Source organism: Rutidosis leptorrhynchoides, chromosome 11 (assembly GCF_046630445.1).
Source record: "Rutidosis leptorrhynchoides isolate AG116_Rl617_1_P2 chromosome 11, CSIRO_AGI_Rlap_v1, whole genome shotgun sequence".
Classification (NCBI taxonomy): domain Eukaryota; kingdom Viridiplantae; phylum Streptophyta; class Magnoliopsida; order Asterales; family Asteraceae; genus Rutidosis; species Rutidosis leptorrhynchoides.
In genome coordinates this window covers 314991903-315063991 of record NC_092343.1, presented here as the reverse complement: position 1 = coordinate 315063991, position 72089 = coordinate 314991903, and the positions used below count along the sequence as shown (strand labels likewise).

The 72089-nt window shown below is 31.5% G+C and overlaps 2 protein-coding genes across 2 annotated transcripts; one reads left to right on the top strand and one right to left on the bottom strand.

The window, feature by feature from the left end:
- Window positions 1-30973: 30973 nt before the first annotated feature.
- On the bottom strand, window positions 30974-34457 carry LOC139876883 (protein FAR1-RELATED SEQUENCE 4-like). Its single transcript, XM_071864285.1, has 4 exons — window positions 34260-34457; window positions 32061-34098; window positions 31915-31974; window positions 30974-31332 (listed from the first exon to the last, which is right to left on the bottom strand). The coding sequence occupies exons 2-4, from the start codon at window positions 34035-34037 to the stop codon at window positions 31183-31185; spliced, it is 2187 nt and encodes a 728-aa protein (XP_071720386.1). The 5' UTR covers window positions 34038-34098; window positions 34260-34457; the 3' UTR covers window positions 30974-31182.
- A 243-nt stretch (window positions 34458-34700) lies between these two features.
- Window positions 34701-36250, top strand: LOC139875672 (uncharacterized). The gene is made up of 3 exons (XM_071862986.1): window positions 34701-34791; window positions 35193-35278; window positions 35486-36250. The coding sequence occupies exons 1-3, from the start codon at window positions 34701-34703 to the stop codon at window positions 36248-36250; spliced, it is 942 nt and encodes a 313-aa protein (XP_071719087.1).
- Window positions 36251-72089: the final 35839 nt, after the last annotated feature.

The following is a 72089-nucleotide window of genomic DNA, read 5'->3' as shown; positions in this document are numbered from 1 at the left end:
TCTTGTTTTACCCATAACTTCTTCATTTTAAATCCGTTTTGAGTGAATCAAATTGCTATGGTTTCATATTGAACTCTATTTTATGAATCTAAACAGAAAAAGTATAGGTTTATAGTCGGAAAAATAAGTTACAAGTCGTTTTTGTAAAGGTAGTCATTTCAGTCGAAAGAACGACGTCTAGATGACCATTTTAGAAAACATACTTCCACTTTGAGTTTAACCATAATATTTGGATATAGTTTCATGTTCATAATAAAAATCATTTTCTCAGAATAACAACTTTTAAATCAAAGTTTATCATAGTTTTTAATTAACTAACCCAAAACAGCCCGCGGTGTTACTACGACGGTGTAAATCCGGTTTTACGGTGTTTTTCGTGTTTCCAGGTTTTAAATCATTAAGTTAGCATATCATATAGATATAGAACATGTGTTTAGTTGATTTTAAAAGTCAAGTTAGAAGGATTAACTTTTGTTTGCGAACAAGTTTAGAATTAACTAAACTATGTTCTAGTGATTACAAGTTTAAACCTTCGAATAAGATAGCTTTATATATATGAATCGAATGATGTTATGAACATCATTACTACCTTAAGTTCCTTGGATAAACCTACTAGAAAAGAGAAAAATGGATCTAGCTTCAACGGATCCTTGGATGGCTCGAAGTTCTTGAAGTAGAATCATGGCACGAAAACAAGTTCAAGTAAGATCATCACTTGAAATAAGATTGTTATAGTTATAGAAATTGAACCAAAGTTTGAATATGATTATTACCTTGTATTAGAATGATAACCTACTGTAAGAAATAAAGATTTCTTGAGGTTGGATGATCACCTTACAAGATTGGAAGTGAGCTAGCAAACTTGAAAGTATTCTTGATTTTATGTAACTAGAACTTGTAGAATATATGAAGAACACTTAGAACTTGAAGATAGAACTTGAGAGAGATCAATTAGATGAATAAAATTAAAGAATGAAAGTGTTTGTAGGTGTTTTTGGTCATTGGTGTATGGATTAGATATAAAGGATATGTAATTTTGTTTTCATGTAAATAAGTCATGAATGATTACTCATATTTTTGTAATTTTATGAGATATTTCATGCTAGTTGCCAAATGATGGTTCCCACATGTGTTAGGTGACTCACATAGGCTGCTAAGAGCTGATCATTGGAGTGTATATACCAATAGTACATACATCTAAAAGTTGTGTATTATACGAGTACGAATACGGGTGCATACGAGTAGAATTGTTGATGAAACTGAACGAGGATGTAATTGTAAGCATTTTTGTTAAGTAGAAGTATTTTGATAAGTGTATTGAAGTCTTTCAAAAGTGTATAAATACATATTTAAACACTACATGTATATACATTTTAACTGAGTCGTTAATTCATCGTTAGTCGTTATATGTAAGTGTTGTTTTGAAACCTTTAGGTTAACGATCTTGTTAAATGTTGTTAACCCAATGTTTATAATATCAAATTAGATTTTAAATTATTATATTATCATGATATTATCATGTATGAATATCTCTTAATATGATATATATACATTAAATGTCTTTATAACGATAATCGTTACATATATGTCTCGTTTAAAAATCATTAAGTTAGTAGTCTTGTTTTTACATATGTAGTTCATTGTTAATATACTTAATGATATGTTTACTTATCATAGTATCATGTTAACTATATATATATCCATATATATGTCATCATATAGTTTTTACAAGTTTTAACGTTCGTGAATCACCGGTCAACTTGGGTGGTCAATTGTCTATATGAAACATATTTCAATTAATCAAGTCTTAACAAGTTTGATTGCTTAATATGTTGGAAACATTTAATCATGTAAATATCAATCTCAATTAATATAAATAAACATGGAAAAGTTCGAGTCACTACACAAGTCTGTACAGTGCGCGAGCCACCGGTGCCGCTCCTGGCACTAAGTCTATCTGAAACTCAATTTCTCGATGCGGTGGGAGACCAGGTAATTCCTCCAGAAAAACTTCAAGAAATTCCTTAACTATAGGAACGTCTTCGGGTCTCCTTTCTTCTGGTACAATTTGGCTTACATGAGCCAAGAACGCGATACATCCCTTTCTCACATACTTCTGGACTTTCAAGCAATTAATGAGATGTAATTGTGAGCCATTCTTTTCACCATAAATCATCATAGGTTCACCATCAGCAATAGGAATACGAATAGCCTTTAGGTCACAGACCACCTCGGCTTTGTTATCAGCTAACCAGTCCATTCCAACCACAAGGTCAAAACTTCCTAGTTTAATAGGTATCACATTAATGCTAAAAGGCTTACCCTCTAACATCAAGGTACAATCACGATAAATCTTATCAGCTCTCATCAAGTTACCATTCCCTAGTTCTATGGAATACACGTTATCTAGGGGAGAAACAGGTTTCTTAACATTGTGACAAATATCCTTTGATATGAAACTTCTATCAGCGCCAGTATCAAACAAAACATAAACAAGTTAATCATCAAGTGAAAACGTACCCGTGACTAGCTTTGGATCATCACGAGCTTCCGCAGAATTGATGTTGAACGCCCTTCCTCGAGCATTTCCATTATTGTTCTTAGGACAGTCCTTCTTGAAATGACCCGGCTATCCACAACCATAACAGTTCTTACCACCATTAGCATTGTTCGCGTTGCTTGCAGTGCTGTTGTTGTTGGTGTTGCCATTGAGATTAACCTTGCAATCTTTTGACATTTGACCAAACTTCTTACACTTGGTGCAAACCAACACTTTGCATTCCCCACGATGGTGCTTTCCGCATCTTCCACACAATGGTAGTTTTCCCTTGTAATTCGTGTTGGATGAAGATCCCTTCTCAAAGTTACGGGGCATCTCTTGCTTCTCACCTCGGTTCTGTGCGAGACTCCCAACAATGTTCTCACTTCGTTTTCTTTTTCCATTAACTTCATTTCCTGTAATAGGCACCTATTTTCCTTCCGATCGGCTAACTTGCTTCATCCTGTTTATTGCCATGTTGATGACTCCGAGTATTGTCTTTGGTTGATGGGAAAGGACAAAACCAAACACTTCCATCGGCAATCCCAACATGTACCTCTCGATTTCTCATTCCATTGATGAGACCAAATGTGGGCAAAGCAACGATAGCTCCCGGAATCGGTTAGTGTAACTAGCAATGTCGTTTCCAATGACCCTTAGGTTCAGAAGTTCATTTTCCCATCTTATCCGCTCTCGTCGAGGACAGTATTTCTTAATCGTGCAATCAAAACCTGCAGCTAATAGAGCTTCTGTCACACGCTGGTTAACGAGTTCTTCCAATTGAGCCTCGAGCATTTCCGTAGTAAACATGGTCTCCTTCTACACAAACGATACATCGAGGTAAGATCAATGAAAAACAGAGTTATTAAAAATATACTAGCAACGAGTGTTGAAGACTAGTAAATAATAGTACGAAAAGATTCGCTAGTAGTGAGAAATAGTGTAAGTAGTGATAGTAGTGTTAGTAGTGTTAGTAGTAACACTAGTGGTAGTAGTAGTGGTACTAGTGTCATGTAGTGATAGTAGTAACACTAAGTAATAACATTAATGGCAATAGTAGTAGTATAACATAACACAAGTATTATGATCATACAAGTTACTAAATACATAATATTACCGCATGCAATAAAAGATAATAGTTACCAATAGCATAATCCACCATTAATATAAGTAAAATCCGGAAGTGATAAACCAAATTCCAAAGTAGTAAACCAAACAATAAACATAATATGCTAATAGCCCGGTTTATAACACCCGGTAAGTCTTATATAATAAATTAAAAAAGGTATGGCGGATGAAAAAGGAAAAGAAGCTCATGGTCAACGACCCTTCACTTTCTCTTCTGTCGGGTACGGAAGGCAGGTCCATCATTCCTCGGCCTATTACGTTCCGCTTCTAAAGCAGCAACCCTTGCAGTTAAGGCTGCTATCAATCTCGCCATATCAACGAACCTCACTTCAGCCTCGTACGTATAAGTATTTATACCCGTGACTCTTTCCTCCATCCTCTCTAGATCATCGGGGTGCGGATATGTCCTAGCAATATCGCTCAAGGCGTTAACACTATCAACAATATCCCTGTTACGGTTAGTGTGAACCAAATCCAATGCATAAAGGTTCACGGGATGGTTAGGTATCCGATACGGAGCAGGTGCTGGTGCTGGGGCTGGAGCATTCACCTCAGCCACACTGGAGTCGCTGTCACTGCTTCCTGAATCCTGTGACATCTAACTCATAGTACAAGAACACAAACAAAACAGATTAGTCAAGTAAATAACGTTAGTCACAAAGTACTCATGTAATGACTAAGTCCCGGTCATAATCTAGACTCATCAAGGTGTTCTAATGACTAAATCAGACACACTAATGCAAGTCCTAGTTTCCCTACGAACCGTTAGCTCTGATACCAACTATAACACCCCGCCAAAATACCATCTGACGGCGTGTTAATTCCGGTCCCACAGTTAACAGTTACGCCCTCTATATGAGACGTTTAAAGCAATCGCATTTAATTTTATTTAAATTAATAACTTTCAAAAACAAAAGTCAGAAATCCCAAAATAGAAACACTGTTGTGATCGTAACCACAAGCCAACAGTATTTAAACAGTAAAAAAGTTTTAAATGCGAAAGTAAATAATGTTCTTTAAAATCAAATGCTGACTCCACGGCCAGACATGCAGCAAACACAGCGGAAGCATAGCTCTTAAGGACTTGAGAATAACAACATGCAAAAATAGGTCAACAAATAATGTTGATGAATCTACAGGTTCAAAATAATGTAACAGTATCTGAAAAACAGTTATCAGAAAAATAGTTTGATTTCCTTGACCACGAGATTCTATCGCTTGCATAAACCGAGCACCTGAATACTAGCATTAACCCGAGTATAGAAACCACTACACCGACCTTACCTCGTAAAATGTTATACACTTGTTCAAATGTATTTAATGTTCAAAATAAATGCACCACTGCTTTTATAGTGGGTGAGGTTGTCAACCTAACGGATCCGTCCATCTAAATTGTGCTTACACCGATGGTATTAAAAGTATTCAAGCTAGAGGCTTTTTGAACAAACTCATTATACATATGTGTAGTACTCATGTCAATATAAAAGTAATTGAAAATGTAAATATAACAGCGTGTATTCTCATCCCTGAAAACAAGTAAAAAGCGGGACTGTAGACTCACCTTTGAATAAGCTCGGAATGAAAGACAAATGACTTGTACGGTTTAGACCCGAGTGATGTAACCTAAGTATACGTATGTAGGTTGGTCAATATATATATCTTATATAAATGTGGTTTCATAGTTTACGTTGTCTTATTGCTTGACTCGACGCGATTTAAAGTAAAAGTCAACTATATCATGCAAATCAAACAAAGTCAACCGAAGTCAAACTGAAAGTCAAACTTGGTCAAATATTCAACTAAAGTCAACATCAGTAGGTTCATGTCAAATATTGGTCAACATGTCAAACTTAAGTCAAACAATACGTTTTAGGTCATGAATAATCATTTTCACAATTTCAGTTTACCGTCATGCACAAAATTTATGAACACGTAGCATACTTAGCATATTATCTCATAGTACAAAATTCAAGAAAATATTAAAAACTCCAGATCATAATTAGACTGAAAATTGATTCCAAAAAGTCTAGCCAGGGACTCATACGACAATTAAAAGTCAGGAATCAGAAGGGATACATTTGGGGTTTGCCCAGTCAGTTTCTAACCGCGCACTGATTTCATTTCGGCTATAACCGGAGTTAGGAAGATGCAATTGATACAAGAACAGTGGACATAGTTCAAGGAAAGATAAAAGTAACACATATCAAAAATCTAGCCAGTTTTGTTTAGCCAATTTGTACAGTTTATTCGTGCAAGTTGATCAATCAGTTTTTCAGATCAAATCAGAATTCACATAAAGTATGGCTCTATTGTGCCCAATGCATAAGGTTTCAAAGATTGACATAAACTAACAATAAGTCAAATATCATATTAAGTTTCATTTTCCAGAAGCATACATGCTCAATCAATATACAAAATTCACAAAGTACAAAACCGTGTTCAATTTACAGATTCGATTCCCATTTCGTTAGTCACATTCGCATACGATTATCCGAAGATCTAGATACAATTAGCCTATGATATCTACATGAAAGATGAAGTACATTTTGTTTAATTTTCAAATATGCAAAGCTTATATCACAGAAGTTATCACATTTTATCATACAAGGTTATTTTCATGCAAGTGCTGTATAAAACTTCATTTACACCAATTCTAGCATAACTCGGGCTATACATAAGCAAACGACATGATATCCTAGTGTAACTTGAGTGTTTTAAATTATCTTTCCATTGGTATAATTGTCACATGCAAATTCGTTTTCTATCAATACCAGATTTCTGATCAAGCAACAAAAACACAACGATAATTCAAATCGACATAACTTAATCATACGGAAACGAAATCAAGTGAATCCAAAGCCTAAACTCAAGAGTTTTTCGCAAGGAATCTGATTATAAGATAATAATTAATATTTGAAAAACTTAATTTTTCTGATCAAACAAATACAAATTCGTTTTTAAACCCTAGCGCATCAAACAATCAAAATAACGATTACAATTAACACGTACGCGTATAGACTTGAGCAATTGACAACATAACTATGAAACTCACATGAAAATCAGATTTTTAAGATTTAGGGTTCATGCAATTATACCTTTGATCGCTAAATTAAATACACCAACGCGTAGAGGAGATCGGGAATTACAACTTTCGTGTTCAAGGTTTTATCAAAAGATCAAAAATTGAAGGTGATGATGATGGTGATGTTGGGTGACGGTCAAGAGGGCCAGGGAGGGAGAGATCGACTGTATTTTTAGGTTTTGGAAAAGAATGCAAGTTACTAGTTAATTTATACATGGACAAAATACCCCTAATTGCAATTAAGTCCCTCTATTAAATTAAAAATTAACAAATAAGGGGGTGGGGAGGGGGTTCAGCTGAATGGGGCCCACTATGGGTTCCCGGGCTCTCGTTTTGTAATCCCGTGTATTCGTGGTCCGTTTTAAGTCCCTTTTAGTCGTACCGAAGGCCCGGAACGCTAATCCGATCGTTAAACGCAACCAATCGCTTAATTTATTAAAAACCCAATAAATTAAATATTTTAAAAAATTAATAATTAATTAAATTAATTATTAAAATAAACCCGAGCGTTTCGTTGCTCAAAAAGCTATTATCAAAATCGTATCGTTTTTATCGTATTTCATTATCCGAAATATTTATTTGAATTAATATCAACCCATATCAATTATTGAAACCCTCCAAAGGTCAAGTACGCATTTAATACACGTAACCACATAAAAGTTAAATAATCGCCGTTAAATAAACTAACGGAAGGTTAACGAAAGTAACGGAAAAATCAGAGTTGTTACATATTTCTATAGATTAGATAGAATGTAAGAGTCGTGTAACATGACACATGATGACGTTATGGTCTGTGAATCATCACGTTTCATTAGAAACTCAGCATGACTTACTGTAATATAATCACGTTGATCAAGTGTCATTATATTACACTAACTCATGCTTCAGTTCCCAACACTACTTCAAAAACATTCATAATTCAAACTCGAAGGGTTCTAAACAGTTTCCTATATGATGTAATACAAATAATGCGAATAGATAAATGATTTCAGATAAGAATAGTTATAAAAATATCTTTAGAAATATCGAGGATATTTATAATAGAGGATACGATAATATCTTAGAATTTTAGAATCAAAATGTGATGAAGAAATTCATTCACAATGATTTAGAGCGATAAAGGAGCGAGGTATTCGCTAAAGATTTCATCAGAAACAGAATCATCAGGATTCTTTATGTACAAGTTTAGTCCTTGTGATTTGTTCAGAGTCTCTTTCATGATTTGCTCAATTCACTTTTCGGTACTAAGTTTTCTTTCATGATTTGCTCAATTCACTTTTCGGTACTAACTTTTCGGTACTAAGTTTTGAGAGTTTTTCAGGTGCATATCTATATGCATAAATCTTTCTTCTCGTAGATGAAGTGCGGCTGATTCATCCTCTCAAATAAAACATAAGCAGATTTATCGTCAATAAGAAACGTGCCCGTAACAAGCTCCGGGTCTTCCTGTGCTTCTACCGCATTAATATTGAAAACTCTTCCACGGCCCTGCCCATTAGTATTCCCCTGATTCGGGAAATTTCTAATAATGTGGCCTGGTTTTCCACATTTATAACAAACAGCGTTGGTATTACTTGCTCCGACACTATTCGTTCCAGCATTACTTGTTCCGACACTATTTGTTCCTTTAGTTTTGTTAAACTTTGGTCCGTAGACCTCACACTTTGTCGCACTATGACCATTTCTTTTACACCTGTTGCAAAATGTCGTGCAAAACCCCTGATGATATTCTTCACACCTATGACATGGCTGTTTTTGGTTTTTGTTGCCGTTGTTGTTATTGAGATTGTTGTTGGGATTGTTATCTTTGTTGAAACGGTTGTTGTAGTTGTTGTTGTTATTGGGATGTTTGTTGTAGTTATTGTTACGATTGCGGTTATTGTTGCGATTGTTGTTGCGGTTGTTGGGATAGTTGTTGCGATTGTGGTTGTAATTGTTATTGTTATTGTTGTTGTACTGATGACTCTTGTCACCGTTTTTCTCCCACTTCCTCTTGAGTTGTTTCGTGTTGGCTTCTTCGGCCGCCTGCTCTTTAAGTCTTCCCTCAATCTGATTTATGAGTTTATGAGCCATTCGACTTGCCTTTTGTATGGAAGCGGGCTCGTGTGAACTCACATCTTCTTGAATCCTTACTGGTAACCCTTTTACAAATGCATCGATCTTCTCTTCTTCATCTTCGAACGCTCCCGGACATAATAGGCACAACTCTGTGAATCTTCGTTCATACGTGGTAATGTCGAACCCTTGTGTTCGTAACTCTCTAAGCTCTACCTTGAGCTTATTGACTTCATTTCTAGGACGGTACTGCTCGTTCATCAGTTGCTTGAATGCCGACCACGGTAGTGCGTAAGCAGCATTTTGTCCTACCTGTTTAAGATAGGTGTTCCACCACGTTAACGCAGTACCTGTGAAGGTATGCGTAGCGTACTTAACTTTGTCCTCTTCAGTACACTTACTTATGGCAAACACCGATTCGACTTTCTCGGTCCACCATTTCAATCCAATTGGTCCTTCGGTTCCATCAAATTCCAAAGGTTTGCAGGAAGTGAATTCTTTGTAGGAGCATCCTACACGATTTCTTGCGTCGTTAGCTGCATTGCTAGATTCAGAGTTATTATTGGTATGTAGCGCAGCCTGTACTGCGGCTATGTTTGCAGCAAGAAAGGTACGAAATTCCTCTTCGCTCATATTCATGGTGTGTCAAGTAGTCGGTGCCATTTCCTTCAAAATAGCCAACTGAATCGAGTTAATCATACAGAATATTAAGAGTAGTCAATAGTATTTTGTAGCATAATATGAACTCATTTATAAAAGATTTTTCTTCATATTAGCGTTTTATAAGTTTAAATTCGGGTACTACCTACCCGTTAAGTTCATACTTAGTAGCTAATACAAAATTCAACTACTACAATTCTATATGAAAAACTGATTATAATAATATATCACATATAAATATTCTTCAAACTTACAACATCGCTATATTACATATAACATGAAATATAGTACACTTTGATACAGGACAGTTTTGAAGATAAATCTAGTTAATACGCAAGTTGTTCAGCAAAGGAAATAAAGACACGTAATTCATAAGTCCAGAAACAAGTCATGCATTCTGGTTTTACTAAGACGACTTCCCATCCTTGGTCTTGTGGAAAATAACCGTTATGACCATTGGCTAGACAGCATGTTGTAATGGCATCAAAAGGACGAGGTTTTCGTAATGTCCAACAGCCCCGTAATAATCTAAAAACCTTGTTTCTCACCCCAACTACTGAATCCGTCACTTGTGGGAAGGTTTTATTTAAAAGCTGCAATCCGATGTTCTTTTTCTCACTTTGGTAAGAAGCGAACATCACTAACCCGTAAGCATAACATGATTCTTTATGTTGCATGTTAGAAGCTCTTTCTAATTCACGAAATCCTATGTCGGGATATGTTGAGTCAAAATAGGTTCTTAACCCGTAGCGTAAAATTGCATTTGGGTTCCCCGCATTTTGCGCTTTAAAGAAAACACGGCATAACTTACAGTCTCCCCAATGTGATATACCCCACCTATCAAAGGAAAGCCTTTTATAAACTAAGGCATTTCTGGAAAGTCTTTCAAATGTTTGACAAGTTAATTTTGCCATAATTAATTGTGCTGATGAATTCTGACCGACTCTAGACAAGATTTCCTCAATCATATCCTCTGGTAGATCTTCTAAAATATTCGGTTGTCTACCCTTAACGTCCATTTTGTTTTTATACTGTAAAATAGACAAGGATTAGATTCGTAAAAGATAATTAACAAACAATACAAGCAATTTTTACATAGAACATAAAAGTACAAGCACACTACAATACATATAATACACAACATGATTACAACCCTCTAATTTGAATAACTAGTTTCTTCTTCTTCGGACTTGGTTCGTTTTCCTAATTTTCTAGGAATATATGATGTTCCTCTAATACGAGCCGTCGTTTCCCACAATGGTTTAGAAAAACCTGGTGGTTTAGAGGTTCCCGGGTCATTGTTACATTTTAGGAAATATGGATGTTGCCGATACATATAAAGTTCATCGGGGTTGGAATCGGGTTTCTCTATTTTTATACCTTTTCCCTTATTATTTTCTTTCGCTTTATTAAATTAGGTCGAGGTAATTTCTATAACATCATCGAAATCCTCATCGGGATCCGATTCATCAGAAAATTGGTAATCTTCCCAATATTTTACTTCCTCGGCGGAAACACCATTGACCATTATTAACTTTGGTCCGTTGGTTGAGAATTTTCTTTTATTTAATCGATTTACTATAGGTATCAATATTTCTTCCTCCGAAACCTCCTCCTCTTCCGGTTCCTCCTCTTCCGGTTCCTCCTCTTCCGGTTCCTCTTCTTCCGGTTCCTCTTCGGGAATTTGTGAATCTTCCCAAAATATATTCGACTCTTCATTATTATTAGGTGAATCGATGGGATTTGTACTAGTGGTAGACATCTATCACACAATATCAAACATATTAAGAGGTTAATATATCACATAATATTTACATGTTAATAATATATAGTTTCCAACAAAAGTGTTAAGTAATCGTTTTTAAAGAAAACACGGTCGAAGTCCAGACTCACTAATGTATCCTAACAAACTCGATAAGACACACTAATACAAATTTCTGGTTCTCTAAGACCAACCCTCGGATACCAACTAAAATGTCCCGTTCATATTAATTATAAACGTTCCATATTAATTGATTTCGTCGCGAGATTTTGACCTCTATATGAGACGTTTTTCAAAGACTGCATTCATTTTTAAAACAACCATAACCTTTATTTTATCTATAAAGGTTTAAAAAGTATTACGTAGATTATCAAATAATGATAATCTAAAATATACCGTTTACACACGACCATTACATAATGGTTTACAATAAGAATATATTACATCAAAAATAAGTTTCTTGAATGCAGTTTTTACATAATATCATACAAGCATGGACTCCAAATCTTGTCCTTATTTTAGTATGCAACAGCGGAAGCTCTTAATAATCACCTGAGAATAAACATGTTTAAAACGTCAACAAAAATGTTGGTGAGTTATAGGTTTAACCTATATATTATCAAATCATAATAATAGACCACAAGATTTTATATTTCAATATACATCCCATACATAGAGATAAAAATCATTCATATGGTGAATACCTGGTAACCGACATTAACAACATGCATATAAGAATATCCCCTATCATTCCGGAAAATCCTTCGGACATGATAAAAACGAATTCGAAGTACTAAAGTATCTGGTACTTTAGATGGGGTTCGTTAGGCCCAATAGATCTATCTTTAGGATTCGCGTCAATTAGTAGATCGGTTTACTAATTCTTAGGCTACCAAGCAAAAGGGGCATATTCGGCTTCGATCATTCACCCATATAATGTAGTTTCATTTACTTGTGTCTATTTGGTAAAACATTTATAAAACTGCATGTATTCTCATCCCAAAATATTAGATTTTAAAAGTGGGACTATAACTCACTTTCACAGATTTTTACTTCGTCGACAGATTTTTACTTCGTCGGGAGTAAGACTTGGCCACTGGTCGATTCACGAACCTATAACAAATATATACATATATATATCAAAGTATGTTCAAAATATATTTACAACATTTTTAATACATTTTGATGTTTTAAGTTTATTAAGTCAGCTGTCCTCGTTAGTAACCTACAACTAGTTGTCCATAGTTAGATATACAGAAATAAATTGATATATATTATCTTGAATCAATCCACGACCCAGTGTATACACGTCTCAGGCTAAATCACAACTCAAAGTATATATATTTTTGGAATCAACCTCAACCCTGTATAGCTAACTCAAACATTACTGCATATAGAGTGTCTATGGTTGTTCCAAATAATATATATACATGGGTCGATATGATATGTCAAAACATTTGCATACGTGTCTATGGTATCCCAAGATTACATAATATATTAGAATACATGTATAAAACAATATAAGTTAGCTAGGATATGATTTGTATAGAATTGTTACAATATTTCTCGTAGCTACAACAATCAAAAAATATCCAATCTTGTTTTACCCATAACTTCTTCGTTTTAAATCCATTTTGAGTGAATCAAATTGCCATGGTTTCATATTGAACTCTATTTTATGAATCTAGACAGAAAAAGTATAGGTTTATAGTCGGAAATATAAGTTACAAGTCATTTTTTTAAGAGGTAGTCATTTCAGTCGAAAGAACGACGTCTTGATGACTATTTTGAAAAACATACTTCCACTTTGAGTTTAACCATGATTTTTGGATATAGTTTCATGTTCATAAGAAAAATCATTTTCCCAGAAGAACAACTTTTTAATCAAAGTTTATCATAGTTTTTAATTATCAAACCCAAAACAGCCCGCGGTGTTACTACGACGGCGTATGTCCGGTTTTACGGTGTTTTTCGTGTTTCTAGGTTTTAAATCATTAAGTTAGCATATCATATAGATATAGAATATGTGTTTAGTTGCTTTTAAAAGTCAAGTTAGAAGGATTAACTTTTGTTTGCGAACAAGTTTAGAATTAACTAAACTATGTTCTAGTGATTTCAAGTTTAAACCTTCGAATAAGGTAGTTTTATATATATATGAATTGAATGATTTTATGAACATCATTACTACCTCAGGTTTTGTGGATAAACCTACTGGAAATGAAAAAAATAGATCTAGCATCAAAGGATCCTTGGATGGCTTGAAAGTTCTTGAAGCAGAATCATGACACGAAAACAAGTTCAAGTAAGATTTCCACTCGAAATAAGGTTGTTATAGTTATAGAAATTGAATCAAAGTTTGAATATGAGTATTACCTTGTATTAGAAAGATATATTACTGTAAATAAGAAATATTTCTTGAGGTTGGATAATCACTTTACAAGATTGGAAGTAAGCTAGCAAACTTGGAAGTATTCTTGATTTTATGAAACTAGAACTTATAGAATTTATGATGAACACTTAGAACTTGAAGATAGAACTTGAGTGAGGTCAATTAAATGAAGAAAATTGAAGAATGAAAGTGTTTGTAGGTGTTTTTGGTCGTTGGTATATGGATTAGATATAAAGGATGTGTAATTTTGTTTACATATAAATAAGTCATGAATGATTACTAATATTTTTGTAATTTTATGAGATATTTCATGCTAGTTGCCAAATGATGGTTCCCACATGTGTTAGGTGACTCACATGGGCTGCTAAGAGCTGATCATTGGAGTGTATATACCAATAGTACATACATCTAAAAGCTGTGTATTGTACGAGTACGAATACGGGTGCATACGAGTAGAATTGTTGATGAAACTGAACGAGGATGTAATTGTAAGCATTTTTGTTAAGTAGAAGTATTTTGATAAGTGTCTTAAAGTCTTTCAAAAGTGTATGAATACATATTAAAATACTACATGTATATACATTTACTGAGTCGTTAAGTCATCGTTAGTCGTTACATGTAAATGTTGTTTTGAAACCTTTAGGTTAACGATCTTGTTAAATGTTGTTAACCCATTGTTTATTATATCTAAAGAGATGTTAAATTATTACATTATCATGATATTATGATATATTAATATATCTTAGTATGATATATATACAGTTAAATATTGTTACAACGATAATCGTTACATATATGTCTCGTTTCGAAATCATTAAGTTAGTAGTCTTGTTTTTACATATGTAGTTCATTGTTAATACACTTAATGACATATTTACTTATCATTTATCATGATTAAACATAGTGTATCAATATCTTAATATGATTCATATGTATTTAGTAAGACGTTGTTATAACGATAATCGTTATATATATATCGTTTCGAGTTTCTTAATTCAATAAACTCAATTTTATGTATATAACTCATTGTTAAAATACCTAATGAGATACTTATTTATCATAATATCATGTTAACTATATATATAATCATATATATGTCATCATATAGTTTTTACAAGTTTTAACGTTCGTGAATCACCGGTCAATTTGGGTGGTCAATTGTCTATATGAAATCTATTTCAATTAATCAAGTCTTAACTGAAATGCCCCGTCCTAATCCATCTGGACGAAGTCTTCAACAGTTGGTCCCATTGCGATGATCGACTCCAAATAATGTCTTTAAAATGAGCAAATGCACAGCGGAAGATTTCTTTCATACCTGAGAATAAACATGCTTTCAAGTGTCAACCAAAAGGTTGGTGAGTTCATAGGTTTAACACAGCATTTTGATAGACCACAAGATTTAAATGCTGCATGGCACAAATGGGCCCGAATCCTATACCCACCTGTAATGTACATGCGATATCTTTTAAATACAGTACACCTTTCTCGTGTACGAAACCATTTTTAACAAATCTTTGTAATCGTACACATATCTCGTGTACAAAATATCATACACATAACCTGTGTATAAAATTATTCTCTCGATATATAACATTCATATCAATTTGTGGCAATTATCATGTCCACATAATTCAATGGTGGCAATTATCATGTCCACATAATTCAACGGCGGCAATAATCATGTCCACATAATTCAACGGTGGCAATTATCATGTCCACATAATTCAACAATAATCCGCAGAACTTCTGTCTGCATAATAATTCATTCGAGGAATGTTTTGCTTGTGTCTATCTCATCAAACATTTATAAAAGCATTTCATGTATTCTCAGTTCAAAATATATTTCAAAAGCATTTAATAAAGCAGTGGTAAAAAACAGCGCATGTATTCTCAGTCCCAAAAATGTAAAGAGTAAAAGGGAGCAAATGAAACTCACCTAATGTATTTTGTAGTAAAAATACATACGTCTATATTGAACAACGCAGGGTTGGCCTCGGATTCACGAACCTATATCATTTTGTATATCTATTAATACATATAATGAAAATTACATAATTTTATTTATATATTATTTATATATCTGTGGTTATATAGGATTTATTAAATTCCATTTTTAAAACATATAATTTGTTTTTACATATTATTTCTTAGATTATATGTTATATATATTTATTTTGTATATATTTAAAATAATTAATATTTATTCATTTTGTTATATATATATATATATATATATATATATATATATATATATATATATATATATATATATATATATATATATATATATATATATATATATATATATATATATATATATATATATATATGTTTAAAAACCAAAGGTTTGTTATATGTAAGTACTTATATAAATAATACTAATATGATTGATATATTGTTATATAAAATATTAATATAGTTATAGCATATGGAATGAGTATATTTTACATACAAAATATTTATCTGTTAAAATTATAGTTTTTGACGGTAATGATTTACTAGTAATAATAATATTAACTTTAACAATAATAATGATAATAATAATAATAATAATACCTATGTTAATGTTAATAATAATACTAATAATTATAAAATGTTACAAATACTAATATTAACAAAAATAATAATAATTTGTATCATTCTCATGATAATGATAATAATAAGCGTAATTGTATTGATAATAATAATACCTATATTGATAGTACTAATATTTAATAGATTTTAATAACACTACATTTATTGATTTTTGATTTAGATAACAATAATAATAATAATAATAATAATAATAATATTAATGAATATATGATATCAATACTCTTAATCATAATAATAATAATAATAATAATAATAATAATAATAATAATAATAATAATAATAATAATAATACTTATTCTATTAATAATAACTCAGTAAATGATAATATTTGAATTAATAATAATAATAATTATTTTTAACAATAACACTAGTTAATAATAATAATAACACTAATAACAATAATAATGATACTCATAATTATAACATTTATATCTATTACTAATAATCATAACAATAATAATAATAATAATAATAATAATAATAATAATAATAGTAATAATAATAATAATAATAATAATAATAATAATAATAATAATAATAATAATAATAATAACAATTAATAATAATAATAATAATAACTTTAAGAAAAACTACCTCATAAGAAAGCCTTTTAAAAACAAACTGCAGCAAACGGGACTCGAACCCGTGACCACCCGCTCACCCAAACACCCCTTAAACCCTCCTGCTATGACTGTTTTTCTGTTATTAACTTCAATCAAAATTTATTTAAACTGTTCCCTTATATTTCTCTTTTTCCTCTCCTTCTTCCTCAAGACATAGTCGACCAGAATTCACCATTATGATGTAAACGAGTTCTTTAATTCAAACTATTTTAGAAATTGAAACAGAAACGTAAACTAAGACTTAATTAACTTAATCAGACGCCAAAAACTAATAAAATTAATCATAACAGACCATCAGGAACTCGTTTTTGAACTCTAATTTGATTTTTGAAATTAAGGATGTTTTAGACCTTGATCATAACATAAAAAATGTTTCAATTCCCTCATGGAAACTATTGGAACTGTTAATTTAACTTAACTCACAACAGAATTTTCGAATTTGTTCAAGAACAACAGTTTGACTTTTAAAGTTAAAAACTTTGACTTGAAAATTAGAACTCGATATTATGAATTGAGGTTTGATGTTTTGCAGAAAGTTTTCATGAATGATTTCTAACAGTTTTGCATTAATAGATTTTGGAATTCAGTTCATAATCGGGTTTTGGCTGAAAAGTTGAAAAACAGAGAAGAAGGTTTCAGTGTATTCAATTTCTGTTTGATTTTTGAGTACAATGATTACTTGCAGTTATGTAACCAATTATAATTGAGTTAATGAATAATTGATGCAGTAAAATTTGTTGTTATCTAACAATAATGGTTGAAAACAAAAATATTCTTTCAGTACATATCAATTTGAAATTTCAACAATCTGGTACAATGGATAGATATATAAAACGATTCTTTTAGAGACAAAACAAAGATCGTAAACAGTTTTGATGGATAAGTGTAACTGAATGAGAGTATAATTCGTACATATGGATTCTATATATATTATTAATAATTAATAATCATGATTATATAAATAATAATAATAATAATATTAATAATAATAAAATGATATTAATAATAATAATAATATAAGTAATAATATTAATGATAATGATATCATAATAATAATAATACTAATAATAATAATAATAAGAAAAAAAAATTTAATTAATAAAGATAATGATAATGATAATTTTTGTAATCAATTTAATAATAATACTTTTTAATAATCATAATAATAATTAAATTTACAATTTTTCCAATAATAATGATACTAATAATGTTAATATTAGTATTTATTTTTGAAAGTAATAATAACAATATTAATAACTATATTTTAAATTTTAATTACTTATACAATTTATTAATTGTATCAAATTTCACATTTATGTAATTTACATCATAAAAATGACAACACTCATATTAATATTAAATATTTACATTAATAATAATAATAGTGGTAATAATAATATTTGTAAAGATAACAATTTAAATTCATTAACTTTCATATCTACATAATATCATTAATAATATAACTAATGCCGATATTAATTATTAATATTAACATTAGTATTAATAATAATAAAAATAGTAATAATATTACTATAATAACTATATTTTAATTTGTTAATAATATATTATTACTTATGTAATATTCAATAATCATATAATATTATATAATAACTTTTATTGAATCTTATCATTTATACATTATAAATATATTACATTATTATTTAATCTTACATAAAATATCTATAGTTCCATTTCTATTAACAACTTTTTATCTTGTATAATATTTTACATAATTAAGTCAATTGATTAAGTTGTATTACATTATTTTGATTTATTATATAAACTGATATTTGTATATATATATATATATATATATATATATATATATATATATATATATATATATCTAATTACAACATTCGTTCGTGAATCGTCGGGAACGGTCAAAGGTCAAATGAATATATATAAACTGTTTCAAAAATTTTGAAATTCAACTTTACAGACTTTGCTTATCGTGTCGATTTCATATAAAGATTAAGTTTAAATTTGGTTGGAAATTTTCGGGTCATCAAAGTACCTACCCGTTAAAGAAATTTCGTCTCAAAATTTGAGTGAGATGGTCATGGCTAACAACAAAAATGTTTTCATGACGAATATGAGTTGATAAATTGAGTTTTATCATCATTGAGTAATATGGTTAAAAATAATTCGATTATTCGAAGAGTACGAATGAAGCTATCACCAAAGAGTGAAATAGGAAAGTAAAGATTCATCTTAACTTTCGACAGAGTCAGTGTTGAATTTAGAAAATAAGATGTATCTTAACTTTTTACGTTGTCTTGGTTGAATTCCGGAATTCAAGGGATTTTAGAAAATTTTCGAAATCTAAAAGACTTAATTCTTCAGCGAATAAGGAAATTAAGATCTCTATAATTAAATACGGTGATCTGCCTCGATTACTCTATCTGATATTTTCATTATAAATTTGCCTTTTCCGTTCCATTAATTTCCACCACTTCTATACCTTCTTTCTCAGTTCATATATCCAAAAGATTGTGAAAATGCTTAATCCAGTTCTAATCCTTGATATTTTTTTAATTATCATTTCTGTCATCCTTCTTTTCAATCTTCCACCAGAAAAATCTATTTACTTCTACTATTACCTTGGGGTGATACTATTCTTAATTATACCGTGTCTTTATGTTGCTATTCGTATTAATGTCCAGGGTTTGTGATCTCCGTGTTGTTTTTGGGCTTTATGTTTTCTCTTATATTTTGGAGCTCTTTGCCTTTTTATTATCTTCTCGACCTCTAGTAAAGCGAGTAACAGTCCAGAATTCGCAGATATAAGTTTCAGAATGAACATTGTTAATGTTCTAAATAAGAAGGAACGTAATAGCACGATTTGATTTGTCAAATTATCAGAATCACTGAGAATAGAACTATCAAGAATATACTTTCTTGATATGTTCAGAGGTTAAGCAGAATGTAAGAGTTATGTAACATGGCACATGATGACGTTAAAATCTGTGAATCATCGCGTTCCATTAGAAACTCAGCATGACTTACTATAATATAATCACGTTGATCAAGTGTCATTATATTATACTACTCATGCATCAATTCCCAACATTACTTCAATAACATTCATATTTTTAAGCTCGAAAGTTTACAGAATATAGAAACTAATAGTTTTTCATTTGATGTAACACTGATAGTTCAAAGAGATAAATGATTTCAGATAAGATTAGTTATAAAAATATCTTCAGAAATATGGAGGATATTTATAATGAAAGATACGATGATATCTTGGAATATCTATGATCGGAGGATGATAGAAACTATTGTCTGCAAGGGTTTAGAGTAAGGAGCAAGATATTCATTAAAGACTTTAGCAGACATTGAATCATTTGGATTTTTTTTTTTTTTTTAAGTCAAACTTATTCTTTGTGATTTGTCCACATCTTTCTTCATAGTTTCGCATAATCTGCTTTTTGGTAATAACTTTTCTATTGAATGTTTCCAATATAATGATACACAGGAAGCACGAAGAGGTATATAATTTCGGACGAGAATATTTATGAAAATATCCTCAGAAATATCGAAGATATTGATGATGATATTTTAGAATTTCTAAGTTCGATGGTTGATGGAGAAAGATTTTCTGCAAGATTTTAAGATGACTTCGGAGCAAGATATTCTCTAAAGATTTCAACGGATCCAGAATTACCTGAATCCTTTGAATATAGGGTTTGGTCCTTGTATTTGTCCTTGGTCTCCTTCATGGGTAGCTCAATCTGTTTTTCAATACCCAATTTTCTATCGAGCGTTCCTAACACTCCTTTCTTAATCATCAAACTTTTGGCCGTTTAGACCATCTACCGTTTTTCTATTTCCTCTGTATTTAATGCTATGATATCTGAATCATCGGTTATTAATCCGAGGTAGTTTCAGGAGAATTGTGTTTTTAGATGATTAAACGCTGATGGTAATATGGTGGAATATGAAAGATTCCCTGGTAACAATAAAAGAGCACGCGTATATATCAATGTTATAATAAGGTTGTTTCGTACGAAAAGTCGAAGTTGTCTTGCTGGAGCTGTGACAAAATTGGCTATTTTGAAGAAGAACTGCAAAGTTATTTTGGGAAATAATAACACTAAAGAAATTAGCCCAGCTATGTGTTAAACGTTTACTCAGTTTCTGAGAGTTTTTCAAGTGCATAACTATATGCATCAATCTTTTCTTCCGTAGATGAAGTGCGGTTGGTTCATCCTATCGATTAAGGTGTTTTCAAGAATCATGAAAGGTTTGAACGCAGATTGTAATCGTCAAGATACAAATGAGGTTTAAGGTGAAATCAAATGGCAACCTTGAAGAAATGTTTAGTTTCATATGTTATAATCAATATTTTAATTCATTTTAATTGTCCAATGTTATTAGTCCTCAGTCGATAGTCCACAGTTAATAGTACAATAATTCATACATAGTTTAATATATAATATTCGAATTAATTAATACATATTGTGACCCGTGTACATGTCTCAGACTCGATCACAACTCAAACTATATATATTATTGTAGAATCAACCTCAACCCTGTATAGCGAACTCAATCATTACAGCATATAGAGTGTCTATGGTTATTCCAAATAATATATATATATGCGTCGATATGATAGTCAAAACCTTGTATACGTGTCCCGATATTTAAAGTGCGTAATATAAATAACAGAAATTTAAATGACGATAAATAAAGTGCGTAAAGTAAATAACAGAAATTAAATGACAATAAATAAAATTGCGAGAATTAAAATTGCGATAAATAAAAAAATGCGATAAATAAATTGCGATAAATAAATTGCGATAATTAAAATATAATCAGTTAGCTAGGAACAGTTAGCATGGATTCTTAACAAAATTTCTCATAGTTAATTTGTCTGTTTCTAACAAATTTTATTTTGTCATATGTTTTCTTCATTATGCCACTTGTTGAATTCTGATAGGTCAAAATTCAAATATGAAATTGAATGAAAATAGTTATTCTGCGGTGAATGGATACGTATATCGGTGGTTGTAAGTAGGATAGTAAATGACTTTTGAATCAGCTTCGAAGAATGTACATTGTAACTTATTAATGTGAAATCTGAATATTCCTCGGGTATTACCTACCCGTTAAAATATTTTCACAATAAACACTTTGTACGAAAGAATTTTTAATTACAATCTTTATGAAAACATATATACATATATATTTTCTTCATATGTAATCATGGATTCATTGAGTTATAGAATACATAATCTCTAAAACATTTAGAGATTACTTAATCGTTATGAAGAATGAAGATAATCGATGTAGAATGATACGTAGAACGATACGTAGAACAATGATTATACTCGAGGTATAGAATGAGATGTTGAGGCATGGATTGTTAATGGTACTGGTGCTGTTACTGATGGTACTGTTGGTGTCGGTGATGTTGCTGAAGCTGGTATATTTTGCACCATATTCTCCAAATTTATTTTTCGAGCGTGAAGTTTGTTGAATTCTTCTATTATTCCGGGGTGATTGTCGGTTGGAACGAGCGAATGAATAAGGTTTAGAATTTTAGATAGAATATAATCTTGGCAAGATATTCGGGAAATGAGAGAGAAAATAGTATTACAAACAGGTTCGCCGGTAAGTGTTTCAGGTTCATCGCCAAGAGGTAAATTCGGTTGGTGGAAGGGATCGCCTTCTTCGCGTCTCCATTGATTAAGTCGACTACGATCCCATCAGATGAATTGGGGATGACTGATTGGTTGATTCATTCTGTTGACGCTGATAGGTGAAACTCCATATCGGAATAGCTGTCGGAATCCGAGGAATTCAAACTGCTTTAGGGATTCATCTCGTATGATCTGATGAAGGACTTTAGATAAGAATTAGATTATAGGATGTAGATTAGTACCCTGCAATACATAATTTACATATGCATATATAATACTAAAATCCCATAAGTTACGGAGGAATCTACGGAATTTGTCAGGCAAAGTCTACAGTAACAGATATGCTAAGATATGAATTAGCAGATACGCTAAGATACGAATTTTGTCTATACACTATTCATGCAATCGTTGCAGTAAGATGTGTCTAGACTAAGAATGATAAGCAGGTAATTTCCTAAGGATGATAAACAGATGATTTCCGACAAAAATGATAAGCAAAACTTTTGACATGCAGACACGGTCGAAGTCCAGACTTACTAATGCATCCTAACGACTATCAGTTAGACACACTAATGCAAGACCTGATTCACTAAGACCACCGCTCTGATACCAACTGAAATGCCCCGTCCTAATCCATCTGGACGAAGTCTTCAACAGTTGGTCCCATTGCGATGATCGACTCCAAATAATGTCTTTAAAATGAGCAAATGCACAGCGGAAGATTTCTTTCATACCTGAGAATAAACATGCTTTCAAGTGTCAACCAAAAGGTTGGTGAGTTCATAGGTTTAACATAAAATAATAAAATTCAGCATTTTGATAGACCGCAAAATTTAAATGATGCATGGTACAAATGGGCCCGAATCCTATACCCACCTGTAATGTACATGCGATATCTTTTAAATACAGTACACTTTTCTCGTGTACGAAACCATTTTTAACAAATCTTTGTAATCGTCCACATATCTCGTGTACAAAATATCATACACATAACCTGTGTATAAAATCATTCTCTCGATATATAACATTCATATCAATTGGTGGCAATTATCATGTCCACATAATTCAATGGTGGAAATTATCATGTCCACATAATTCAACGGTGGCAATTATCATGTCCACATAATTCAACAATAATCCGCAGAACTTCTGTCTGCATAATAATTCATTCGAGGAATGTTTTGCTTGTGTCTATCTCGTCAAACATTTATAAAAGCATTTCATGTATTCTCAGTTCAAAATATATTTCAAAAGCATTTAATAAAGCAGTGGTAAAAAACAGCGCATGTATTCTCAGTCCCAAAAATGTAAAGAGTAAAAGAGAGCAAATGAAACTCACCTAATGTATTTTGTAGTAAAAATACATACGTCTATATTGAACAACGCAGGGATGGCCTCGGATTCACGAACATATATCATTTTGTATATCTATTAATACATATAATGAAAATTACATAATTTTATTTTATATTATTTATATATCTGTGGTTATATAGGATTTATTAAATTCCATTTTTAAAACATATACTTTGTTTTTACATATTATTTCTTAGATTATATGTTATATATATTTATTTTGTATATATTTAAAATAATTAATATTTATTCATTTTGTTATATATATATATATATATATATATATATATATATATATATATATATATATATATATATATATATATATATATATATATATATATTTATCCATTTACTTATGAATAATTTATATATATATATATATATATATATATATATATATATATATATATATGTTTAAAAACCAAAGGTTTGTTATATGTAAGTACTTATATAAATAATACTAATATGTTTGATATATTGTTATATAAAATATTAATATAGTTATAGCATATGGAATGAGTATATTTTACATACAAAATATTTATCTGTTAAAATGATAGTTTTTGATGGTAATGATTTGCTAGTAATAATAATATTAACTTTAACAATAATAATGATAATACTAATAATAATACCTATGTTAATGTTAATAATAATACTAATAATTATAAAATGTTACAAATACTAATATTAACAAAAATAATAATAATTTGTATCATTCTCATGATAATGATAATAATAAGCGTAATTGTATTGAAAATAATAATACCTATATTGATAGTACTAATATTTAATAGATTTTAATAACACTACATTTATTGATTTTTAATTTAGATAACAATAATAATAATAATAATAATAATAATAATAATAATAATAATAATAATAATAATAATAATAATAATAATAATAATAATGAATATATGATATCAATACTCTTAATCATAATAATAATAATAATAATAATAATAATAATAATAATAATAATAATAATAATAATAATAATAATAATACTTATTCTATTAATAATAACTCAGTAAATGATAATATTTGAACTAATAATAATAATTATTATTATTTTTAACAATAACACTAGTTAATAATAATAATAACACTAATAACAATAATAATGATACTCATAATTATAACATTAATATCTATTACTAATAATCATAACAATAATAATAATAATAATAATAATAATAATAATAATAATAATAATAATAATAATAATAATAATAATAATAATAATAATAATAATAATAATAATAATAATAATAATAATAATAATAATAACAATTAATAACAATAATAATAACTTTAAGAAAAACTACCTCATAAGAAAGCCTTTTAAAAAAAACTGCAGCAAACGGGACTCGAACCCGCGACCACCCGCTCACCCAAACACCCCTTAAACCCTCCTGCTATGACTGTTTTTCTGTTATTAACTTCAATCAAAATTTATTTAAACTGTTCCCTTATATTTCTCTTTTTCCTCTCCTTCTTCCTCAAGACATAGTCGACCAGAATTCACCATTATGATGTAAATGAGTTCTTTAATTAAAACTATTTTAGAAATTGAAACAGAAACGTAATCTAAGACTTAATTAACTTAATCAGATGCCAAAAACTAATAAAATTAATCATAACAGACCATCAGGAACTCGTTTTTGAACTCTAATTTGATTTTTGAAATTAAGGATGTTTTAGACCTTGATCATAACATAAAAAATGTTTCAATTCCCTCATGGAAACTATTGGAACCGTTAATTTAACTTAACTCACAACAGAATTTTCGAATTTGTTCAAGAACAACAGTTTGACTTTTAAAGTTAAAAACTTTGACTTGAAAATTAGAACTCGATATAATGAATTGAGGTTTGATGTTTTGCAGAAAGTTTTCATGAATGATTTATAACAGTTTTGCATTAACAGATTTTGGAATTCGGTTCATAATCGGGTTTTGGCTGAAAAGTTGAAAAAACAGAGAAGAAGGTTTCAGTGTATTCGATTTCTGTTTGATTTTTGAGTACATTGATTACTTGCAGTTATGTAACCAATTATAATTGAGTTAACGAATAATTGATGCAGTAAAATTTGTTGTTATCTAACAATAATGGTCGACAAAAAAAAATATTCTTTCAGTACATATCAATTTGAAATTTCAACAATCTGGTACAATGGATAGATATATAAAACGATTCTTTTAGAGACAAAACAAAGATCATAAACAGTTTTGATGGATAAGTGTAACTGAATGAGAGTATAATTCGTACATATGGATTCTATATATATTATTAATAATTAATAATCATGATTATATAAATAATAATAATAATAATAATAATAATAATAATAATAATAATAATAATAATAATAATAATAATAATAATAATAATATTAATAATAATAAAATGATATTAATAATAATAATAATAATTACAATAATATAAGTAATAATATTAATGATAATGATATCAAAATAATAATAATACTAATAATAATAATAAGAAAAAAAATTTAATTAATAAAGATAATGATAATGATAATTTTTGTAATCAATTTAATAATAATACTTTTTAATAATCATAATAATAATTAAATTTACAATTTTTCTAAAAATAATGATACTAATAATGTTAATATTAGTATTTATTTTTGAAAGTAATAATAACAATATTAATAACTATATTTTAAATTTTAATTACTTATACAATTTATTAATTGTATCAAATTTCACATTTATGTAATTTACATCATAAAAATGACAACACTCATATTAATATTAAATATTTACATTAATAATAATAATAGTGGTAATAATAATATTTGTAAAGATAACAATTTAAATTCATTAACTTTCATATCTACATAATATCATTAATAATATAACTAATGCCGATATTAATTATTAATATTAACATTAGTATTAATAATTATAAAAATAGTAATAATATTACTATAATAACTATATTTTAATTTGTTAATAATATATTATTACTTATGTAATATTCAATAATCATATAATATTATATAATAACTTTTATTGAATCTTATCATTTATACATTATAAATATATTACATTATTATTTAATCTTACATAAAATATCTATAGTTCCATTTCTATTAACAACTTTTTATCTTGTATAATATTTTACATAATTAAGTCAATTGATTAAGTTGTATTATATTATTTTGATTTATTATATAAACTTATATATATATATATATATATATATATATATATATATATATATATATATATATATATATATATATATATATATATTACAACATTCGTTCGTGAATCGTCGGGAACGGTCAAAGGTCAAATGAATATATATAAACTGTTTCAAAAATTTTGAAATTCAACTTTACAGACTTTGCTTATCGTGTCGATTTCATATAAAGATTAAGTTTAAATTTGGTTGGAAATTTTCGGGTCAACACATTAACAAGTTTGATTGCTTAACATGTTGGAAACACTTAATCATGTAAATAACAATTTCATTTAATATATATAAACATGGAAAAGTTCGGGTCACTACAACAGGAGTTTAACAGACTTTGCTTATCTTGTCGAAAACATATAAAGATCAAGTTTAAATTTGGTCAGAAATTTCTGGGTCATCACACAAGGATCACAAATATGTAACTTGTTTTTATGTTTGAGTGCTAGATTGGATTTAGATGATGAATTAGTGAATTGGGTGTTTGAAAGTAAAAATGGAAGTAGTAGAGAAAGAGAGATGAGATTGAATGAATGAGTGGTGGTGGTGGTGGGTTGACTAGTTGACCTAGTCAACTAGTTTGCCCACTTGGCAACTTTAGTCCCTCGAGTTTGAAAGCGGGTGCGTGAATTAACCAAACGAATTATTTTAAAAACGCTAGAGTAAACGAGAGATGTTATAATTAAATAACGAAAATATTGGAAACACTTATTAACGGGGGATACGAATTTAGATAACGAAAGATATTATCTAAAAAAAAGACGGTGTTAAAATAAATTTAACGGAAAAATGCGGGATGTTACAGATATATCACGTCTATAATTCAATTTAAGCTTTAAGCGACAATCAAGTCGCCAATAAATCGACAAATGCTGTTGACTCAAACAATTGAGCCGGAGAATATAAATACAATGACTATAATATAAATATAAATCAATATCAATATCAATATTATAATTATAATACATATTATTATTAATAATGTTATTTTATTTTTTTATTTTTTTTTGCTAAAAATACAAATACTCATATAGAAACTGAGACGTTTTCAAAAAGAAAACGTCAACAAACGAAGGATACAAAAGCGGGGATGACGGCATAGGCTCGAACCTAGAAAGCTACAGGAATACAACAAATAAATTATCTATAACCGAGTCTCGCCCAACAAACCGACCAAACCATCTAAACCGAGTTTATCCAACAAGTAAACATGCTTAAAAGAAAGATCAAACAAATTAACACCAGACAAGAAAATTGAACCATGACAAACATCAAAATAGAGATAAAATAAAGCTAGAGCGCAACCTTTTATTAAATTTCCGTTGACAGTATCCCGCCTGAACTTCTTTTCGGACACACCAACGCTTCCGTAAGCTTGATGAAACGCTTATTGGATCGCATCACCCACTATCACATCCTCTTCGCTATCCCACAAACAAAAAGAGCTCGATTTGCCCAACTTAGTCTTAATACTCGAAGTCGCTCCACTAACATCTTTCGCTTTCCCTTTCATGAAACGAAACCAAGAATTATAAAAACCACAATACGTGTCAACAAAGCAAGCGCAATGCTCTCGCCCGCTATTAAGGTTAAACACCTGCTCATCCACCTGGTCATTAACGAAAGGCACAAATTCGGCTACATTCGTAGTTTTCTTTTTGTGATTGGCCTTCGTACCACCAATGCATTGAAATGAAACCTTGTGGTTACGAGCAAATACCCACGTCTTAAGACACTTCTTTTCACACGATCTACCATAGCACGGGCAAGCGAGTGGTCCGTCTTCTAGACTCATGCCCGAAAATGGATTTTTGTCTAGTTAATTATAATGAACATATGTTGTTATTCTATAAATTATACTCCCCCCGTTCCATAATAATAGTCCACATACAAAAAACACACAGTTTAAGGAAATGTCATAAAAGTATTGTAACTTCGGTTTACTTTTCAGTTTTACCCTTACCTTTTCTTTCTCCTTTAATCCATCTACATACATTAAGGGCATAATACAACTTAAGCTTATTATTCTTTTCTATTTATGGAAGCAAACTATTAATTTGGGACATTCCACAATGAAATACTGAACTATTAATATGAGACGGTGGGAGTATTAGCTAAACATGGGTTTGTAGTTTATGTGTAATATTGTTGTCCTCTTCCCTTTTAGACGTTGTTTTAGGCTTAGTGGGTCAGTGTGAACAATAACATACTCCCGCTAATATATAATTGACAAACGCAAGCAATTTCCCCCATTTACGTCAGTTTCGGCTAACACGTTACCACTACCACCGCCAAAATTACTCGGAAATCAACACATCCAACGCTGCTACCACCTGCCGATCGTCGCCCCAGGTGTTACCAGTGTTGTAGATCTCCTTATTTCTCCCCGAGATCTCCCTGAGATCTCGTTTTGGAAAGCCACCGAGACGAGATGTCCATCTCCCGAGATTTCTCGGTCAACGGGGTCAAACTTGGTCAAAGTCACGATTTCTTGAATTTTCTCGTTCATTTATCAAATTTTCTCATAAAATCTCGTAATTTTTCGGATTTTCTCGCTCATTTCTTGGAGTTTTTTGTAAAATCTCGTAAAAGTGTATATAAATATACATATATTTATTCAATTTTATATATTTATATTATAAAAACTAAAAATTCAACGTAAGTCAACGTCCGAGATCTCCCCGAGATTTTTTCGAGATGCAGAGATCTCCTTAAAAATGTCCAAACGAGATCTCCCCAAGATCCGAGATCTCCAACCTTGGGTGTTACCAACACCGCCATTGCCGTTGGTGTTACCAACAACACTGCTGCTACCGTATCCTCCTCAAGCGTCATCTCTGCTGCTACTACTGACAGCACTCACTGTTTTTCTTGACCAACTCTTTTGATCGGCTCCAGTTTCTTCGTTTTATTATATAAGATGTCGAAAAGAAGTTACTTTTACAATAAGACGTACAACTACAATTAATTGGCTTTAAATTATATACAACAAGAAAAAAAAAAGAAAAAAAAAGGAAAAAGAAAAAAAGAGTTTGCGGGTAATACCATACATGAAATTAGAAGGATTAAACTGATCATTCTGAAAATTATAAAAGTGTTAACATGTGAATACAAGTCATCATAGTTGCTCAAATCGATCATTTTTAGTTAAGAATTTGTAACATAAAAAAGTTAAAGGATCATACTGAAATAAATCACAAGTTTAAACCATTATTAACGCTTCTTTTTAAGGCATTGAATAAATTGAACTTTTTGACAACTTCGACAAGAAAAATCGATCAAGTCAGAGACAAGTATCCGCTAGTCACAAGCAAGGTTGAAAAAGACGTGAGACGGGGTCGAGACGGTCGGGACCTTAAAGGGTTGAGACGGGGTCGAACGGCCGAGACAAGGCTCAAGACGGGCGTTGACTAACGTTGACTTTTATATATATATATATATATATATATATATATATATATATATATATATATATATATATATATATATATATATATATACACACACACACATAATTTAAAGCCAAAAACTTTCATTTCTACCTATAACCACTATTACCTCTAATATAATACAAAAAGTAACACTAAACTACGTCAATTCTGATTGAATTGACCTAACTTTAACCGAATTTTTGACTTTTGAACGGCGTTAACCCGACCTTTCTTGTCTTTGACCCGACTTTTGGACCGTTGACCGACTTATTAAATGCCGAGACGGAGTCGTGACGGGCTAGTCACGAAGACACTGCAACGAACTCCGTTTGCCGTCACAAGTCCGCTTTTATAACAATGACTACAACGTAAGTGTTTACTACGCATAACCTACAAGACCAAGAAGACCGAGTACTTCACATATATGTAGTACGATATGTTCGAGCTATAAAGAATATAAGCACCAAAAATTCAGTAAGAGTGAAGAATTCTTACATCCCATTGAGTATCCATAGACTTGTCATTGAATACAAAAAACGATTCTTAATTTTAGATCCCAAATAATCGACTGCGGAGGCAAAATTAGTCCTAAATTCTTCACAGATTAATGGTATAAACGATGTAGGTAGGTACAAAAATTAAAAAAATATCGACAAGGGGCAAAAGATTGAAATCGAGCTAATTAGGTAAACGATTATTCTGCATTTGTGTTGCACCTACATTGTGAAACTGTGTGGATGCCACATTGTGAAACATTGTGGGTACTACACCATGCAACTGTGGTGGCATTATGTTGTGTAACTGTAATAGCCTTGTGTTAGGAAGATCCTGTAACAAACATGTAAATAAATGATGAACTAGCAGCTGCTAAATTGTTACAAGAATCAATAATAAATAATATATAAATGAAACAACTACTAATGCCAGAGTTGCATAACTCGCTACTAGGGGAGTACACAGTCGCTACTTTGGATGGAGTAATCGGAAAATCAGGATTAATTCTGTTTCGATTTTTTATACATTTAAATGATATATTTCAAAATTATGTGTAAATACACAAGAAAACCATAAACATAAAAATAAATTTTAACATAATAGTCTAGAAACATAGACATAACCATTCATTTGTTCATAAACCATGAAATTCTAGTTTAAATTTAGATTCATATTGAAATGTTGACTAACTTTGACCAACAAATCTGATTTTGACCTATAAACCAGCCTTGACCGATTATTTAATCGGATTTTGGAATACAGGATCGGCTTGTTTTTAAAAAGGAGTAATCGTGGAGTATTACAACAGTGATAATACTCAACAGCCATTTTGTTAATATATATTATATATTATATATATTTATATTTATATATTTTATATATAAATGATTAAATGATAAAGAGTAAAAGACAAACCATTTGGTGAAAGCTAGCATCGATCCCGATATTCACAACTTCTGGCTGCTGCACAAGTACCTGATTCAAGTAATATAAGAACATTATGAAATATAGCAACAACAAAAAAAAAAAAAAAATCGATAATTAAACGAAAATAAACGAACCTTCTCTTTCAAAACTGCAATACCATTACCGTTTGACTTTTCTTTCCCAGTTTCCACTCTCTTAACACCCCTGTTTACATCTTCTTCTTCATTACCAAAAACACCATTACACGTTGAAGTTGAAGGTCTCGATTCATCCTCATTAGACTTATTCACCTTCGAACATTGCAACAACGCACCTTGTATAGCATCTAACGCAACCTTATAACTCTCTTGCGAAATCGACCCTTCTTCACCTAATATAACAGCCCGTCGACACAAATCATTAAGCCTACGTGTCCTCGTTTGCACGTTTTCAAGTTTTTCACCAATCGGGCACCTACTTAAAGCTGCATTCGTCCATCTTTGTAACACATATTTAATCGGGATACTAAAAACACCAGACATTTGTAAAACTACAATCGCGTGTCGACACAAGTAACCTTTTAACTCAAACGAACGACACGAACAACATATATCTAATTGTATGCCATTCCATTCAACCATGTAATCTTGACCCGTTTCAACATCTTTTACAATATAAGTTATTGACACTTCGTCTTCTTTTTCTACTTTAAGATGACACGCAACGGCTCCCAAAACCTCATCTTGAAACTTCTTAAAGATCTCGTGTGTATACACAAACGACAATTGTTTCTCAAACGGTGAAGGCGATTTCAACTCGGGCGGGTCGTGCCACGCGTCGAAATCGGCCTTCGCTTCTTCTTCATACATATCTTCAATTATCGTTTTGTAACGTTCTACAAGGTCTCTAAAACAAGTATCTACTTGAATGTATTTGTCAAAAAACGAGTTTACACTCTCGGATCGAAAAGGTTCGGATAACCCTGCGAGGGATACGTTTTTCATAAATGTCGGGGCCCATAGTTTACGATCTTGGTACAACGATTGAAACCACGCAACCTCACCAAGATTAAATTTGTTAACTAACTTCATCCATCTTTTGTCAAATTCTTCTTCGGTACATGACTTATATATACACTTATTAAACTTCGCCATAAAAGTATCGTGCCATGGGTTCAGATAATCGAGTTGCCTAGAAACATTTTCTAGAACATTCCACAAACCGTAACAATGGCGTGTTCTTGGTAACACCGAAATAAGAGCCGCTTCAATCGAATTACTCTGGTCACTTACTATTACATTTGGGGCCCGCTTGCCCATTGCTAAATACCACGTGTGAAATAACCAAGCGAATGTGGCTACCGTTTCGTCTGCAATCAACGCACACCCTAGTAAAGTAGGTTGACAATGTTGGTTGACTCCAATAAAAAGAACCAATGGTATTTTATACTTGTTTGTAAAATAAGTCGTGTCAAGAGAAACAACGTCACAAAAGTTTTTATAATCATCAATACCCTTTGCATCGACCCAAAACACATTTCTAAGTTGATTCTCTTCGTTTAAATCAACCGAATAGAAATTTTTTGGATTCTCTTCTTGCAAAGTTACTAAAAGTTCAAGAAGAATTTGAGCATCACCTTCTTCAAGAATTAGTCTCCGACCCCTATCGTTTTGATCCCGAATATACGTCTCCAAACCACTACATTGATATTCACCATGTCGTTTAGACATGGAAGATAATATCGTTTTCTTGCGTAACTTAGAATCATTATGTTCAGAGTTTCGATGGCTACGAAAAAAATGTGATTGAGATGGCAAAAGTTCATGATTATGATCCTTTACAAAACTATGAATATACCATTTCCCATTCGGTTTCCTCTTCACGTGCATACTCGCCTTACAACCTATTTTTGGTGACGGTCGTGGATTAATAGCATCATCAGATTGTTGTTTGTTCCCGTACCGTATGCACGAAAATTTAGCATCGATAAACTCTTTTGATGCCCTAGAACGACGACTACTCAGTTTAGCAGTTCCAAATCCTACTGATTTTGCATATTCCTTATAATACTCATATGCTGACTCATTTGAATCAAATTCTATATGTTCTTGAGGTTCTGCCTTTAAATCCATATTTGCAGCAATTAACCACAATACTAGTTCACATTTGATCTACTAATTCGTTGTGTAAAACCTAAACCATGAAAAAAGCAAATAAACATAACTCATTTTTGTTTTTAGCAAATTGTTTGATAAAATTAAACTTATTTAGCAAACTGTTAAATAATTTAGGTTATTTGATAACCTAAATTAACGAAATTTAATATTTAACAACAAAAGTTTAGATGAAATTACCGGAAGACGAGATATTGTAAGAAAGATTCGGCCAAAATTAGAGATCGATCAAGGTAGATTTGTAGAGGTGAGGATGATACGTAGATGGAGAGAGCACGAATAATGATTGAGATGACAAATTTAAGATGTATTTGTAGTTTCAGTATTTGTAGGGTTTCTGGGTGAATTTGAGGAAGAAGAAGAAGGGGGCGAGTGTTCTCGTTTATTTCCTTTTCTATTTTTAAGTTTCACAGTTTTTTTGAACATATATCCAATATCCGGCTATACTTTGTTTTATGACATATATGTATGTATATGTATGTATGTATAATATAATATGTGCATTGTTAACAACTATCTAAAATAACTAACTCATTGTTTCATTGTTCCATATTCGGATATGTTATAATGTATCGTATATATTTTAGCAAAAGGAGAAAAAACTTCGTTGTACCAATCAAAATGTATGTAACATCTATGTTAAACACTTTATGCACGTTATTCTTTTTTAATGGACTAAACTCGCCATTGCGGTTAAGAGGCACTAACGGAGGTTCAAACGCAATGTCAAAACCCACTCACAAAACTTTCCATAATACCCTTTAAAGATTAAATAAGGTTGCAAAAGACATAAGACGGGGTCGAGACGTTCGAGTCCTAATAAGATCGAGACTGGGGTCGAGACGGGGGTCGAGACGGACGTTGACCAAAGTTGACTCTTAAATATATTATAAGTATATAAATGTATATATGTGTACATATTTTAAAGCCAAAAACTTTAATTGACTAATTTGTACTCATAATTGCTATCATCATTAATATAATACAGAAAATTCAAACTATACGACAAATTTGACCGATTTTACCGACTTTTTGGCTTTTTCGAATTTTGAGAAACTTTGACCTGATTTTTTCAACTTTGACCCGAATTTTGACCGTTGACTGTCATATTAGACGGTTTTCTTCGAGACGAGACGGGCTCGTCACCAATTCGTCGCAAAGGGCGTCGAGATGGCTTGAGACGGGGTGTTTTGCAACAGGTTCATTAAAATAACGGGAGAAAAACATCTGAATAGGGTCACTCTATTGTCATTCACTTACGCCATACACCCCATTTTCATAATGTATTCTCGAGTTTATTTTTCAGCTGAATGGAGTGGAAAAGAAAGGGGATGAGAGTGTTTTACTATCCTTCCTAATCCGTCCAAATATAGGCGGAGAGTGTTGCTAATAAAATATAACTATAGTATCCTTTCAAGTCAGCCTCCGTCTCTGATCGTCTCAAAGGATATGAAAGAAATTGGTGTTGGACTCGTGAACCTGCTGGTAGAACACAAACTGAATTCGAGCAGCTTAAGGTGTTAACAGAACAAGTCAGGCTCGACGACAGCAAGTTAGATTCGTGGCGATGGAGTTTGGCTACTGATGGGATATTCTCGGTAAAGGTTATGTCACAAAAAATAGATGGTTTGTTCCTACAATGTAGCGGTAATGTGCATGAAACATTAATGAACAAACTCATTCCTAAAAAAGTGGAGATTTTTTTTTGGAGGGCGCAAAAAAAGAGATTACTGGCAAGAATTGAACTAGATAAAAGAGGAATCGATTTAGACACTGTTAGATGCCCAAATTGTGACGACGGCCTAGAATCGGTTGACCACGCTCTACTTTCGTGTAAACAGGTTCGGGAAATTTGGAAAAATGTGTTCAAGTGGTGGAATTTGGGTTCTTTCAATGTGGTATCACTCGACGACATCTTCAAACTCTCAGATTCAGGGAGCAACTCAAGTTTCGGCAAATCGATTTGGCAAGCCACCCGTTGGATCTGCACGTACCTCATTTGGAAGAATAGAAACAACCTCGTCTTTCGGAATAAAAAATGGAACGTTCCAATGTTCCTAAACGAAATTCAACTCAAATCCTTTGAGTGGCTTTCACTTAGATCGCGGAAGAGTAATCTTGATTGGCACGTTTGGCTTTCAAATCCTAGCTTCTATTTAACACTAACTTGATCAAATGTGGGTGTTGCAAACTTCGCAGCCCCTATTTTCATATTGTTGTATTCTGTAATATCTCGTGATTATGCAACCGATTGGTTGCTCTCTTGTGTACCCTCTTCTTGATTAATAAAACAGCTTTTCAAAAAAAAACTATAATATCCTTTTTAATCCTCTACTCTCTTCTTCTTTCCACTTAAAATAAAAACTCAATAATCACTCTTATTTTTTAATGGGGGATGATTCTCACACACTGTTTTTTGATCCTCACACACTAATTTACTTGAACTCCTCCCTAATAATAGGGTGTGTGAGGATAAAAAACAGTGCGCCGAGAATCATCCTTTTTTTAATGTGTTGGTTTCCTTTCTTTTCATTTCTGTTATAAAAAAAAAAACTCGACAATTTTCCTGAATCTAAATGGTTTTCTCTCTTCAGAACATACATTAATCAAGATTATACACAAAAAGAAAATTAGGGCAAACACTCTATTTCTTCCCTTATTTTTCAAGATTATAACCTTAAAAACATCAATTCAATCAACGAATGCGGGTTTCAACTGAAATATCGATTGTTACATCTAATTAGTTATTCTAGCGAATTTTCTCTACAAATTTGAAATATTCCAATCTTCTTCTGCATCAGATTTATGAGAGATAATCTTTTATCCTTTTCATCGTTCGCGATATTTGCAGGAATTAGGGTTTTGATTGTCGATTTGATTTCGTTGATTACTTTAGTGCAGAAATTTTAGGTTTCGGTTGACTAATTAGGGTTTGAGGCAACCCAATTCAAATCGCTATCACTGTTGTGTTTGTTCGACTGGTATGTTGCGTCTTAAACGGTATTTTTCAAATATAATAATTTGAAAAGATTACAGCAGAATTATTTCCTTATTTTCATGTGTGTTTCAAATTCAAATACTGATGGAGTTGTATTGCATTATATTTATAGCAAATGGATTCATAGGTGAGTTTCAATTTAATGTGATATGGGTATGCATTTGTTAGATTTCTTTTGTTAAAGTTTAGATCCGATAATCTTCGTTTTTTTTCTTCCGATTTTGTTACTCAATGATATTTATTTGTATATATTCTCATATATTAATGCATGTTTTTTTGTTGTAGCTCATGATGGTATAGTATATCATTGAAGATGCAATACAGTTCATAGTGATAAAGATAGTGGTGGTAGCAGTGAATGTAAGAAGAATGAGACAGCTTTTAAATGCTAATCGTATCTTAGTGAAACGAGGTATGTTTAGGTTATTGAATTCGTATATTTTGAATTGTTTAGTTTAAAAGTATCTAACATTAGATACGGCTATAAGGATGTGGCAATTGTTATTAGTGGCCGTTAGTTGTTCTATGGTGCCAATATTTACAGGTTGTTAGAACGAAAGTAAGTTGTAATGACTGAAGTCCCAACAAATGACCCAATAATAACAATTGCCACATCCTTATACGTCTTTTGTTGGGACTGTTGTCAATGCAGGCAATTTAGTTTGACTCGAAATCCTTCTTATCATCTATTTTATGTTAAGTAATGTGTCTTGATCATAAACACGCGGTGAACCTGTTACATTCTAAAATATATATTTTTAGAAGGTAATTAATTTGTCTTGTGTGACATTGGTTATTCATGTGTAAATTGCTTTACATTTATTCAAATGTTAACTGCATTTGTATTGTTGTATCCATATTGAATACTTATTTTGGGTCTTGTGTATTTATAGCCTATTGTATTTGCATGTCTTTTGTTGTTTGTTACATGTGTTTATGTTTTCTACTGCTGTATAAGTTAAGTATTATTTGTTCACGTCACAACTCCTTTTTAGCCTGTTATCTTATAATTTTACACATGTACAATTTTGGGCCTCACACTAGTTTGTTTTATGTTCTTGTGCAACGCCTGCCATGTTTGTTGCTTGACATTTTTAATTATACTTCTTATTCTGTTATGCTTGCAAAGGTGTAGGGGCTCTTGGTTGGTGATGTGTTTGTCTTTCGTTAAAACGTGTTAGTGTTGGCCCTTTTTGTTGCTATTTAAAAGTTAATCATGGTTTGTATGATTAACTGACTGTCATGTTGCTGGTTTACAATTTTTTCAGTTATCTTCATATATTCTCGTGTTCATGTGACCAAGTGTATCGATATCATTCTACCCATAGATTGAAGTTTTGAGAAAATATCAAAGGAAAGATAATTGCAAGAAGAAATAGGTGGACAGTTTAGTAATTACTGCATTTGAATTTCTTATTATTAGTGTTCTTTTTCGACTTTGGGAGAGTTCTAATTTGACGTGTAACTGAAAATTGTGACTTTTTGGCTGAAATTTCATACGTTATATTTGATGAACCCAAGAAAGTTTAAAGCTTGTGGGGTTCGAATCCTTTAGGTGTATGATTTGTTGTGTGATTCCTGAATTCAATTGAATCGAGGATTCACGCGTATACAACCTGGAAGCTTAGATTGAAGAAAGGCTTCGAAATTGGAACGCTAGGGTTTTATTGATTGAATCAATTACAAAATTACAAAATTAGAATACATAGAAGAAGAAGTTTCATAGAATTGTCAAAACTAATTGACTATTACAAGCTATTGCTATTAATACACGATCCAACTAATTGATAACAGAATCTGTTAGATTATGTTAATAACGGCAAATTCCCAATTGTTAACTGATCAGCTGACTTTGACTTCTGACTTTTGACTTCAATCTTGGCACGTGACCTGCAAGTTATCTCTTAACAATCCCCTCTTTTTTTAAACATGCTTGTCCTCAAGTTTGCATAGGAACAACATTAAATTTTGGGAAGCGATTCATGATATCATCAATCCACTCCCAAGTAGCATCTTCCACAGCTCTGTTCTTCCATTGCACTAGAACTTTAATTGCAGGCGCATTATTTCTCTTGACCAATTTTCGTTCCACAATTCTTTTAGGTATTGTTGAATCAGTTGCTATTACATCCTGAGGTAAAGTTCCCATAGCTGCTGGAATTGGACCTTTATGAGGTTTAAGCTGCGACATGTGGAAAACTGGGTGTACTTGTGATGTCTCAGGTAATTGTAGTTTGTATGCAACTGCTCTAATGCACTCAATTACCTGAAATGGCCCAAAGAATTTAAGGGAAAGTTTATTTTGCTTGCCTCCTCGCAAAGAAATTTGGCTATATGGTTGCAGCTTCAAATATACCCAATCTGAAACTTGAAACACTCTGTCATTTCGTTTAGCATCAGCTTGTGACTTTATCCTCTGTTGAGCACTTTTCAAATGATAGTTAAGCATGGTTAATGCTTCTTCCCTAGCTGCTAAAGATCGATCTACAGCGTCAATTGGAATCGTTCCTTGCACATAAGCTGGAGGCATTGCAGCTTCTTGGACATAGACAATTTCAAAGGGTGTTGATTGGATTGTTGTATGGAATTTGGTATTATACCAAAATTCAGCTAGAGGCAACCATTTGAGCCAATCTTTTGGCTTATCGCTAGTCATACATCTCAAATAACATTCTAAGCTTTTGTTGACAATTTCCGTTTGACCATCGGTTTGTGGGTGGTAAGCCGTTGATAAGTGTAAACTTACCTTCAACAACTTGAACAGCTCTTGCCAAAAAAACACTTGTAAATACCCTATCAGAAACACTAACAATGGTTTTTGGTAGTCCGTGCAACTTATAGACATTATCTAAAAAAGCAGTAGCTACTTGTGAAGCACTGTAAGGGTGTGGTAGAGGAATGAAATGTGCATACTTACTAAGCCTATCCACAACCACTAAGACCACAGATTTCCCACTTGATTGAGGCAGCCCATCAATAAAATCCATTGAGATTTCTGACCATATCCGATTGGGTATTGGAAGAGGTTGCAATAACCCAGAATAACATTGTAAATTGGGTTTGCATTTTTGACAAACCAAACAGTTTCGAACAAAGTTCTTGACATCTTTCCTTAATTTCTTCCAATAAAAACACGAAGTGAGACGCTGAATTGTAGCCAATGTATGTAAAGACCCGTCCTAATCCATCTGGACGAGTACATTACATTTGGTTACATCGCGAGGTACTTGACCTCTATATGATACATTTTACAAACATTGCATTCGTTTTTAAAAGACAAACTTTCATTACATCGAAAGTTGACGGCATGCATACCATTTCATAATATATCCAACTATAATTGACTTAGTAATAATCTTGATGAACTCGACGACTCGAATGCAACGTCTTTCGAAATATGTCATGAATGACTCCAAATAATATCTCTAATATGAGCAAATGCACAGCGGAAGATTTCTTTCATACCTGCGAATAAACATGCTTTAAAGTGTCAACCAAAAGGTTGGTGAGTTCATTAATTTATCATAATCAATCATTTTCATCATTTTAATAGACCACAAGATTTTCATTTTCATTTCTCATAAATATACGTCCCATGCATAGAGACAAAAATCATTCATATGGATTGAACACCTGGTAACCAACATTAACAAGATGCATATATGAATATCCCCTATCATTCCGGGAAATCCTTCGGACATGTTAAAAACGAATTCGAAGTAGTAAAGCATCCAGTACTTTGGATGGGGTTCGTTAGGCCCAATAGATCTATCTTTAGGATTCGCGTCAATTAGTAGATCGGTTTACTAATTCTTAGGCTACCAAGCAAAAGGGGCATATTCGGCTTCGATCTTTCAACCATAGAATGTAGTTTCAATTACTTGTGTCTATTTCGTTAAACATTTATAAAAGTTGCGCATGTATTCTCAGCCCAAAAATGTAAAGGGTAAAAAGGCAAATGAAACTCACCTAATGTATTTTGTAGTAAAAATACATATGACTATATTGAACAATGCAGAGTTGGCCTCGGATTCACGAACCTATATCATTTATGTATATATTAACACACATAATCGAAATCAAATAAATTCATATATTATATCTTATATTATATATCTTATATATTTAATTTGTACATATTTAAAATAGTTAATATTTATATAGTTTAATATTATATTTAAAATCAATAATTTGTTATATGTAAATATTTATATAAATAATCTTTATATATATAATTATATGTAATATTATGGTAGTTGGAATATATATACACTTGTATTGAAAGTATTTATTTGTTATAATAATATTGTTAATGTAAAAATTGTAATCATAATAATAGTAATAATAATAATAATAATAATAATAATAATAATGATGATGATGATGATGATGATGATGATGATGATGATGATGATGATGATGATGATGATGACTATAAAAATAATGATTTTACTAATAATAATATTACTAACATTTATTTTAATAACTATAATAATATTAATGATAAGAATAATAATAATGATAAGTAAATAAATAAATAACTACCTCAAAGAAGCAGTCCTAAAAAAAATGCCCAAGTCCGGATTTGAACCCGCGACCTACCGCTAACCCGTAACAACCTAAACCATTACACTACACTTTCATTTCTGTTTTAATTCACCCACCACATCGATTTAACTAATGTATTCGTCTGTCTCATTTTTCTTTCTTCAAAATCCGTTACCATCATCATTCTTAGAACATCATCATCATACACCATGATTATCAAGTTGTCCCATATTAATGATTTGGATCATTAAACTCGGTTTCATTATTCTTACTCTATCATCTATCTCATCTTTGATTACTATCATCTTGATCACCACATCAATATCAATTCGCCAATATCTAGAATCATTATCGATATCAACTAAACCAAATCATCTAATCATCTTAACTTAGCACCATCGTCATCATCATTACCATATCCATCATCCTCATCGTCAACTCTTACCGAAATTATCATAATCACTTTTTTATTTCTAATTAATCATAATCATTTATTATTAATGAATTGTATCCTCCCATATTGTTATCATTAACAGTCGATAGACCAAGTCTCCACGGCCCAACAGAAATGCTAGTCTCGGCCCAACAAAATAGAATAGCCCAATTGTATAAGAAAGAAGCTCAATCTAGAAGTCCATTTTGTGTAACCTAATCCTATGTGTGATGGTTTCAAGTCGATTAGAAAACAGAAAGGAAACAGGTAACCGCCACAATATAATAAGGGTGGGTTCTTGGGACTGTTTTTGTGTGTGATTAATTAAAAGAAACCGAACATAAAACAGCGAACAGGAGGGAATGTCATAGCCATTTTCATAATCGATTTTTTTTCGGTCTCATCGTTAGTTCACAATTCTTATTCTAATCAAAGTGATGTTCAACCAATTTAATCATGGCAAACAACAGTCTCAATTACCAACTCCACAATTTACGGTCCACAATCAAAGCAAACAAAAAAGTGGTTTCTTTTCTTGTCCTGTTATTCACGATCCCACCGCAACCATCACCATTCTTTTTATTATTTTAACCATTTTCCTAGAGCAAGTGGTATATGACTTGGAAAGTCATCTATTTGATAATATATATATACTCCCTCCCCTAGGGTCAGTCGACCACTAACTTCTCATGTTTCATTTCTATATTAACAATATAATTCGTTTATTTTGAGTAGAGAGACACAGTAGCCCAAAATTCGTTGTTTACCTCAGTAGTAGCTGCAGTACTCGATTCAAAACAAATGGGTTTCGTTTTGCTTAAATCTGAACACAGTCAAGTAGCTGTAGAAACAGAAGGAGTAGTTGGTGATGGTGTTGTTATGTGTTATATTTATATAGTGAAGGAGATGAAAAGGTGGTGGTTTGGTGTTGTAGGGTTTGGCGATTTGGTTGATCAAACTAATACAATGATCGGTGGTAGTGATAGTTTAATGATTGATGAAGGTGGTTGTCGGGCTGTGGCAGTTCACGATTCAACACAAAAGAGAGAGAGGAGAGAGAGAGTTATATTGGTCGTTTTGTTCTTGAATTGAAGAAGACACAAAAAAACCTCGCAGAAATTAACAGATTGTGTAGCTCGAAGTTATAGGTTTTGGATGGTGTTTTTCTTGGGTGGTGTTCATCAAGCATTCGGGTTACAAATCGTGAACACAATGATTCGTTGATAATGATGACTTTGTTGGTGTAATGAAAAACGATGGGGTGTTAATTGGGTGGTGGGGTGATCATGATGTTTGAATCAACAAGCAGATTAATTCGTGCAATAGTATATATCGAATAGCAAGAGTAGTAAGTGACGGTTTTAGTGGCAACGTAACAGACCGTAGCCATTGATAATCAATTAGATGAGTGGGTCTTGTGGAGTTCTTTGGATTGATTAGAAATAGAAGCGAGGGCTTTGGTGGCCTTGGTGGCTATGGGAGGTGGTTCAGTCGATGGCTAGCAAAAGAAAGTAAAGAAATATGGGGTGTTTGGTTCATTTAAAAGAGAAATAGAAAAGTAACATGACGGTCGGAGTGGTTAAAGAGGGTGGTATGATTATTTGGTTTTCGATGAGTACGATCATGTTGAGGTTCTTGTAATTGAAGGTGGTGATGGAGGTCATATGGTTGTATATATATGATTATAGATATATGTATTACTTTATAGTTATATGCTTTGTATATATGTATGTAAAGGAAAAGAAATTTTGTGAGGGTTTGATAAAATGATTGAATGTTGGGTTCATGATCAAAATGAAATCAAGAGTAGTAGTAAGACATGGTGATTGTTTGTAGGTTGAATGAATAGAAAGGAGAAGGAGTATATCAAGTTAAGTGGTTTGAGTATGGGATTCTAGGTGCATGTATGCATCTCATATATAAAAGTTAATAGATACAAACACAATAAACTGAACACAGTAATAATTCGTGATCTATAACATTATAATAATAATTAATATATAACTTAATGATAATCATGGTGAATTGAAAGGGTACAGAAAGAATCCGTGATTGATAAACAGTACAGCAGCCTATGATTTGTTTATATCTACATACATTGCTTCATCCATTTAAGTTTTATATAAATATTAATTTAAGTTCACAAAGCATGACTTTCTAAAAAATAACATTAGACATCTTAAACTTAAGAGTTAACTTGTCTCATTACTCGGCTCGTAAAAGAATGAAACTATAATTATGTAAAGATAAGCAAACATATATTCATAATATTTACAAGATGATCTTCAAACAAAATAACCTTTCACTTAAAATGATGCATCATATTTTAGTAATAAGTTTTATTATATCGCTATTTATTTACATAATTAGTTCTAACAACAAAATTATATAATACTTTATTTACATACTTCAAGTTATTATTTATATACTTATATATATATATATATATATATATATATATATATATATATATATATATATATATATATATATATATATATATATATATATATATATATATATATATATATATATATATGTATGTATATATATATATACACACACACACACACACACATTTATTTACAATAATTATTCATGAATCGTCGGAAACAGTCGGAGGTCAAATGAATATATGAAACAGTTCAAAAATTTTGAGACTCAACATTACAGACTTTGCTTATCGTGTCGGAAACATACAAAGATTAAGTTTAAATTTGGTCGGAAATTTCCGGGTCGTCACAGTACCTACCCGTTAAAGAAATTTCGTTCCGAAATTTGAGTGAGGTCGTCATGTCTAACAATAAAAATATTTTTATGACGAATATGAGTTGATAAATAGGGTTTTATCATTATTGATAAATATAGATAAAACAGTTTGATTATTCGAAGTGTTTAAGTGAAGCTATCGCAAAAGAGTGAAAATGAGTAAATGTAGATTCATCATATCTTTTGACGTAGATAGAATTGATTTCCAGAGTTCAAGGGATTTGGAGAAAATCTTCGTATTAAGATTTTATTCTTTGGTAATCAAAGAAATTTGGATCCTCTTTGGTTAAATACGATAATCTATTTTGATTGCTCGGTCGGATATTTCACTATAAATCCACTCCCTTTTTGTCCTCTATATTTTGAATTTCCATACTTTTGTTTTCTCTTCCCGACTTTAAGTCAAGCAAAAATAATGGTCCAGAATTCATAGACATAAAATTGGAAATGAACATAGCTAACGTTCTAAGAGAAATTGTAATAGCACGATCTTGATTGGTCAAATTACCAGAAGTTACGGGAAAAGATAGAACTATCAAGAAGATAAGTTCTCGATATATTTGGAGATTAGTTAGAATGTAAGAGTCGTGTAACATAGCACATGATGACGTTACAATATGTGAATCATCACGTTCCATTTAGAAACTCAGCATGACTTACTTTAATATAATCACGTTGATCAAGTGTCATTATATTATACCATCTCATGCTTCAGTTTTCAACACTACTTCAAAATCATTCATAATTCAAATTCGAAGATTTACAGAATATAGAAACCAAAACAGTTTCCTTTTTGATGTAACATTGATAGCGTGAAGAGATAAATGATTTCAGATAAGCATAGTTATGGAAATATCTTCAGAAATATCAAGGATATTTATAATGAAAGGTACGATGATATCTTAGAATTTCCAATATCGATGGATGATAAAGAAAATTTATCCGCAAGAGTTTAGAGTCAAGAGCAAGGTATTCGTTAATGACTTCAGTAGATACTGAATCATTTGGATTCTTTGAAGGCAGATTTAGTCTTTGTGATTTGTCTACAGCCTCCTTCATAGTTTGCTCACTCCGTTTTCCAGTTCCAAACCTTCTCTTTTTCTGAGCTTTGTCAACACATTATTCTTTATCATCAAACTTTTGACTGTTAAGGCAGTCTTCAGTTTTCACTGCTTCATCAGCTTTTTCAAAACTCAGAAAACTGACGCATAGGCTAAAGTGTTTTTCAGAAATTTAGAATTGAAGTTCGTAAGTCCAGGATATAGAAGTTATATATATATATATATATATATATATATATATATATATATATATATATATATATATATATATATATATATATATATATATATATATATATATATATATATATATATATATATATATATATATATATATATTGTTGGCGTAGAATCGCTGAGAAATTCGAGATTATCGATTGATGCCTCTCGGTATTTAGTATGGTGGTTATTGTTACAAGATGTCGATGAGTTCATGATAAGACTTCAATAGATAAATATAGTGATTTGTCGGAGAGATTTAAGCCAAGGAGCAACGAGGTTGCTGGTACGTCTGCTGGTAATATGGTGGAATATAAAAGGTTCCCCGGTAGCAATAAAAGAGCACGCATATATATCGAGGTTATAATAAGGTTGTTTAGAACGAAAAGTCGAGGTTGACTTGTTGGAGCTGTGACAAAATTGGCTAACTTGAAAAGAGATTGCAAAGTTATTTTCGGTAATAATAATGCCAAAGGAGCTATCACAGATACGTGTTAAATGTTTTTCTCAGGTCTCGAGTGTTTTCAGATGCATAACTGTATGTATCAATTTTTTCTTCCGTAGATGAAGTGCGGTTGGTTCATCCTCTCGATTGAGGTGTTTTCAAGAATAATGAAAGGTTTGAACGCAGATTGTAATCGTCAAGATACAAATGAGGTTAAAGATGAAATCAAGTGGCAAACTTGAAGAATTGTTTAGTTTCATATGTTATAATCAATATTTTAATTCATTTTAATTGTCCAATGTTATTAGTCCACAGTCGATAGTTCACAATTAACAGTCCAATAATTCATATATAGTTTAATATATAATATTCGAATTAATTAATACGTATCGTGACCCGTGTACATGTCTCAGACTCGATCACAACTCAAATTATATATATTATTTGAGAATCAACCTCAACCCTGTATAGCTAACTCTATCATTACTGCATATAGAGTGTCTATGGTTATTCCAAATAATATATATAGATGCGTCGATATGATATGTCAAAACCTTGTATACGTGTCCCGATATTTAAAAAGCGTAAATAACAGTATTTGAATGACGATAAATAAAGTGTGTAAAATAAATAACATAATATAAATGACAATAAATAAAATTGCGAGAATTAAATTGCGATAATTAAATGTACAATAAGGAATTAACAGTTAGCTAGGAACAGTTAGCTAGGATTTTGTTAGCGTGAATTCTTAACAAAATGTCTCATAGTTAATTTGTTTGTTTTTAACAAATTTTATTTTGTCAAATGTTTTCTTCATTATGCCACTTGTCGGATTCTGATAGGTCAAAATCCAAATATGAAATTGAATGAAAATGGTTATTCTGTGGTGAACGGATACATATATCGATGGATGTAAGTAGGATCGTAAATGACTGTTGAATCAGATTCGAAGAATGTACAGTGTAACTTATTAATGTAAAATCTAAATACTCCTCGGGTATTACCTACCCGTTAAAATATTTTCACCATTAACATTTTGTAGAACTTTTAATTACAATCTTTATGAAAATATATATACATATATATTTTCTTTGGATGTAATCATGGATTTAATGAGTCAATATGATATTAGACTCATTTGATTTACCGTTAGAACAAGAATATATAATCTCTAAAACATTAGAGATTACATAATCGCCATGTCGAACGAAGATAAATGATGTAGATCAATTCGTAGAACGATGATTATGATTGAGGTACATAATGAGATTTGAGGCGTGTGATGTTGAAACTTGGGTTGTTGGTTGTACTAGTATTGATGTTGGTGGTACTGTTGATGCCGGTGATGTTGTCGAAGCTGGTAAGTTTTGCACCATGTTTTTCTAATTTGATTACTCGAGCGCGAAGTTCGTTGACTTCTTCTATTACTCCGGGATGATTGGCGGTTGGAACGAGCGGATGAATAAGATTCAGAATTTGAGATAGTATATAATCATGGTGAGATATCCGGGGAATGAGCGTGAAAATGGTGTTTGAAATTGGTTCGCCGGTGAGTGCTTCAGGTTCTTCGCCAAGAGAGCAATGTGGTGGATGGAAGGTATCACCCTCTTCATGTCTCCAGTGATTAAGTAGGCTACGAACCCATCAGATGAATTGGGGATGGCTGATTGGTTGATTCATTCTGGTGACGCTGCTTTCCGGAGCTTAGGTGAATATCCATGTCGGAATAGCTATCGGTATCCGAGGAATTTGAACTAGTGGTGAGTTCCATTTCGTACGATTGAATAAAGAATGTTACGATATGAAATGATTTTCTGCTATCGGATGGTATTCTAATTATATAGAATATCTATAGATATAGAACAAAAGATTTCATAGATTATGGAGGAATTTACGGAATATATCAGATAAGTCTACAGTAACAGATACGCTAAGATCTGAATTATCAGATACGCTAAGATATGAATTTTTGTCTATACACTATTCATGCAGTAAAGCGTGTCTAGACTAAGAATGATAAGCAGGTAATTTTCTAAGGATGATAAGTAGGTAATTTTCGACACGAAAATGATAAGCAGAACTTTTTGACATGCAGACACGGTCGAAGTTCAGACTCACTAATGCATCTAAACAACTATCAGTTAGACACACTAATGCAAGACCTGGTTCGCTAAGACCACCGCTCTGATACCACATGTAAAGACCCATCCTAATCCATCTGGACGAATACATTACATTTGGTTACATCGCGAGGTACTTGACCTCTATATGATACATTTTACAAACATTGCATTCGCTTTTAAAAGACAAACTTTCATTACATCGAAAGTTGACGGCATGCATACCATTTCATAATATATCCAACTATAATTGACTTAGTAATAATCTTGATGAATTCGATGACTCGAATGCAACGTCTTTCGAAATATGTCATGAATGACTCCAAGTAATATCTCTAAATGAGTAAATGCACAGCGAAAGATTTCTTTCATACCTGAGAATGAACATGTTTTAAAGTGTCAACCAAAAGGTTGGTGAGTTCATTAATTTATCATAATTAATCATTTTCATCATTTTAATAGACCACAAGATTTCCATTTCCATTTTTCATAAATATACGTCCCATGCATAAAGACAAAAATCATTCATATGGATTGAACACCTGGTAACCGACATTAACAAGATGCATATAAGAATATCCCCTATCATTCCGGGAAATCCTTCGGACATGATAAAAACGAATTTGAAGTACTAAAGCATCTGGTAGTTTGGATGGGGTTCGTTAGGCCCAATAGATCTATCTTTAGGATTCGCGTCAATTAGTAGATCGGTTTACTAATTCCTAGGCTACCAACCAAAAGGGGCATATTCGGCTTCGATCATTCAACCATAGAATGTAGTTTCAGTTACTTGTGTCTATTTCGTTAAACATTTATAAAAGTTGCGCATGTATTCTCAGCCCAAAAATGTAAAGGGTAAAAAGGCAAATGAAACTCACCTAATGTATTTTGTAATAAAAATACATATGACTATATTGAACAATGCAGGGTTGTTCTCGGATTCACGAACCTATATCATTTATGTATATATTAACACACATAATCGAAATCAAATAAATTCATATATTATATCTTATTTTATATATCTTATATATTTAATTTGTACATATTTAAAATAGTTAATATTTATATAGTTTAATATTATATTTAAAATCAATAATTTGTTATATGTAAATATTTATATAAATAATCTTTATATATATAATTATATGTAATATTATGGTAGTTGGAATATATAAACACTTGTATAAAGAGTATTTATTTGTTATAATAATATTGCTAATGTAAAAATAGTAATCATAATAATAATAATAATAGTAATAATAATAATAATAATAATAATAATAATAATAATAATAATAATAATAATAATAATAATAATAATAATAATAATAATGATAATGATAATACCTAAAAAAATAATGATTTTACTAATAATAATATTACTAACATTTATTTTAATAACTAAAATAATATTAATGATAAGAATAATAATAATGATAAGTAAATAAATAAATAACTACCTCAAAGAAGCAGTCCTAAAAAAAATGCCCAAGTCCGGGTTTGAACCCGCGACCTCCCGCTAACCCGTAACAACCTAAACCATTACACTACACTTTCATTTCTATTTTAATTCACCCACCACATCGATTTAACTAATGTATTCGTCTATCTCGTTTTTCTTTCTTCAAAATCCGTTACCATCATCATTCTTAGCACATCATCATCATACACCATGATTATCAAGTAGTCCCATATTAATGAGTTGGATCATTAAACTCGGCTTCATTATTCTTACTCTATCATCTATCTCATCTTTGATTACTATCATCTTGATCACCACATCAATATCAATTCGCCAATATCTAGAATCATTATCGATATCAACTAAACCAAATCATCTAATCATCTTAACTTAGCACCATCATCATCATCATTACCATATCCATCATCCTCTTCGTCAACTCTTACCGAAATTATCATAATCACTTTCTTATTTCCAATTAATCATAATCATTTATTATTAATGAATTGTATCCTCCCATATTGTTATCATTAACAGTCGATAGCCCAAGTCTCCACGGCCTAACAGAAATGCTAGTCTCGGCCCAACAAAACAGAATAGCCCAATTGTATAAGAAAGAAGCCCAATATAGAAGTCCATTTTGTGTAACCCAATCCTATGTGTGATGGTTTCAAGTAGATTAGAAAACAGAAAGGAAACATGTAACCGCCACAATATAATAATGGTGGGTTCTTGGGACTGTTTTTGTGTGTGATTAATTAAAAGAAACCGAACATAAAACAGCGAACAGGTGGGAATGTCATAGCCATTTTCATAATCGATTTTTTTTGGTCTCATCGTTTGTTCACAATTCTTATTCTAATCAAAGTGATGTTCAACCAATTTAATCATGGCAAACAACAGTCTCAATTACTAACACCACAATTTACGGTCCACATTCAAAGAAAACAAAAAAAATGGTTTCTTTTCTTATCCTGTTAGTCACGATCCCACAGCAACCATCACCATTCTTTTTATTATTTTAACCATTTTCATAGAGCAAGTGGTATATGACTTGGAAAGTCATCTATTTGATAATATATATACTCCCTCCCCTAGGGTCAGTCGACCACTAACTTCTCATGTTTCATTTCTATATTAACAATATAATTCATTTATTTTGAGTAGAAAGACACAGTAGCCCAAAATTCATTGTTTACCTCAGTAGTAGCTGCAGTACTCGATTCAAAACAAATGGGTTTCGTTTAGCTTAAATCTGAACAAAGTTAAGTAGCTGTAGAAACAGAAGGAGTAGTTGGTGATGGTGTTGTTATGTGTTATATTTATATAGTGAAGGAGATGAAAAGGTGGTGGTTTGGTGTTGTAGGGTTTGGCGATTTGGTTGATCAAACGAATACAATGATCGGTGGTAGTGATAGTTTAATGATTGATGATGGTGGTTGTCGGGCTGTGGCAGTTCACGATTCAACACAAAGGAGAGAGAGGAGAGAGAGAGTTATAGTGGTCGTTTTGTTCTTGAATTGAAGAAGACACATAAAAACCTCGCAGAAATTAACAGATTGTGTAGCTCGAAGTTATAGGTTTTGGATGGTGTTTTTCTTGGGTGGTGTTCATCAAGTATTCGGGTTAGAAATCGTGAACACAATGATTCGATGATAATGATGACTTTGTTGGTGTAATGAAAAACGATGAGGTGTTAATTGGGTGGTGGGTTGATCATGATGTTTGAATCAACAAGCAGATTAATTCATGCACTAGTATATATCGAATATCAAGAGTAGTAAGTGACGGTTTTAGTGGCAATGTAACAGACCGTAGCCATTGATAATCTATTAGATGAGTGGGTCTTGTGGAGTTCTTTGGATTGATTAGAAACAGAAGCGAGGGCTTTGGTGGCCTTGGTGGCTATGGGAGGTGAAATGTCCCGTTCATATTGATTATAAACATTCCATATTAATTGATTTCGTTGCGAGGTTTTGACCTCTATATGAGACGTTTTTCAAAGAATGCATTTATTTTTAAAACAACCATAACCTTTATTTTATCAATAAAGGTTTTAAAAACATTACGTAGATTATCAAATAATGATAATCTAAAATATACTGTTTACACACGACCATTACATAATGGTTTACAATAGAAATATATTACATCGACATATGTTTCTTGAATGCAGTTTTTACACAATATCATACAAACATGGACTCCAAATCTTGTCCTTATTTTAGTATGCAATAGCGGAAGCTCTTAGTATTCACCTGAGAATAAACATGCTTTAAACGTCAACAAAAATGTTGGTGAGTTATAGGTTTAACCTATATATATATATATCAAATCGTAACAATAGACCACAAGATTTCATATTTCAATACACATCCCATACATAGAGATAAAAATCATTCATATGGTGAACACCTGGTAACCGACATTAACAAGATGCATATATAAGAATATCCCCATCATTCCGGGACACCCTTCAGATATGATATAAATTTCGAAGTACTAAAGCATCCGGTACTTTGGATGGGGTTTGTTAGGCCCAATAGATCTATCTTTAGGATTCACGTCAATTAGGGTGTCTGTTCTCTAATTCTTAGATTACCAGACTTAATAAAAAGGGGCATATTCGATTTCGATAATTCAACCTTAGAATGTAGTGTCACGTACTTGTGTCTATTTTGTAAATCATTTATAAAACCTACATGTATTCTCATCCCAAAAATATTAGATTTTTAAAAGTGGGACTATAACTCACTTTCACAGATATTTCCTTCCTCAGAAATAAGACTTGGCCATGGATCGATTCACGAACCTATACAAATATGTACATATATATCAAAGTATGATCAAAATATAATTACAACCATTTTTATTATGTTTTAAAGATTTGAGTGTATTAAGTCAGCTGTCCTCGTTAGTAACCTACAACTAGTTGTCCACAGTTAGATGTACAGAAATAAATCGATATATATTATCTTGAATCAATCCAAGACCCAGTGTATACACGTCTCAGGCTAGATCACAACTCAAAGTATATATATTTTTGGAATCAACCTCAACCCTGTATAGCTAACTCCAACATTACTGCATATAGAGTGTCTATGGTTGTTCCAAGTAATATATATACATGGGTCGATATGATATGTCAAAACAATTGTATACGTGTCTATGGTATCCCATGATTACATAATATATTAGAATATATGTATAATACAATATAAGTTAGCTAGGATATGATTTGTATAGATTTGTTAAACATTTCTCGTAGCTAAAAAGATCAAAAATATCCAATTTGGTTTTACCCATTACTTCTTCATTTTAAATCCGTTTTGAGTGAATCAAATTGCTATGGTTTCATATTGAACTCTATTTTATGAATCTAAATAGAAAACTTATAGGTTTATAGTCAGAAATATAAGTTACAAGTCGTTTTTGTAAAGGTAGTCATTTCAGTCAAAAGAACGACGTCTAGATGACCATTTTAGAAAACATACTTCCACTTTGAGTTTAACCTTGATTTTTGGATATAGTTTCATGTTCATACGAAAAATCATTTTCCCATAAGAACAACTTTTAATTCAAAGTTTATCATAGTTTTTAATTATCCAAACCAAAACAGCCCCCGGTTTCACTACGACGGCGTATATCCGATTTTATGGTGTTCATCGTGTTTCCAGGTTTTAAATCATTAAGTTAGCATATCATATAGATATAGAACATTTGTTTAGTTGATTTTAAAAATCAACTTAGAAGGATTAACTTTTGTTTGCGAACAAGTTTAGAATTAATTAAACTATGTTCTAGTGATTACAAGTTTAAACCTTCGAATAAGATAGCTTTATATGTATGAATCGAATGATGTTATGAACATCATTACTACCTCAAGTTTTCTGGATAAAACTACTGGAAATAAGAAAAATAGATCTAGCTTCAAAGGATCCTTGGATGGCTTGAAAGTTCTTGAAACAGAATCATGACACGAAAATAGTTCAAGTAAGATTTTCACTCGAAATAAGATTGTTATAGTTGTAGAAATTGAATCAAAGTTTGAATATGAATATTACCTTGAATTAGAAAGATAACCTACTGTAAATAACAAAGGTTCCTTGATCTTAGATGATTACTTGGAATGGATTAGAAAGCTTTGAAGTAGACTTGCAAACTTGGAAGTATTCTTGATTTTTATGAAACTATACTTATGGAATTTATGAAGAACACTTAGAATTTGAAGATGGAACTTGAGAGAGATCAATTAGATGAAGAAAATTGAAGAATGAAAGTGTTTATAGGTGTTTTTGGTCGTTGGTATATGGATTAGATATAAAGGATATGTAATTTTGTTTTCATGTAAATAAGTCATGAATGATTACTCATATTTTTGTAATTTTATGAGATATTTCATGCTAGTTGCCAAATGATGGTTCTCACATGTGTTAGGTGACTCACATGGGCTGCTAAGAGCTGATCATTTGAGTGTATATTCCAATAGTACATACATCTAAAAGCTGTGTATTGTACGAGTACGAATACGGGTGCATACGAGTAGAATTGTTGATGAAACTGAACGAGGATGTAATTTAAGTATTTTTGGTAAGTAGAAGTATTTTGATAAGTGTCTTGAAGTCTTTCAAAAGTTTATGAATACATATTAAAACACTACATGTATATACATTTTAACTGAGTCGTTAAGTCATCGTTAGTCGTTACATGTAAATGTTGTTTTGAAACCTTTAGGTTAACGATCTTGTTAAATGTTGTTAACTCATTGTTTATTATATCAAATGAGATGTTAAATTGTTACATTATCATGATATTATGATATATAATATATCTTAGTATGATATATATACAGTTAAATGTCGTTACAACGATAATCGTTACATATATGTCTCATTTCGAAATCATTAAGTTAGTAGTCTTATTTTTACATATGTAGTTCATTGTTAATACACTTAATGATATATTTAATTATCATTTAACATAGTTAACCAAGTGTATCAATATCTTAATATGATTCATATGTACCTAGTAAGACGTTGTTATAACGATAATCGTTATTTATATCGTTTTCCAGTTTCTTAATTTAATAGTCTCATTTTTATGTATATAACTCATTGTTAAAATACCTAATAAGATAACTACTTATAATAAAATCATGTTAACTATATATATAACCATATATATGTCATCGTATAGTTTTTACAAGTTTTAACATTCGTGAATCACCGGTCAACTTGGGTGGTCAATTGTCTATATGAAACCTATTTCAATTAATCAAGTCTTAACAAGTTTGATTGCTTAACATGTTGGAAAAATTTAGTCATGTAAATATCAATCTCAATTAATATATATAAACATGGAAAAGTTCGGGTCACTACAGTACCTACCCGTTAAATAAATTTCGTCCCGAAATTTTAAGCTGTTGAAGGTATTGACGAATCTTCTGGAAATAGATGTGGGTATTTCTTCTTCATCTGATCTTCACGCTCTCAGATGAACTCGAGTCCTCTACGAGCATTCCATCGAACCTTAACAATCGATATCTTGTTTCGCTTAAGTCTCTTAACCTCACGATCCATTATTTCGACGGGTTCTTCAATGAACTGAAGTGTTTCATTGATTTGGATTTCGTCCAACGGAATAGTGAGATCTTCTTTAGCAAAACATTTCTTTAAATTCAAGACATGGAAAGTGTTATGTACAGCCTCGAGTTGTTGAGGTAGCTCTAGTTGGTAAGCTACTGGTCCGACACGTTCTATAATCTTGAATGGTCCAATGTACCTTGGATTTAGTTTCTCCCATTTACCAAATCGAACAACGCCTTTCCAAGGTGAAACCTTAAGCATGACCATTTTTCCAATTTCAAACTCTATATCTTTTCTTTTACTGTCCGCGTAGCTCTTTTGTCGACTCTGGGCGGTTTTCAATCGTTGTTGAATTTGGATGATTTTCTCGGTAGTTTCTTGTATTATCTCCGGACCCGTAATCTGTCTATCCCCCACTTCATTCCAACAAATCGGAGACCTGCACTTTCTACCACAAAGTGCCTCAAACGGCGCCATCTCAATACAAGAATGATAACTGTTGTTGTAGGAAAATTCTGCTAACGGTAGGTGTCAATCTCAACTATTTCCGAAATCAATAACACAGGCTCGTAGCATATATTCAAGCATTTGTATCGTCCTTTCGCTCTGCCCATCAGTTTGTGGATGATAGGAAGTATTCATGTCTAGACGAGTCCCCAATGCTTGTTGCAATGTCTGCCAGAACCTTGAAACAAATCTACCATCCCTATCAGAGATAATAGAGACGGGTATTCCATGTCTGGAGACAACCTCCTACAAATACAATCGCGCAAACTTCTCCATTTTGTCATCTTTTCTCATTGGCAGGAAGTGTGCTGACTTGGTGAGACGATCAACTATTACCCAAATAGTATCATAACCACTTGCAGTCCTTGGCAATTTAGTAATGAATCCATGGTAATGTTTTCCCATTTCCATTCCGGGATTTCAAGTTGTTGTAGTAGACCTGATGGTTTCTGATGTTCAGCTTTGACCTTAGAACACGTCAAACATTCTCCTACATATTTAGCAATATCGGCTTTCATACCCGGCCACCAAAAGTGTTTCTTGAGATCTTTATACATCTTCCCCGCTCTGGGATGTATTGAATATCTGGTTTTATGTGCTTCTTTAAGTACCATTTCTCTCACATCTCCAAACCTTGGTACCCAAATTCTATCAGCCCTATATCGGGTTCCGTCTTCCCGAATATTAAGATGTTTCTCTGATCCTTTGGGTATCTCATTCTTCAACTTTCCTTCTTTTACAACCCCCTGTTGCACCTCCTTTATTTGAGTAGTAAGGTTAGTACGAATAATTATATTCATAGCTTTTACCCGTATAGGTTCTCTGTCCTTTCTACTCAAAGCGTCGGCTACCACATTCGCCTACCCCGGGTGGTATCGAATCTCAAAATCATAATCATTCAACAGTTCAATCCACCTGCGTTGTTTCATATTCAGTTGCTTCTGATTAAATATATGTTGGAGACTTTTGTGGTCGGTATATATAATACTTTTGACCCCATATAAATAATGCCTCCAAGTCTTTAATGCAAAAACAACAGCACCCAATTCCAAATCGTGAGTTGTATAATTTTGCTCGTGAATCTTCAATTGTCTAGACGTATAAGCAATCACCTTCATTCTTTGCATTAATACACAACCGAGACCTTGCTTTGATGCGTCACAATAAATCACAAAATCATCATTCCCTTCAGGCAATGACAATATAGGTGCCGTAGTTAGCTTTTTCTTCAATAACTGAAATGCCTTCTCTTGTTCATCCTTCCATTCAAATTTCTTCCCTTTATGCGTTAATGCAGTCAAGGGTTTTGCTATTTTGGAGAAATCTTGGATGAATCTTCTGTAGTAACCAGTCAATCCTAAAAATTGACGTATATGCTTCGGAGTTTTTGGGGTTTCCCACTTTTCAACGGTTTCGATCTTTGCCGGGTCCACCTGGATACCTTCTTTGTTCACTATGTGACCGTGGAATTGAACTTCTTCCAACCAAAATGCACACTTTGAAAACTTAGCGTATAGTTTTTCTTTCCTCAATACTTCTAGCACTTTTCTCAAATGTTCTTCGTGCTGTTGATCATTCTTTGAGTAAATAAGTATGTCATCGATGAAAACAATGACAAACTTGTCAAGATATGGCCCACACACTCGGTTCATAAGGTCCATGAACACAGCTGGTGCGTTAGTCAATCCAAACGGCATAACCATAAACTCGTAATGACCATAAGGCGTCCTAAAAGTAGTTTTTGGAATATCATCCTCCTTTACTCGCATTTGATGATATCCAGAAGTAAATTGATTTTTGAATAAACTGACGAGCCTTGTAGTTGATCAAATAAGTCGTCAATTCTCGGCAGTGGATAACGGTTTTTGATGGTAAGTTTATTCAACTCTCTGTAGTCAATACACAACCTAAATGTACCATCCTTCTTCTTGACAAACAAAACAGGAGCTCCCCATGGTGATGTGCTTGGTCGAATGAAACCACATTCTAATAGTTCTTGCAGTTGGCTTTGCAGTTCTTTCATCTCGCTGGGTGCGAGTCTGTAAAGAGCACGAGCTATTGGTGCAGCTCCTGGTACAAGATCTATTTGAAATTCAACAGATCGATGTGGAGTTAGTCCCGGTAATTCTTTCAGAAATACATCGGGAAATTATTTTGCGACGGGAACATCATTGATGCTCTTTTCTTCAGTTTGTACTTTCTCGACGTGTGCTAGAACATCATAGCAACCTTTTCTTATTAGTTTTTGTGCCTTCAAATTACTAATAAGATGTAGCTTCGTGTTGCCCTTTTCTCCGTACACCATTAAGGGTTCTCCTTCTTCTCGTACAATGCGAATTGCATTTTTGTAACATACGATCTCTGCTTTCATCTCCTTCAGCCAGTCCATACCAACTATTACATCAAAACTCCCTAACACTACTGGTATCAAATCAATCTTAAATATTTCGCTACCCAGTTTAATTTCTCGATTCCGGCATATATAATCTGCTGAAATTAATTTACCGTTTGCTAATTCGAGTAAAAATTTACTATCCAACAGCATCAATGGACAACTTAATTTAGCACAAAAATCTATACTCATATAGCTTCTATCCGCACCTGAATCAAATAAAACGTAAGCAGATTTATTGTCAATAAGAAACGTACTCGTAACAAGCTCCGGGTCTTCCTGTGCCTCTACCTCATTAATATTAAAAACTCTTCTGCGGCCTTGTCCATTCGTGTTCTCTTGGTTCGGGAAATTTCTAATAATGTGGCCCGGTTTTCCACATTTATAACAAACTTCATTGGCATAACTTGCTCTGACACTACTTGCTCCGCCATTACTCGTTCTGACACCATTTGTTCTTTTCGTTCTGTTAACTCCTGGTCCGTAGACCTCACACTTCGCCGCGCTATGACCATTTCTTTTACACTTGTTGCAAAATTTGGTGCAGAACCCCGAGTGATACTTTTCACACCTTTGGCATAGCTGCTTCTAATTGTTGTTGTTGTTGTTGCGGTTGTTATTGTTGTTGGGATGATTGTTGTTGTTGTTGTTGTTTTACCGTTTGTTGTAGTTGCGAATGATGTTGCGATTGTTGGGATAGTTGTTGTTGTTTTGGTGACTCTTATCACCGTTTTCCTCCCACTTTCTTTTGACTAGCTTCACGTTGGCCTCTTTGGCCACATGTTCTTTAATTCTTCCCTTAATCTGGTTCACTAGTTTGTGAGCCATTCTACATGCCTTTTGTATAGAGGCAGGCTCGTGTGAACTTATATCTTCTTGGATTCTCTCCGGTAACCCTTTCACAAACGCGTCGATCTTCTCTTCCTCATCTTCGAACGCTCTCGGACACAATAGGCACAATCTGTGAATCGTCTTTCGTACGAAGTAATATCGAATCCCTATGTTCGTAACCCTCTAAGTTCTGACTTGAGCTTATTGACCTCGGTTCTCGGACGATACTTCTCGTTCATCAAGTGCTTGAATGCTGACCACGGTAGCGCGTAAGCAGCATCTTGTCCCACTTGCTCTAGATAGGTATTCCACCATGTTAACGGAATACCTGTGAAGGTATGCGTAGCATACTTCACTTTGTCTCCTTCAGCACACTTACTTATGGCAAATACCGATTCAACTTTCTTGGTCCACCGTTTCAATCCGATTGGTCCTTCGGTCCCATCAAATTCTGAAGGTTTGCAGGCAGTGAATTCCTTGTAGGAGCATCCTACACGATTTCTTGCGCCGTTAGCTGTATTGCTAGATTCAGAGTTATTGTTGGTATGTAGCGAGACCTGTACTGCGGCTATGTTTGAAGCAAGAAAGGCACGAAATTCCTCTTCGCTCATATTCAAGGTGTGTCGAGTAGTCGGTGCCATTTCCTTCAAAATAGGAAAATGAAACAAGTTAATCATACAGAATATTAAGAGTAGTCAATAGTATCTCGTAGCATAATATGAACTCATTTATAAAAGCTTTTTCTTCATATAAGCGTTTTATAACCCGTTAAGTTCATACTTAGTAGCTAATATACAATTCAACTACTACAATTCCATATGAAAAACTGATTATAATAATATATCACATACAAATATTTTTCAAACTTACAACTTCGCTATATTACATAAAACATTAAATATAGTACACTATGATACAGGACAGTTTTGAAGATAAATCTAGTTAATACGCAAGTTGTTCAGTAAAGGAAATAAAGACACGTAATTCATAAGTCCAGAAACAAGTCATGCATTCTGGTTTTACTAAGACGACTTCCCATCCTTGGTCTTGTGGAAAATAACCGTTATGACCATTGGCTAGGCAGCATGTTGTAATGTCGTCAAAAGGACGAGGGTTTCGCAATGTCCAACATCCCCGTAATAATCTAAAAACCTTGTTTCTCACCCCAACTACTGAATCCGTCACTTGTGGGAAAGTTTTATTTAAAAGCTGCGATCCGATGTCGTTTTTCTCACTTTGGTAAGAAGCGAACATCACTAACCTGTAAGCATAACATGCTTCTTTATGTTGCATGTTAGAAGCTCTTTCTAATTCACGAAATCCTATGTTGGGATATGTTGAGTCAAAATAGGTTCTTAACCCGTAGCGTAAAATTGCATTTGGATTTCCCGCATTTAATGCTTTAAAGAAAACACGGCGTAACTTAAAGTCTCCCCAATGTGATATACCCCACCTATCAAAGGAAAGCCTTTTATAAACTAAGGCATTTCTGGAAAGTCTTTCAAATGTTTGACAAGTTAATTTCGCCATAACTAAATGTGCTAATGAATTCTGACCGACTCTAGACAAGATTTCCTCAATCATATCCTCTGGTAGGTCTTCTAAAATATTCAGTTGTCTACCCTTAACGTCCATTTTGTTTTTATACTGTAAAATAGACAAGAATTAGATTCGTAAAAACAAACAATACAAGCAATTTTTACATAGAACATAAAAGTACAAGCACACTACAATACATTTATTACACAACATGCTCACACCCCTCTAATCTGAATCACTGGTTTCTTCTTCTTCGGACTTGGTTCTTTTTCCTAATCTTCTAGGGATATATGATGTTCCTCTAATACGAGTCGTCGTTTTCCACATTGGTTTAGAAAAACCTGGTGGTTTAGAGGTTCCCGGGGTATTGTCACGATATTGAAAATACGGGTGTTGACGGTACATATAAAGTTCATCAGGGTCGGAATCAGATTTCTCTATTTTGATGCTTTTTCCCTTATTATTTTTTTTGCCTCATTAAATTGGGTCGGGGTAATTTATATAACATCATCGGAATCCTAATCAGGATCCGATTCATCGAAAAATTGGTAATTTTCCCAATATTTTGCTTCCTTAGCGGAAACACCATTGACCATTATTAACTTTGGTCCATTGGTTGAGGATTTTCTTTTATTTGACCGGTTTTCTGTGGTTCCTACTATTCCCCCCTCCGGAACCTCTTCTTCTTCTGGTTCCTCTTCTTCCGGTTCCGTTTCCTCTTCTTCCGGTTCTTCGGGAACTTGTGAATCTTGCCAATATATATTCGACTCTTCGTTATTATTAGGTGAGTCAATGGGATTTGTGCTAGAGGTAGACATCTATCACACAATATCAAACATGTTAAGAGATTAATATATCACATAATATTTACATGTTAATAATATATAGTTTCCAACAAAAATGTTAAGCAATCATTTTTTTAAAGAAAACACGGTCGAAGTCCAGACTCAGTAATGCATCCTAACAGACTCGATAAGACAGACTAATGCAAATTTTCTGATTCTCTAAGACCAACACTTGGATACCAACTGAAATGTCCCGTTCATATTGATTATAAATGTTCCATATTAATTGATTTTGTTGGGAGGTTCTGACCTCTATATGAGACCTTTTTCAAAGACTGCATTCATTTTTAAAACAACCATAACCTTTATTTTATCAATAAAGGTTTTAAAAACATTACGTAGATTATCAAATAATGATAATCTAAAATATACTGTTTACACACGACCATTACATAATGGTTTACAATAGAAATATATTACATCGACATATGTTTCTTGAATGCAGTTTTTACATAATATCATACAAACTTGGACTCCAAATCTTGTCCTTATTTTAGTATGCAACAGCGGAAGCTCTTAGTATTCACCTGAGAATAAACATGCTTTAAACGTCAACAAAAATGTTGGTGAGTTATAGGTTTAACCTATATATATCAAATCGTAACAATAGACCACAAGATTTCATATTTCAATACACATCCCATACATAGAGATAAAAATTATTCATATGGTGAACACCTGGTAACCGACATTAACAAGATGCATATATAAGAATATGCCCATCATTCCGGGACACCCTTTGGATATGATATAAATTTTGAAGTACTAAAGCATCCGGTACTTTGGACGGGGTTTGTTAGGCCCAATAGATCTATCTTTAGGATTCGTATCAATTAGGGTGTCTGCTCCCTAATTCTTAGATTACCAGACTTAATAAAAAGGGGCATATTCGATTTCGATAATTCAACCATAGAATGTAGTTTCACGTACTTGTGTCTATTTTGTAAATCATTTATAAAACCTGCATGTATTCTCATCCCAAAAATATTAGATTTTTAAAAGTGGGACTATAACTCACTTTCACAGATATTTCCTTCCTCGGAAATAAGACTTGGCCACGGATCGATTCACGAACCTATACAAATATGTACATATATATCGAAGTATGATCAAAATATAATTACAACCATTTTTATTATGTTTTAAAGATTTGAGTGTATTAAGTCAGCTGTCCTCGTTAGTAACCTACAACTAGTTGTCCACAGTTAGATGTACAGAAATAAATCGATATATATTATCTTGAATCAATCCACGACCCAGTGTATACACTTCTCAGGCTAGATCACAACTTAAAGTATATATATTTTTGGAATCAACCTCAACCCTGTATAGCTAACTCCAACATTACTGCATATAGAGTGTCTATGGTTGTTCCAAATAATATATATACATGGGTCGATATGATATGTCAAAACATTTTCATACGTGTCTATGGTATCCCAAGATTACATAATATATTAGAATATATGTATAATACAATATAATTTAGCTAGGATATGATTTGTATAGATTTGTTAAACATTTCCCGTAGCTAAAAAGATCAAAATATCCAATCTTGTTTTACCCATAACTTCTTCATTTTAAATCCGTTTTGAGTGAATAAAATTGGTATTAGTTCATATTAAACTCTATTTTATGAATCTAAATAGAAAAAGTATAGGTTTATAGTCAGAAATATAAGTTACAAGTCATTTTTGTAAAGGTAGTCATTTCAGTTCAAAGAACGACGTCTAGATGACCATTTTAGAAAATATACTTTCACTTTGAGTTTAACCTTGATTTTTAGATATAGTTTCATGTTCATATGAAAAATCATTTTCCCAGAAGAACAAATTTTAAATTAAAGTTTATCATAGTTTTTAATTATCCAAACCAAACAGCCCCCGGTTTCAGTACGACGGCGTATATCCGATTTTATGGTGTTCATCGTGTTTCCAGGTTTTAAATCATTAAGTTAGCATATCATATAGATATAGAACATGTGTTTAGTTGATTTTAAAAATTAAGTTAGAAGGATTAAATTTTGTTTGCGAACAAGTTTAGAATTAACTAAACTATGTTCTAGTGATTACAAGTTTAAACCTTCGAATAAGATAGCTTTATATGTATGAATCGAATGATGTTATGAACATCATTACTACCTAAATTTTTCTGGATAAAACTACTGGAAATTATAAAAATGGATCTAGCTTCAAAGGATCCTTGGATGGCTTGAAAGTTCTTGAAACAGAATCATGACACGAAAACAGTTCAAGTAAGATTTTCACTCAAAATAAGATTGTTATAGTTGTAGAAATTGAATCAAAGTTTGAATATGAATATTACCTTGAATTAGAAAGATAACCTACTGTAAATAACAAAGGTTCCTTGATCTTAGATGATTATTTGGAATGGATTAGAAAGCTTGGAAGTAAACTTGCAAACTTAGAAGTATTCTTGATTTTTATGAAACTATACTTATGGAATTTATGAAGAACACTTAGAACTTAAAGATGGAACTTGAGAGAGATCAATTAGATTAAGAAAATTGAAGAATGAAAGTGTTTGTAGGTGTTTTTGGTCGTTGGTATATGGATTAGATATAAAGGATATGTAATTTTATTTTCATGTAAATAAGTCATGAATGATTACTCATATTTTTTTGTAATTTTATGAGATATTTCATGCTAGTTGTCAAATGATGGTTCCCACATGTGTTATGTGACTCACATGGGCTTCTAAGAGCTGATCATTGTGAAGACCCGTCCTAATCCATCCGGACGAAGTCCATATCGATTATAAACGATTCACAACAGTTGATTACATCGCGAGATACTTGACCTCTATATGATACATTTTACAAACATTGCATTCGTTTTTGAAAAGACAAACTTTCATTACATCGAAAGTTGACAGGCATGCATACCATTTCATAATATATCCAACTATAATTGACTTGATAATAATCTTGATGAACTCGACGACTCGAATGCAACGTCTTTTGAAATATGCCATGAATGACTCCAAGTAATATCTATAAAATGAGCAAATACACAGCGGAAGATTTCTTTCGTACCTGAGAATAAACATGCTTTAAAGTGTCAACCAAAAGGTTGGTGAGTTCATTAGTTTAACTTAAACAATCGTTTCCATCATTTTAATAGACCACAAGATTTCAGATTTCCATTTCTCATAAACATACGTCCCATGCATAGAGACAAAAATATCATTCATATGGATTGAACACCTGGTAACCGACATTAACAATATGCATATATAAGAATATCCCCATCATTCCGGGATCCTCCTTCGGACATGATATAAATTTCGAAGTACTAAAACATCCGGTACTTTGGATGGGGCTTGTTGGGCCCGATAGATCTATCTTTAGGATTCGCGTCAATTAGGGTGTCTGTTCCCTAATTCTTAGATTACCAGACTTAATAAAAAGGGGCATATTCGACTTCGATAATCCAACCATAGAATGTAGTTTCACGTACTTGTGCCAATTTCGTAAAACAGTTATAAAAGTTGCGCATGTATTCTCATCCCAAAAATATAAAGGGTAAAAAGGCAAATGAAACTCACGATACTGTATTTTGTAGTAAAAATACATATGACGTCATTGAACAATGCAGGGTTGGCCTCGGATTCACGAACCTATATCAATTGTGTATATATTAATACGTATAATGTAAGTTACAAAATTTCATTTATTAATATGTATTATTTATATATTATAGTTTTGTAGAATTTATTCTAACCTTTATTTTAAAACGTATACTTATATTATATTTTAAGTTATATTTTATATATATATATCGATTTTATGTATATATATCTATAATGATTTACGTTTATATAAATAGTGACATTAATATATTTATATACATATATTTGTGGTTAGTATTGTATTTATGAAATTTTATTAGTTTGTTATGTGAATTATTAATACAATCCTAGTATATACCATAAGTATATATATAGTGTACAAAAGATTTATTTGTTAAAATAATAATTTAGATAATAATGATTTACTAATAATAATAATAATTTTATTAATAATGATAATACTAATAGCAAAAAAAATGAAAATGATAACTGTTAATGATACTAATAATAATAACTCAAAAATAATATTAATACTAATACCATACTTATGTTAATAATTAGGGTTCTAATATTTATAAAATGATAAATGATAATCATAATAATACTAGTAAATATTAATGATGATACTGATAAATATGATATTATTAATTGTAAATGTACCGATGATACTATTATTTATAAACCGGTACAAATTCTAATATTGATGATAATAATATATTTTTATTTCCTTCATAATAATAATAATGATAATCATAATCCTAATGATGATAAAATACTAAAATGATAAGTTTATTACTAATAATAATATTATTAATACCTATCATAATAATAATAGTAATGTCTATAATACTTTCAAATATGATAACAAGTATGATACTAATAATAACAATAACAATAACAATCAAAACAATCACAATAATAATAATAATACTAATAATAATTAATATATAATAACAATAATAAAATTAGAAAAGAAAACTACCTCACATGAAAAGAGTTTCAAAAAAAAAAAAGAAACTACCGTCCTCTGGACTCGATCTCGTGACCACATGCTCACACGCAAACACTCTCGACCATCCCACCAATTCTGATTCTCTGTACTAATATCGAATTTAAATTTTATATATAAACTGTTTTTCTTCTATTCCTCTTCTTCTCCACAAGTCTCATGGATTCAACAAAACATCAATAACAAAAAAAAAAAAAAAAAAAAAAAATCAGGGTTCCTTTTAAAGCTTCAAAACATTACAGAAAAAAAATAATTTGGGTTCTAAAATAAAATAAAAAAACACTAAAGGCCTACTGCAGCGTCGGTTCTTGGAACAAAACAAAAAAAATTGATTTCGTAATAGATAACATTATAGATAATGTTTATAACACGAAATAGTTTTCTAAACATGTATAAAAACTACTGGAATCGTCAATTTGATCAGAAACATATACACGAACGCGAATTTGTCTCAAGAACAATTGTTGACTTTTTTTAAACTAAACTTTGACTTCAAAATTCAAGATCGATATAAAGATTTGAGAGTTGAGATTTTGCAGATAGATTCAAAGAAAGATTTCTAACCTTTCTGCATTTTTAGATTTTGAAACTTTATTCGAAATTGAATTAAGAGAAAAAAAAATTGGAGCGTGCAGAGAAGAAGAAAAAAAAAATATCGCTGTGCTCTTTAATCCCATTGGATTTCCTTTTTATTTGATTTGCAATTATACATAATCATTTTGTAATAATAGAGATCGGTTGATAAAAAATGGAGAAAATGTCAACACATGTTCACGAGTTTGGAGCAGGAAAGAAACAAAAAAAATAATAATAATAGAGATAAAGGATACAGAGGTCAAGCGTATAATATAGATCCCTACTGTTTTTTTTAATTAATAATAATAATATATAATAACAATACTATTAATATCTAATAATATTAATAAAATTAATAATAATGATAAATATAATATTAATGATAATAATAATTGTAAAAATGATAATAATAATAATAATAATAATAATAATAATAATAATAATAATACCATACTAATTATGATAATATTAATATTTTATCGATAATAATAATATTAGTAATAATAATCTAATTTATACATCCAATTTCATCTTTATATGATATAAAGTGATATTATGAATACAAATATTGATATTTGACGATACAAATAACATTACTACAACAACTATATTTGTATTTAAATTTAATTTATTAATATCATCTATTATTATGTAATATTTAATAATTATGTAATATGTATTGTAACATATACTGAATATTCTATATTTATGCATTTTAATATAAATATATTATAATATTTATTTACATACTAATTATATTATACTTATGTATGTAATTATGAAAAATATAAATGTTTTATATATGTAAGTATTATATATATTTATTAAAATAGTACATTATTTCATCATAGATATATTATAAATTTCTACATATACATAATATAATAATTATGTATAAAATCATATATATATAGTTATATTTATGTATATATGTATACTACCATATATATAAAATCATGTTTTAAATGTTGAGTAGATGATTAATTATGTATATTAAACAATTAACTACAAAGTATAACATTGTACATTTAATATTTTGATAACGTTGGTAAAATATGTTTGAATCATTTATATACAATATACTATATATATTCAAAATGAAAATCTTTAGTTATTAAATGTTATCTTTTATAATAACAAAATTACTTAATAGTTCATTAATACTAATATAATTAGTTTTATATATAATTATTTATATTTACATTCTTAGTTACAATTAAAGGTTCGTGAATCGTCGGAAATAGTTAAAGGTCAAATGTTATCATGAAATAGTTCAAACATAATGAGACTCGGTTTAATAGACTTTGCTTATCGAGTCGAATCATATAAGATTATGTTTAAATTTGGTCGGAAATTCCCGGGTCATCACAATCATTGGAGTGTATATACCAATAGTACATACATCTAAAAGCTGTGTATTGTACCAGTACGAATACGGGTGCATACGAGTAGAATTGTTGATGAAACTGAACGAGGATATAATTGTAAGCATATTTGTTAAGTAGAAGTATTTTGATAAGTGTCTTGAAGTCTTTCAAAAGTGTATGAATACATATTAAAACACTACATGTATATACATTTTAACTGAGTCGTTAAGTCATCGTTAGTCGTTACATGTAAATGTTGTTTTGAAACCTTTAGGTTAACGATCTTGTTAAATGTTGTTAACTCATTGTTTATTATATCAAATGAGATGTTAAATTGTTACATTATCATGATATTATAATATATAATATATCTTAGTATGATATATATACAGTTAAATGTCGTTACAACGATAATCGTTACATATATGTCTCGTTTCGAAATCATTAAGTTAGTAGTCTTATTTTTACATATGTAGTTCATTGTTAATACACTTAATGATATATTTACTTATCATTTAACATAATTAACCAAGTGTATCAATATCTTAATATGATTCATATGTACCTAGTAAGACGTTGTTATAACGATAATCGTTATATATATCGTTTTCGAGTTTCTTAATTTAATAGTCTCATTTTTATGTATATAACTCATTGTTAAAATACCTAATGAGATACTTACTTATAATAAAATCATGTTAACTATATATATAGCCATATATATGTCATCGTATAGTTTTTACAAGTTTTAACGTTCGTGAATCACCGGTCAATTTGGGTGGTCAATTGTCTATATGAAACATATTTCAATTAATCAAGTCTTAACAAGTTTGATTGCTTAACACGTTGGAAACATTTAGTCATGTAAATATCAATCTCAATTAATATATATAAACATGTAAAAGTTCGGGTCACTACAGGAGGTGGTTCAGTCGACGGCTAGCAAAAGAAAGTAAAGAAATATGGGGTGTTTGTTTCGTTTAAAAGAGAAATAGAAAAGTAACATGACGGTCGGACTGGTTGAAGAGGGTGGTACGATTGTTTGGTTTTTGATGAGTACGATCATGGTGAGGTTCTTGTAATTGAAGGTGGTGATGGAGGTTAGTATATATATGATTATAGATATATGTATTGCTTTATAGTTATATGCTTTGTATATATGTATGTAAAGGAAAAGAAACTTTGTGAGGGTTTGATAAAATGATTGAATGTTGGGTTCATGATCAAACTGAAATAAAGAATAGTAGTAAGACATGGTGATTGTTTGTAGGTTGAACGAATAGAAAGGAGAAGGAGTATATCAAGTTAAGTGGTTTGAGTATGGGATTCTAGGTGCATGTATGCATCTCATATATAAAAGTTAATAGATACAAACACAATAAACTGAACACATTAATACTCCGTGATCTATAACATTATAATAATAATTAATATATAACTTAATGACAATCATGGTGAATTGAAAAGGTACAGAAAGAATCCGTGATTGATAAATAGTACAGCAGCCTATGATTTGTTTATATCTACATACATTGCTTCCTCCATTTAAGTTTTATATAAATATTAATTTAAGTTCACAAAGCATGACTTTCTAAAAAATAACATTAGACATCTTAAACTTAAGAGTTAACTTGTCTCATTACTCGGCTCGTAAAAGAATGAAACTATAATTATGTAAAGATAAGCAAACATATATTCATAATATTTACAAGATGATCTTCAAACAAAATAACCTTTCACTTAAAATGATGCATCATATTTTAGTAATAAGTTTTATTATATAACTATTTATTTACATAATTAGTTCTAACAAAAAAATTATATAATACTTTATTTACATACTTCAAGTTATTATATATATATATATATATATATATATATATATATATATATATATATATATATATATATATATATATATATATATATACACATACATACATACATACACACACACACATTAATTTACAACAATTGTTCGTTAATCGTCGGAAACAGTCGGATGTCAAATGAATATATGAAACAGTTCAAAAATTTTGAGACTCAACATTACAGACTTTGCTTATCGTGTCGGAAACATAGAAAGATTAAGTTTAAATTTGGTCGGAAATTTTCGGGTCGTCACAATGTACCTGAATGACCACCGAAAGAATCATTATGGAAATGAGAAATTAATGTGGTACGTAACTTAAAATTAGACCCAATTACCAGTTTGCCTTTGTGTCTTTGAACGCCATCCTTCCAAGTATAACGTTTTGAAACACCACTATCTTGTTCCAGTTTCACAATTAACAGCTGCAATTCGATATCTTGTTTCACACTATCATCGATTTTGGCTTGTAAATCGTTAACAATCATAGTGACATGAACTTGAAATAATTGCCCCATTCCTTGTACCCTTGAAAGGGCATCTGCAGCCTCATTCTCACAGCCCCTTTTATAAACGATTTCATAGTCAAACCCCATAAGTTTAGGTAGCCATTTCATTTGGGTAGGTGTAGATATACGTAGGTCAAGAAGATATTTTAGGCTTATATGATCGGTTTTGATTTTAAAGTGTCTATCAAGCAAGTAACCACGCCACCTATCCAAGGCATGTATTATGGCTAGAAACTCTTTCTCATATGTTGACATAGTTTGATGCCTTAGTGACAAGGTTTTGCTTAAAAAAGGAATAGGGTGCCCATCTTGGTGTAAAACGGCTCCAATACCGACCCCCAAAGCATCGGTTTCAATAACGAATTCCTTGGTAAAATCCGGCATTTTAAGAACAGGAGCCTTTTGCATAGCTAACTTCAAAGTTTCAAATGCTTTAGTAGCCTCTTCATCCCATTTAAAAGCCTCCTTTTTACGTAATCTTGTCAACGGTTGACATATAATCGCATAGCCTTTAATGAACCTTCGATAATAACCGGTTAACCCAAGAAATCCACTCAATTGTTTCATAGTGACCACCCCTTCTTTAGATATAACATGGCCCAAATATTCAACCTTAGACATTGCAAAAGTGCATTTTGATTTTTTTGCAAACAATGTATGGCTTCACATTGTTTGTAAAATCAGTTTTAAGTGTCTGATGTGATCCTCTAAGGTGGCACTATACACTAAAATGTCATCAAAAAATACCAACGTAAATTTGCGTAAGAAGGGTTTGAATAACTCATTCATGAGGGATTGAAAGGTAGAAGGAGCATTTGTAAGGCCGAAAGGCATCACCAAGAACTCGTAATGTCCTTCATGTGTTCTAAAGGTCGTCTTCGAAATGTCATCTTCAAACATTCTAATTTTGAAAAGATTGTCGAACTGTTTAACTCATCAATCAATTCTTCAATGATTGGAATCGTGAATCTATCTTTGATGGTGTGCTTATTTAATTCTCGATAGTCAACGCACATCCTCCAACTCTCATCTTTTTTCTTAACCATGACAATAGGTGAAGAAAATGGACTTTGGATATGCCGTATTACTCCAGTCTCTAGTAACTCAGCCACCATGTTCTCTATGGCATCTTTTTGTGTTGGTGGGTGACGATAAGGTCTAATGTTAACGGGTTGTGTACTGAGTATGTAACGACCCAACTTCGTTTTACCAAAAATACGCCCTAAAAAAAAATTGTGAGACAGTGCATCTGGACGGCGTCCAGCAGTAAAGCCCAGGACGGCGTCCAAGCAATTTGGACGGCGTCCAAATGAACTAAAAGTTCCTGA

Bases quoted from the DNA above. Each gene is read 5' to 3' on its own strand.
- LOC139875672 (XM_071862986.1), top strand. From the start codon at position 34,701: ATGTATGTAACATCTATGTTAAACACTTTATGCACGTTATTCTTTTTT. The intron at 34,792-35,192 runs GTTCAAACGCAA...CTGTCATATTAG, and splicing joins GTTAAGAGGCACTAACGGAG to ACGGTTTTCTTCGAGACGAG. The intron at 35,279-35,485 runs GTTCATTAAAAT...ATATAACTATAG, and splicing joins GACGGGGTGTTTTGCAACAG to TATCCTTTCAAGTCAGCCTC.
- LOC139876883 (XM_071864285.1), bottom strand. From the start codon at position 34,037: ATGGATTTAAAGGCAGAACCTCAAGAACATATAGAATTTGATTCAAAT. The intron at 31,975-32,060 runs GTTCGTTTATTT...TACTTGAATCAG, and splicing joins TTGCAGTTTTGAAAGAGAAG to GTACTTGTGCAGCAGCCAGA. The intron at 31,333-31,914 runs GTTTGTCTTTTA...TGTTTGTTACAG, and splicing joins ATGCTAGCTTTCACCAAATG to GATCTTCCTAACACAAGGCT.